This window comes from Melozone crissalis, unplaced genomic scaffold, assembly GCF_028551555.1.
Source record: "Melozone crissalis strain CALT ecotype California unplaced genomic scaffold, PUWL_Pcris_2 ptg000088l_1, whole genome shotgun sequence".
Lineage (NCBI taxonomy): Eukaryota > Metazoa > Chordata > Aves > Passeriformes > Passerellidae > Melozone > Melozone crissalis.
This window is the reverse complement of record NW_026535865.1, coordinates 2,654,067-2,725,851: the sequence shown is the minus strand read 5'-3', so window position 1 is coordinate 2,725,851 and position 71,785 is coordinate 2,654,067. Positions and strand designations below refer to the sequence as shown.

General features: G+C 46.2%; 1 protein-coding gene across 1 annotated transcript; it reads left to right on the top strand.

Moving 5' to 3' along the window:
- Positions 1–33,321: 33,321 nt before the first annotated feature.
- LOC128946930 (tyrosine-protein kinase ZAP-70) lies at positions 33,322–49,577 on the top strand. The gene is made up of 13 exons (XM_054290954.1): positions 33,322–33,471; positions 33,864–34,115; positions 37,252–37,412; positions 38,102–38,240; positions 40,508–40,586; positions 41,030–41,070; positions 42,615–42,663; positions 43,686–43,866; positions 45,010–45,216; positions 46,505–46,697; positions 47,645–47,785; positions 48,519–48,631; positions 49,454–49,577. The coding sequence occupies exons 1-13, from the start codon at positions 33,322–33,324 to the stop codon at positions 49,575–49,577; spliced, it is 1,830 nt and encodes a 609-aa protein (XP_054146929.1).
- Positions 49,578–71,785: the final 22,208 nt, after the last annotated feature.

Genomic DNA, 71,785 nt, shown 5'->3' with positions numbered 1-71,785 from the left:
CGCTCTGCCACCGCTCTCCTCGCTGGCTGCAGCCAGGCACAGAGCGGCGGGATTAGAGAGAGGCCGGGCTGGGCAGTCATTAACGGCGTGCCAGTCATTAACAACGGCATTAACCCAGTGCCAGTCATTAACAACGGTATTAACCCAGTGCCACTCATTAACTGCGTGCCAGTCATTAACAACGGCGTGTTAGTCATTAACGGTGCATCCCCCCAACACATAGGGACACACATGTCCCATGAGTGAAGGGACAGTCATGCCACCCACATGCACCCAGGGCACAGCTGCAGCTGCTTGTGTGTAAGGGATGGGGATAGGTGGAGTTTTTATGTGGATTAAATGCTCTTTGCACATTTATACGTTATCTGCATGTGATAACATGTTATCAGTATGAGGATACACGCTATCTGCATGGTAATACATGTTATCTGAATGGGGATAGATGTTACCTGCACATGGATAACACATCATCTTCATGATGATGGAATAGATCTTATGGAATAGATCATTGGACAGATCTTATCTGTACGGGCACAGACATTATCTGGGTATGGATACATGTTATCTGCATGTGATAACATTATCAGCATGATATACACACTATCTTCATGGAATAGATCTTATGGAATAGATAATGGAATAGATCTTATCTGTGCGTGCACAGACATTATTTGGGCATGGATACATGAAATCTTCATGTGATAATGTGTTATCAGCGTGAAGATACATGCTGTCTTCATGGGAATACATTATCTGCATGGGGATATATGTTATCTGCACTTGTATACACATTGATAACTCTTTGTTTGCACACACTACATGCAGACAGGTCTGATGCCCACCCCTCTGTGCCCTGCCATCCATGGAATACAGATATTCCATACAAATGCCATTTTTATACCCTGCATCTCCGTGGCCACCACTGCCTGCATGAAATGCTCCCTCTGTGTGGGGTTCAGCACAGCCAGGACCAAATCCAGACCTCTTGGGCCTGTGCACAGGCAGCTCTCCCTGTGCTCCTGCTGCTTGTTCTGGCACGGAGCAGCACCAGGGCTCTGCCAGGAAAGGGCTCTGGGAAAGGCTGGGAGTGCTCACACCTCAGAGTGGGCAGGGAAAGAGAGGCAGACTCGGCCATCTCCATCCCAGCAGGTCTGGATCATCCCCATCCTGGGACTGTCGGCTCCTCTCCATCCTGGCACTGCTGGCTTCTATTTCCACCCCATCAGGGCTGGCTCCTCTTTCCATCTTGGCACGGCTGGTTCATCTCCATCCCAGCAGGGCTGGCTCTCATCCCCATCCCGGCAGGGCAGGTTCATCCCCATCCTGGGACTGTTGGCTCCTCTCTCCATCCTGGCAGAACTGGGTCATCTCTATCCTGGCAAGGCTGGTTCTCATCTCTCCATCCCAGCAGGGCTGGCTCCTTTCTCCAGTCTGGCACGGCTGGTTCTTATCTCTATCCTGGCCTTGCTGGCTCATCCCCATCCCAGCCCTGCTGGCTCATCTCCATCCCGGCAGAGCTAGTTCCTCTCTCCATCCCAGCACTGCTGGCTTCTCTCTATCCCGTCAGGGCTAGCTCCTCTCTCTATGCTGGCACTGCTGGCTCCTCTCTCCATCCTGGGACTGCTGGCTTCTTTGTTCATCCCGGCAGGGCTGGTTCATTCCCATCCTGGCACAGCTGGCTTTAATCCCCATCCTGGCAGAGGTGGTTCTTCTCCATCCCGGCACTGCTGGCTCATCCCCATCCTGGCAGGGCTGGTTCCTCTCCATCCCGGCAGGACTGGCTCTCATCCCCATCCCAGCAGAGCTGGCTCTGCTCTCGTTCCCATCCCGGCAGGGCCGGCTCCTGCAGCCGTGCCATGCTTACACAACCCATCCCCGCGGGGCACCGAGCCCTGGGCTTGCATAAAGACAAACAGCCCCGTGTGCCAGCAGCGAGCTGGGCTCACCTGCACAACCAGCCCGGCCCTCTCCAGGAGGGACCTGCTCATGCTGTGAGCCCCAGCTGAGGCAGGGATATGTGGTTGGTGTGCAGCTCCAGCTCCCAAGCAGCTGTCACAGATCTCACACCGAGTGTCACAACCAAAATTTGGCTCTTTGTCACCCAGGCTGTAGGACAGGGCCATACCCCAGTCACAGAATGTTTTGGGTGAGAAGGGATCTTAAAACTCATTTAGTTCCATTCCCCTGCCATGGCAGGGACACCTCCCACTGTCCCAGCCTGCTCCAAGCCCTGCCCAGCCTGGCCTTGGGCACTGCCAGGGATCCAGGGCAGCCACAGCTGCTCTGGGCATCCACAGTCCCCAAGGCAGCTTGGGTTTTAGGCTTTTCTGTTCTGTTTTGGTGTGCAGCTTTTAGCTTTATATTAAGGATATATATATATATATATATATATATATATATATATATATGTGTGTGTGTGTGTGTGTGTGTGTGTGTGTATGTGTATATATATATGTGTATATGTGTATATATATATGTATCTATGTATATGTATATATGTATATGTATATGTGTATATGTATATGTATATGTATATGTATATGTATATGTATATATCCTATAACCTATATATATCCTATGTATATATCCTATATATATAATCCTATATATATAATCCTATACCCTATATATCCTATAAATATATCTATAAATGTCCTATATCCTATATATACGCTATATAGGATTTATACTAGGATCTTTTCACATGCTGGTGAAGACAAAATAATCCTATTCCAGCTGCAGACTCAAGGACAATCCCTTCAAACTTCAGGCCCAAAGCACAAAAACGTGAAAAGAGGAGGGCAGGCAAGCAAGCAAGGAGGATGAAACTTCATCATTTGAAATTGTTAATTGGACAATTAACAATACAATTGTTGTTAACTGGACAATGAACAATTGGACAATAGTTAACTCCTATATGCAAATGGACTAAAACTTATAAAAATGTGAGATCTTGCGGCCAAGCCCTTTTGGCTTCCATTTTGGAGCCATTGGGGCAGAGTCACAGCTGTGGCTGTGGCACTGCCAGGGTGTGGCCTTGGAAGGCATTTCAATAAATATCCACTTTATTCCTCTGAACTCTGTCTAATCTCTGTTCCAGCTCCTCAAGGCATCACCCCCATGCCAGGGGAGCCCTGCAGGAGCAGGGATGCCTCCTGTGGGATGAAGCCTTGCAGAACACTGCAGCTGTGGGATCCCTCCAGCCCTTGCAGACCTGCAGATCATGTCCAGGCTCCTTGGGAGCTCCAGGAGATCTGCTGGGCAGAGATTTTGGGCCCTTTCCCCTCCCTGTAGATTCTTTACTCAGGGAAATGTGGCGCAGATGCAGCTCCTTCCTCCACAGCCAGGGAATGAAGAGTCCCTAACCCTGACAGGGCTGAACTCATCCTCTGCATTTACATTTCAGTCAAAGTCACTTCCCACCGAGGTCACAAATCCCACAGGACAAGGCCAGGACTTCACCTGCCAGTTTAGCTCATTTGGGACCAACAATTAGGAGCGCTTGAGTTCAGAAAGATTTGCAGGACTGCTCAGGAATAGATTAATTTTAAGTCATTTTTCCTTTTAAATCAAGCTATGATGTAAGAGTAGGAAACACAACATTGATAATTGTGACAAATGGAAGTGTAAAGCTGTGGATGTCCCATCCCTGAAGTGTCCAAGGCCAGGCTGGACAGGGCTTGGAGCAGCCTGGGACAGTGGGAGGTGTCCCTGCCCAAGGCAGGGGGGGCACTGGATGGGCTTTAAGGTTCCTTCCAACCCAAACCATTCCATGATTCCATGAAAGACTCTGAGTACTCAGAAATGGAATATCCCAAGCATTTCCCTGTCTGGGAGGATGCAGAAGGTGAGAGAGGAGCAGCAATGGAGCAGCTGGATGGAGACCCTGCACTGATGTTGCTCCACTGAGGTCAGACAGGGCTAAAATATTCCAGCAGTGGAGACTCTCCCAACCCTTCAGACTTCATTGAAGACCCTCACAGAAACCATGATGGGAAAGTTGGCATGGATGGTGTCCCTTTAAACCTCCTCAGTGCTGGAAAACAGGGCTGCATCCAGGCTGGTGGTTTTCCATGTGTCTCTGTCCTCCATGGCATCCGACCTGCTCACAGATTCCTGGGAAATGTTCATAACTCCTCACCCTGCAAACATTTCCTACAGTGGTGGGGTCAGGCAAAGACCTCTCCGCCTTCAGCACATCTGAGCTGACATCCCCCAGCCAGCTGCTTCTGAAAACGTGACAGGTTTGGTCCCAGTCCTGTTTGCTTTAAGCTCATCTTGTGTTAACCCAAGATCGAGGCCGGGCAGGACGTGACAAACACATCCTGCACTGCTCCCAGCTCAGGAGGAACTCATTGCTGGAAACTTGGCAAGAAAAGTGGGGTTTGGAGTGGGGAGTTTCAGATAAGGGAGATGGAGGATGGAGATGGAGATAAGGGAATCATGGAAGGATCCTGTGCTGAGGACCCTCCATGGAGCTGCTCCTTGGGGAAGAGCAGCCCGGGCTGTCCCCGCACCAGGATTCCATGGAATGGTGAGAACAGCAGCTCCTCCCCGCTCATCCCTGGGTGGCCTGGAGCCATGGGTGATAAGAGAGCCTCTCATGTTTCAGGTTGGAGGAACAGACACTGTTTATGTTGAGCAGCACCACCTTCCACCCCTCGGGGCTCCTCTTCAGCTGCTCAGGCCCGGCTTATCGGGGCCTCCCGGTGCCAAAGGAAACAGCTCAGCCCCCCCAGCCTCATCCGGGCAGGGCAGATTTGCAGGAGATGACAGCACCTTTCCCATTCCCCGCGTGGGGAATGCGGCTGGAGCCGCCCCAGAGAGGCGCCGGGAGCTTTTTGGGATGTGGGGAGGAGGAGGGGAGCGCAGGGTGCTGCCCTGGGGCGAAGCAGGAACGGTGGGAGGCTGAGGATGGAGCAACTGGAGCGCTCAGCACGTTCCATATATGGAGAAACCTCGGGAACAGCCTCCCCAGGACTGCGGGGAGCCTCACTGATGGAGGCATTTCAGAGCAAGGCTGGTCCCAGCTTGGGGAACATCCCAGAGCTGGGAATCACTCTGGAGCAATTCCCCTTCCACCTTAGGGAACTCCCCAAAGCCTCCCTGCCATGCCCAGCATCCCACCCTGGCACCACGGGGTGCTGATAAGGAGGATAAAACCAAGCACAACCAGAACCAGAGCCCTGCTGTCATCCAGCACTGGGGATTGGCAGGGATTGCAGCAGGAACACAAATGTCCCCTGAGGTTTGCATCTCGACCACAAAAAAAAGTCCCCAAGAATGGGCCTTGCTGTGGAATTTTACATTTACCTGCCCCCAGCACAGCATCCCACCCTGGCACCACTGGGTGCTGCTAAGGAGGATAAAACCCAGCACAACCAAAACCAGAGCTCTGCTGGTCTCCAGCATGTTGGCAAGGATTGCAGCAGGAACACAAATATCCCCTGAGGTCTGCATCTCTACCACAAAAATAGTCCCCGAAAAAGGGCCTCGCTGTGAAATTTTACGTTTACCTGCCCCCAGCACAGCATCCTACCCTGGCATCACTGGGTGCTGATAAGGAGGATAAAACCGAGCATGACCAGAACCAGAGCTCTGCTGGTGTCCAACACCAGGGATGTTGGCAGGGATTGCAGCAGGAACACAAATGTCCCCGGAGGTTTGCGTCTCTACCACAAAAAAAGTCCCCAAGAATGGGCCTCAATGTGAATTTTTACATTTACCTGCCCCCAGCACACTCCACACTTCCCTCTTGGTTGGTTCTTCCCCTCTGGAAGCTATTTGCCAAGGTCATTTTATAAACTCCTTTCTATTTATAGCCCAGCTCCTTCAGCTCTAATGAGATAATCTTCTGGCATCTCACCACCACTAATATTTACTTTGATGTTTAAAATAACATCTTCTGAGGGATTGATTAAAAAAAAAAAAAAAAAACCAATAAAAAACCACCTTTAAAACATAATCAAAGCAAAGAAAGAACCGAGCAGGGCAGTGGGGCCGAGCTCCTGGGGATGCACACGGAGTCAGTGACACTGCAACTTTTTCAGGGCAGACTCTTTATAGTCCTCTGAGCACATCAGGAGGGAGAGAGGCATTGGCAGCTCCTGAAGATGGAGAGAGAGACAGGGAAGGAGGGAGAGGGAGCGCGGGCTGTGTTTATTCTCAGGAATGAAGGCAGCAAGGAACGTTTCATTCTGCAGCAGGGCTTGGGAGCTGCTGCTCTCTGTAATTGAGAGCTTGGCCCCGGGGCAGCTCAGCAGAGCAGATTTGGGGTTTAGAGAGGCAAACATTCCATCCTGGGGTTAATGCAATTAAAAAGAGGGGCTGGGGGAGGCGAGGGAGGCAGCAGCAGAGCCCGGCTCCCGCTGCCTGCAGCCACTTTGAAACACAAGCCTGCGTTTTTATGGAAACTCTGAATGTTGGAGAAGGGTGAACATGGTTTTCATTCTCATAAATGTTTTTCCAGCGTGCAAAGGCTCTCCGGGCTCATTCCTTCTCCAGGGAGACGGTTCTGATTTCAAAGAACATTCGCTTTCCCTCCACCCCAGACCACCCCAACTCCAACCTCAAAGAGCCTCCTCTGGAAAAATTATTTTAAAGAGCGTTTTACCTTTTCGAGTGCTTTCCCTTCTTTCTTCTTTTTTTTTTCCCCCTTTTTAATTCCTTCAGCTTCTCTTTTTTTTTTTTTCCCTCTTCTTTTTCCCAGCAGCAGCCAAAAGCTCCTCTCTCCCCCTCAGCCCTGCATGTGTCAGAAAGTTTCCAGGCTGAGGGGTTGTGTCGCCTTCCTTAAGAAACTTCTTCTGTCAGACCCAGGCAGAGCTTGGAGTTGGAGTTGCTTTGCTAAAAAGTCTCCTTTCAGGAAGTGAGGAGTAATAAGAGAGCAGCTCGGAGGCAGCACATGGATAGGGGCTGCTTGAGAGAAAAAAAAAAAAAAGAAAGGAGAAGAAGAAGAAGAAAAAAAAAACTTTGCTCAGGAATTTTGCCAGGATTATCCAAAAGAAAAAAAAAAAGAAAAAAAGAAAAAAAAAAAAAAAAATCCCCAAACCCACAAGGCTGGAAAAGTCCCGCCCTGGCTGCTGACATCAGTGCAGAAGGCAGGTCTTGGCTGAAATGGTATAAAACTACTCAGCCTTTCTGTGGAGGAGCAGGGAGGGAGCTTGGGGCAGCCCTGGAGGCGATGCTGGGGCTCCCCTGTGGATAAAACATCCCAGGAACAGCCAGGAAGGAGAGAGGCCGTGCTGGCAGTGCCACACAGAGCAGATAAAGCAAAGCCTGCCTTGGTTTTGGTTTGGTATTTTTCCCCCCCCAAGAACAAATAACAAACCCATTTTTGCGTTTTGCTCGGAGTTTTCCCAGTGCTGTTAAAAACTCAGGGAGCGTGTGAGGAAGGGGCCTGAAAGGCTCCACAGCAATGGCAGGGACTGGCTGGGAATTGAAAAAAAGCCTTTGAGAACTCGCCAGTGTTTTCAGAAGTCCCTTCCCTCTGCAGTTACATCATTCCTGCCCCGCTGGCTGTGGGGATTGCAGCGTTCTCCTGCCCTCTGCCACCGTGGAGGGTCCCACTGAGGGACAAATCCCCCTCCAGAGCAAAGGAAAACCCCCGGGAATAACCAAAATAACCAAACTCTGCTCGTTTCCAAACAACCCCCTCGCAGGACACCTCAACAATAAAAGGCAGGAGCTCATTTCCTCCTTCCTTCTGAAGGCGGCTCTGGGATTTCAAAGCTGAATTTGTGAGCCTTGGTGGAGAGAGAATTACCTGGCAGTGCTGCAAAGGCTGGAAAAATGAGCCTTCCCCGAGCTGCCCTTCCCTGGGAAGAGAGAGGGGCCCTGGGGAAGGGCACAGGGGAAGGATGGAAGCAGCAAAGTGAGGATGGACCCCCAGCCTGAGCCCTTGGTGGGGACAGAGCAACCCCAAAACCACCCTGGAGGTGCCTTTTCCTTCCAGGAGGATTTGAATGAAGAGTTAAAGGGGTGAAAAGCTGCCAAGGGAATAAATAATAGATAAAAAAATATAAAAAAATTATATATATATAATAATAAAAATATATGTATATTTAATATACATTAATATAAATAATTATATATAATAAATATTATTTATATTAATATATAATACAAATTATATACTATTATATAAATATATCAATATAAATTATATATTAATATAAATATACAGATTTAATATTATATTATATATTAAATATTATATATTTATTCATCTAATATATAAATATATATTAGATAAAATATATAAACATAAATAATAGATATAAAATGTTAAATAAAACAAAAACGATATATTAAATATATATTAACTATTATATTAAAATATAAATTAAATTTTAGATTAAATGTTAAATTAAATTAAACATTAAATATATAGTAAATAAATGTATTAAATATTATATTAAAATATATTATTAAAGCAAAAAATTAAAATATATGTATTAAAGCAAACTCCCTGAACCTGAGACCCCAGGAGGAGATTACAGGGGAGCTCTGGGAGAGCAGGACAGGATTTGCATCCCTGGGCAGTTGGTGAGGATGCCAAGGGCAGGACAGCCCTGGCAGCCTCGTGTCCTGCCCTGACCCTTGCAGTCACAGCCGGTGCCAAAGCCACGGGACACAGCCCTGGGCAGCCAGAGCTCCTGGCCACGGTCCCTGGTGCCACCCAGGCTGCCCCAGCTGCCACCAGACCGTGAGATGGGCATGGAGAAAGAAAAAAGCCTCAAAGACCTGGCCAGCCCTGTGTCCTGATGGGATGCTGGCCCAAAAAAACCCCCAAAAAACAAAAGGGATGAAGGAAAAAGCAAGAAGTTGTGGCATTTTTGTGGTGGATGCCCCTAAATCCTCTGCTGTAAGCAAAGCAGGATGAACCTGACCTGGAGCTGGACCAGCCCTAACTCACATTCTGCCATAAATTTGATTTTTGGAGCCCTCTGAATCCCCCTGCTATCAGCAAAGCAGGATGAACCTAACCTGGAGCTGGACCAGCCCTCATTCATGTTCTGCCATAAATTTGATTTTTGGACCCCTCTGAATGCCCCTCCGGGGATGGAGCAGCGGTAGCAGATGCCCAGAAGGGACCTCCCGAGTCCCCCTGAGCTGCCTGGAAGGTTTGCTGATCCAAACAGCCCAGAAAAACCAGGGAAAACATGGTTTGCTCCCAGGAGGAGCTGGCTGAGGCTGGGAGATCACAGCCCCCAGCTCCACTCTCTCTGTGCAGACTGGAAAGGGCTGGCTCTGCACTGGAAGAAAAAAAGAGTTCAAAAGGGACTGGGATTGATTGCTGGGCTGGATTTCGGGCCAGTTCCCTGTCTGGGTGGACAGAGTGGTTTCCTTCCTCCCCAGGCCACGCTGGCCATTGTCTGAGCCCCCAGAGCACACCCAGAAAAGAGCAGCAGAACAAAATATTTGGGGTTTAATTGAATGGTGCTGCTGCCGGCCAAGGAAAAATTAATTGCTGCAAGTGTGGCCTGGTGCCATTCCAGGGGTGTTCTGTCTGCTGGGGCCTGTCTCAAACACACTCAGTGTGGAATAAACAGGGATGGAGGGGCAGATTTCCTTCCCCAGAGAGCGGCTCTGTTCTGCCAGACCCTTTGGAAAACTTGTTTTTCCCTGATTCACAGAGTTTCCAGTCCCTCCTGGGTGGTAAATACAGAGTCAGACACTCCTGATTTACAAGGCAAATTCCCCCAGCTCTGTACCCCAACCCAGCAGTGCTCTGAGCACCCTCAGATTTGTACCAGACCAGATCCAAAAATGAGTTTTGCTCCAGTCCTGACCTGACCCTGAGGAGGGGATGGAGCAGCAAAGCCCTGACAAGCCAAGACCTCCATCCCCTGCACTAATCCTGGAAAGCAGGGAATGCTAAAATGACCAGAGGCTCACAGCAAAGAGGAGGGGGTGATAAACAGCATAAAGAATAGAAATTTTCAATCCCTGATGTTGCTGGAAAGTTTATTTTTCAGATTAGTTCGGTATCAGAAAAATTTGATACCTGAAAAATCTGAAAATCTGCCTGAAGAAATGATTTCACGAGGCAACCAGCAACCCCCCCATTAAATCTCCAAAATCACCCGACTGCTTCCTCTCTCTAGGATGAGGAGACGAGGCTGAATTTGCAGCAGAGATTTGAAATCCTCGCTGTGCAGGGGATGGAGAGGAGCCGGGAGCAGCCCGGTGTCACTGCACCCTCCTGTGGCTGCGCGGAGCGTCCGGGGCTGCCGGGAAGATGGAACAACCGCAGGAGGATGGAAACACCCCGGGATGAGGGAAACAACAGCGGGATGCTGGAATCCCTTAGGATGATGGAACCCCCTTGGGATGATGGAAACACTTCCAGGATGATGGAAACCCTGCCAGGATCCTGAAACCCCATGGGATGATGGAAACCCCAGTGGGATGATGGAAACACCACTGGGATGATGGAAACCCCTTGGGATGATGGAAACACTTCCAGGATGATGGAAACCCTACCAGGATCCTGAAACCCCATGGGATGATGGAAACCCCAGTGGGATGATGGAAACACCACTGGGATGATGGAAACCCCTTGGGATGATGGAAACTCTTCCAGAATGATGGAACCGCCTCGGGATGATGGAAACCCCTCAGGATCCTGAAACCCCATGGGATGATGGAACCCCTTGGGATGATAGAAACCCCAGTAGCATGATGGAAACCCCAGTAGGATGATGAAAACCCCACAGGATGATGGAAAAAATGACAGCACGATGGGAACACTTCCAGGATGATGGAAACAATTCCGGGATGATGGAAACCTCCCCAGGATGATGGAAACCCCCTCGGGATCCTGAAACCCCTTGGGATGATGGAAACCTTGCTGGGATGATGGAAACACTTCCAGGATGATGGAACCCCTTGTGATGATGGAAACCCTGCCAGGATCCTGAAATCCCTTGGGATGATGGAAACAACAGCAGGATGATAAAAACACTTCCAGGATGATGGAAACAATTTCAGGATGATGGAAACCCCTTGGGATGATGGAAACACCACAGGGTGATGGAAACCCCCTTGAGATGATGGAAACCCTGCTGGGATGCTGAACCCCCCTGGGATGATGGAACCACCTTGGGATGCTAGATACCCCATTGGGATGCTGCAAACCCTGCCAGGATGGTGGAACTGCTTCCAAGATGATGGAAACACTTTCAGGATGATGGAAACCCCCTTGGGATAATGGAAACCCTTCTGGGATGATGGAAACAACAGTGGGATCCTGAACCCCCTTGGGATGCTGGAAACAACAGCAGGATGATGGAAACTGCACAGGATCCTGAAACACCTCGGGATGCTGAAACTCCCTTGGGATGATGGAAACCCTGCCAGGATGATGGAACTACTTCCAGGATGATGGAAACCCCAGTGGCATCCTGAAACCCTTTGGGATGAGGGAAACAATGGTGGGATGATGGAAACATTTTCAGGATGATGGAAACCCTAGTGGGATACTGCAAACCCTACCAGGACAATGGAAACTCCAGGAGGATGATGGAAACACTTCCAGGATGATGGAAACGCTTCCAGGGTGATGGAGAACCCCTCAGGATGATGGAGACCCCACTGGAATGATGGACTGAACCCCTCAGGATGATGGAACCCCCCCAGGATGCTGGAAACCCCCTGAGATGCTGGCCTGAACCCCAGGGAATCAAAAAGGCCAACACTTCCAGGCTGATTTGGCACTTCTGGAGGTGCTGGATGGTGCCCAATGTGTCTAACCTGCACCACACCAAGGCCAGGGCTCGTCTGAAGGCTTGAAAGGCTGCAGACTGTCCTGGTTGCCATTAGGACACACATGGAACACTGCTGAGGCCTGACGGGGTAATTCTGTGTAAGCATTTTGCACATAAAGTGAAATATTCTCCCTGCCTTGCTATGTCTGAACTGCAGGGCCTGGGCAGAGTTCCCAGCTCTGGCTCTACATCACAGCCTGGCCCCAAGTCCGTGCTGGGACAAGCTCCTTGGCCACAGACTCACCCTTTTTATGGCTGTTCAGCACCCAACACAACAAAGCTCCATTCAGCCCTTCAGCTACTGCAGCAATAAACAAAGTGCTGGGCTTTGTTTGCAGCCCAGAGGCTGCAGGTTGAGAATCTGCGAGTGAAACAAGCTGGAAACAAACGGGTTTGTTTTTCCACCAGGGCACAGACGTGTAAACTAATTGCCCAACAGTAAAGCCAGGCTTAATTAGTCCCAGGTGTTAAATAAAATAGGGTTGGTGCTTCCCAAAAGTGTAATTCTGGCTTGAAGGAGGTGCAGACTTTAAGAGCAGAGCCATCAGAAGTGATTATTGAGAATTTTGGGGGGATTTGGGGGCAAATGACAAATATTCAGGTAGGTTTTGCTGAGGGCACTGCAATGGGGTGCTGCATTTTCACCTCAGGATCTCACCTTGTCCTTGGGGAAAGCTTTGTTGTGGATTTTTGGGTAAACACCATGAAGAACTCCATGTGAAAATTAAAACAAAGGGCTCCTGGGGGAACAATCCATGGGGCTGAGGTATGCTCAGGGGTACCTTGTGCTCTGCCAATCCAACCTATTCCCAATTTTTTTTTTTATTCCAATCAGTCCTGATCATCATAAAGCTCATCCTGCTTAATCAGGGCCTTAGTCCTGACTTCTACAGTAAACTTTTCTGCCAGCAAAAGTCAAGAAACATTGGGATTGTCCATCCATCTCCTTGGGACACCTCTTTACATTCAGCAGGAATCAGTCACGGATGGGCCTGATCCAGAGGGAGGTGTCCCTGTCCATGGGGTATTGGAAAGATGGGATATAAGGCTGCCAGAACAGGGACAGGATGGAGGAAATGGCCTCAAGCTGCTCCAGGAGGAATTTGGAGGACATCAGGAGGAATTTCTCCATGGAAAGGGTGGTCAGGAGTCAAAAGAGGCTGCTCAGGGAGGTTTGGAGTGCCTATCCCTGGAGGTGCCTGAGCAAGGCCTGGAGGTGGCACTCAGAGCTCTGGGCTGGGGACAAGGTGGGCATTGGCCACAGGATGGACTCAGAGACCTCAGAGGGCTTTTCCAGCCCAGCTGATTCTGTGATGCTGTGGCAAAGACACTCATGCACAGAAATTCCCTTTCCCACCAACATCTGCTCAGTGGGAACTGTTCAAGGAGACAACTTTGCTCCCCAGGCAACATCTCCTCTAAAACACCCATTTAAATAACAACAGCTCCTCACCAGCTCCCTCTGAGCCCTTCCCTCCCACAGCAGACCCCTGCCCTGACACAGGGAAGATCTCAGAGCTCTCTCACTCTTCAGAGCTGCACGGTTTTTGTTTGCTCTCCTTTCCTTTCCTGTGCAACAAGGAAATAAGGTCACATTTCAGAGAAACCCAGCCAGTGGTGGTTTGCGAATGCCAGAGCTCTCGCTGGATGCTGCGGCCTCTTCTTTCCCAAAACCGACACAACCCTCGCTCCACAGAGATCATTTTCCCTCTTTTTTCCCTTCCTGCTCCCCAGCTGCTGTAGGGAAGCCCCCAAAGCTCCTCGGCAGAGCAGGTAAGAGGCATTTTTGTTCGCTGCTGTTGTTTGGGGTGGCGGGTGCATCATGGCTGCTTTGTTCCTTTGTGCTTTTCTGCAGCACCAGGGCGTTCAGAGGGAAGATCCTGTGAAATGTTGGTGTTAAATTCCAGACTGATTCCTCATTCCACCTTGGTTTTCCTACTGATCGCTCCATTGGAAAAAAACGGGGTTGAGTTGGGGCCATCACGTTCTTTTTGAAGCTGAGTGGGTTTAGATGGGTCAGAAGACAATGAGATGTTGGCTTGTCGTCCAACACTCCTGGCCAGCCCTTCCCTTCCCTTCACCTCTGAACATGGCATCAAAATTCTGGACGTTTCTCTTTACATTTCCTGCGAGCCTTGGTGGCAACGTGGGAAGGTTTAGGAGGAGATTTGGGAGATTTGTGAGGAGATTCAGGATCTCAGTGGCAATGTGGAAGGTTTAGGATCTCAGGGACACTGTGGAAAGTTTTAGGATCTCCGTGGTAATGTGAGGAGATTTAGGATCTCAGTGGCAATATGAGGAGATTTAGGATATCAGTGGCACTGTGGAAGGTTTAGTATCCCACTGGCAGTGTGGGAAGGTTTAGGATCTCAGTGACACTGCAGGAAGGTTTAGGGCACCTGGCATCTGCTGGATAATGCTCCAAACACTCCAGAAGAACTTCAGGGTTTTGCTGCTCGCCATCATAGCAACAAACAGACTGGAATCCAGAGGCAAACTCACTTTTATTCCCTTGGGTTTCTTTGACATCTCCTCTGTTGCTCCTCGGTGAGGACAGGCACAGTTCCAAACACAGTCTGGGGTGTTAGGGAATAACCTGGGACAAAGGAAACTTGGGTTTGAACCTCAGAAAACCTTCCCAATCCATTAGACTTGGAATAAACCCCACAGGAACACCAGGGAAAGCCATCCCAGGGAGGAGCTGGGCAAGGGGTCAGGCTCCTCGCTGGCAGGGGGTGAACAAAGGGATCTTCTTGATTTATTTATGATTCTGCTGATTTCAATTCCTCATCCTCCTTTTTCCTCTTGGAAAGAGGGACTCAATTCCCTGAAAAGTTTGCTTATGCTGCTGGGAATAGGATTTCCTAAAGAAACGTGGGTGCTACCACAGTAGGATTTAGAATTCACACGTATTCATACACAACTTTAAAAGTTAATTCCCATTAAGATGTTGGGGAAGAGGCTTTCTGGAAGCTCCCAGATAACCAGGACAATCCATAGTGTCTCTGTAAAGCACCCAGCTCCACGAAAAGCAGAAATTCTGGGAATTCCCAGGTTCCCTTCATGCTCTGAACCCACCCAACCAAGCACAGAGCACTTGGCTCGAGCAGCCAAGCTCAGGAAGGACAAAGGTGTCGGTTAAGCCGAGCTTTTCCTCTCACAAACCCCAAACAGGTGGGACTGGGGCACAAAAACAGAGAGGCTGGAGGCAAAGAGTGGCACTGAAAGGGTTTTTTTCACCTCTGACAACATTTGGGGTTGAGTTGGGTAACGAGAGGGGAACAGCTCCTTGTGGGGCAAAGCAGGAAGTCCTGAAGGGTTGGAAATACTCAAAAATACAAATAATTGTTAACAGGTGATTGTCCAGGTGAACATCAACAATATTTAATGCTGGCTAATATACTACAGACTGTAAGTACACATACCTAAAGTATAGACATAGATACAATAAATACATTAATATTTAATGGAATAAACATAATAATAGAATATTTAATATCATTAAAGATAGACATAGATACAACAAATACATTAATATTTAATAGACTGAAATATAATAATAGAATATTCAATATCATTAAATAGAAACATAGATACAACAAATACATTAATATTTAATAGAATGGAACATAATAATAGAATATTTATTATAATTAAATGTAAGCTTGAAGTATTACCCTTTCTCTTAGTCCTTAGTGCAGGAATGTGCATTTTTAAACACTGCTTTGATCTCTAAATGTTCTGCTTTGTAATATCCCAGAGGTGCCAGGAAAGGCTCTGCTCGGTGTGGAATTGAATGGGCACAGCCAGAACATGGGACAGATCCCAGGGGGCCATGGGGACCATGGGCAGCTTCCACAAACTCCACACAGAGCCAGGAATCAAATTCCAGCCCCAGTGAGGGAGGCAGCAAGGATAAAACATGAACAAGTCTGAAATAACTCCATTTCCCCACATCCCATTCAAATCATTGCAACAAAACCTCTTTGCTGTTGTAATTAAAAATAAACAAAATGCCCTGGGCAGATCTGACCCTTTATTTCTGCCTCAGAAAACCTTGGCTCAGCTTTATACTTAGAAAATAGGGGGGATCCCAAGCTGGCTGTGAGTGGAGCATTTCCATACTCAGGGAATGTGGGAACAAATTCCCATTGTCCCTCACAAATCACTGCTCACATGCAGGGGTGTCCTGACCCCTCAGAGCTGATTTCCAACACTTTCACTTTCAATTTTCCTCCTCAGAATTTCCTCTTCAGGAATTTCCTCTGGCCATCCTTTAATCAAGCCCAGTTGGAATTTCTGTTTGATGCCCAGAACACAGATTAATAAAGGAATGGTCCCTGTCTGCTTTGAAATAACGTTCCACCAATGCTCAGGCAAAGCTGGAGCTCCCAGTCCCATGGAGACCCTTCCAGAGCATCACCCACCACCAGGACATTCCACACGTGGGAGTTTGGGCCCTCAGCTGGACCCTGCAGAATTCCTTTCCTTGTTGTAGTTTCAATATCAGCCTTATGTTCATTTTTCCTGTTTTAAAACTCCAAACAGAGAATCTGATGCTCAATAAACTTTCCTGCTCTTAAACTTCCTGCTGGGATGGAGCTCAGGGCAAGGTTCTTCCCCCCAAGGCTGCTGGTCACTGTCCAGGCTCCCCAGTGAATGGTGCCAAGGCTGCCAGAGCTCCAGGAGCTTTTGGACACAGAATTACAGAATCACAGAATTCACAGAATCACTGGGTTGGAAGAGACCTCCAAGATCATCGAGTCCAACCCAGCCCCAACCCCTCAACTGAACCCTGGCACCCAGTGCCACATCCAGGCTTTGTTAAACACACCCAGGGATGGGGACTGCACCACCTCCCTGGGTGGCCATGCCAGAACTTTATCACCCTTTCTGTAAAAAACTGAAAGAATGATGAATTTTTCCTAATAGCCAACCTATATTTTTTCCTAATACTCAATCTAATATCCTAATTAGGTTTTTCCTAATGTCCTACCTATAGGATAGGATCTCACCAACTTTCTAATATCCAACCTATATTTTTTTCCTGATATCCAACCTGTATTTCCCTTGGCACAGCTTGAGGCTGTGTGCTCTGGTTGTGTCAGTGCTGCTGCAGAAAGAGCCCAGCCCAGCTGAGCACAGGCACCTTTCAGGAGCTGCAGAGAGCGATGGGGGCACCCCTGAGTCTCCATTTCCCCAGGCTGAGCGCCCCCAGCTCCTTCAGCTGTTCCTCACAGGGTTTGTGTTCCCAGCCCCTCACTGACAGAGCTCCCAGGGGTGCCCAGGGTGGGGTTTTGGGGTGTCTTTCTGTGATTTACTCCAACCCCAAGCTCGGATCTCACAGAAAATCCTTCTGCCTCCAAGGTGCCCAACGCAGCCACATCTTGCCCAGGTTTTCTCTTATTCTGGCCCAAAAACCCAGGGGCTGAGTATTTTAAACCTTAAAAGGGTTTAAAATTTAGACAGACTTAAAAATCTCTTACAAAACCAACTGATTTGTGCCTCTGAAAATTTTTTAAACACTCCCCCAGCCACAGCCTCTGAAGTCACTCAGGTGTGACAGGTTGGGCCAGGGAAGAACAGATTATTCAAATTTTTGGCTCTTCTGCTCTCCATCTCACCAGAAAACTCCCAGTGTTGGTCTCTGAAGCAGAGTGAACCCTTCTAATTTGATTTTGGAAAGGTGCAGTCAGCACTGAGCACCCCGAAGCAGATCACACCCAAATCTGCTGTTGAGATCTGCAGGGCAAGTGGAAAGTGCTGGGTTTTTTTAAGTGAAAATCACAACTTTTTTCCTGTCAGATGTTTGTGCAGATCCAGCAGATGATCTGTGAGCACATCCATGTATGGTTTGCCCCTCAGTTTTTATCTGGGTTTCTGATCTTTCTAGCATTGGAGGCAGAGGTGGGAGCACCCCCAGAAATAAAATATCACAGCCAATAAAACTTTTGTTTTATTAGCACAGTTCTAGAGTGAGACTGAGCATAAACCAGTGGGAAAGCCTCTCCCAGTTTCTGTGTCAGATGTTCAAGGTCCTGTTGTGGTTGTCACCTCCAGGACAGAGGGGAGTGGATGGAGGAGGATCCTGCCTGAGCCAAACTGGGCAAACTGAGCACAGACCCCAGAGATGGGGGTGAGCCAGGAAAACATCCAGCAAATCCTGAAAATCCTGCAAATCCTGCTGATGGATTTCTCTTTAAGCTAAGTCTCTTGGTTTGGAAAAGGTAGGAGTCTGCTAAGGAAGGCAGGAGCCTCCCCTGAAATGGAGAATGTAAACCCTCCCCACCCCACCGAATTGCTATAAATTTTAAATTAGGGGGCTCTCAAGCAAAAATATGGGAGCAGGAAATAACAGTTCTTTAATAGGGAAAAAAAAAGGATAAAATAAACATTGCAGTACACTAGAACAACACTGACAGAGTCAGAACACAACCTGACACCCTGTGGGTCAGGGTGTTGGCAGCAGTCCCGTTGGAATTGTGGCTGCAGCCCTCCTGCAGGGTCAGGGGTGGTTCTGCTGGAGCAAGGGGGTCCTGTAGAGAAGGATGTGTTCTTCCTCTGAAGATCCAGTGGAAGAAGAGGCAGCTGCTGTTCCTCTGGGAAATCCAGTGCAGAAGCTGTGCTGGTGTTCCAGAATCTCCAGATTATATCCAGGCAGGAATGCTTGGCTCCTCCCTCTGGGCTCACATCTCCCAATGGGATGCTGTAGTTCTTATCAGCCATGCAGGGACATTCAATAGCTGTTATCAGCAGATGTCCCCTCCCGAGGGAGGAGTGACTGTGGTCATAAGAGAGAGATAAGGCAAACTGCCCACTTGACAAAGATAATCTGCCATACAGATAGCAATGGAAAACAACTTGCATTGCAATCTTCAACACTAAGTTTTATGAGCTCTCAGAGAACCCATCACACCTGAGATAGCCCAGAACGGCATCCAGTCAGCAGGATGGCTTCTGAGGCAGTGTTGGAAACAGAAAAAGGTTTAATGGAAGGCAAAATAACAAAGTTCTTACAGAGAAAAACTGAGGTAAGGGTGAGAGGTTCTTGCTCCTGCTAAAACACCCCACAAAAGCAATTGTTTTCTTTGATCTCTTCTTTTTCTAGTGAACTACCCAGGTGGGACCTCTTGGCCTCTGTCCAGTGGACAGCCCCAGGTCTGAGGTCAAGCCCCAAAGTTCCTATGAGGTGTCTTTGTACCAAATTGGGAGAGAAACTTCTGGGCTTTTTGCCTTTTTAAGCAGACTAAGAATAATTTAGTCACTCTGTGAACAGGGGGCACATCATATATCCTGCCCCAAGGAACATCATTTGGATGTGGAGGCAGAAAAGAGTGTGAAGAAATACCCCACAGCCACAGCAGGGCAGGGTGAGGGATGCCAGAGGGATGAGCAGAAGGTTCAGGGGTGCTCAGTGCTGTCTGTACCTCCCCAAAATCCACTCCCATGGCTTAAACCAGGCCTTTCTGGGCCCAAGCAGGGCAGGACAGGCCCAGCTCAGCTGCCATTCCCTGGCACGTGGAGGGATTTCCACCCTGGAAAGTGCTGAATAAAACTGCTGGCCCTGTGAAGAGGCTGTGGGGGAAATAAGAACTCTGCTCTCAGTGCCCCAAAACCCAGCCAGGAACATCCCCCACAGCTGAGAGGGACCTCCAGCACCAATCCCCACTGCTCTGAGCACAGGGAAATTTGTGTCCAGTGAAATTTGTGTCCATGTCTTGGGTTTTTGTGGTTGAGATGACTTTTGAGATACTAGAAAGTCTTTTTTTATTTTAGCTTTGAGACTGAAGAAGTCGGGATTTGTTGGTTTTGCTTTTAAAGTTTGTTTATTTTTTCTTATATATTCCATTCTTTCTTTGACTTGCTGAGATCTGTCCAGCAGGTTGGATTGTGTCACACTGACCACCCTTGGGGTGGTGTTGGCTTTTTATACTATAAAATACCTGTAATTTATTTACAATAACTTTCCAATACCTATCACCTATATTAGACAGTCTGTCTCTACTCTAAACCAATCCAAAAGTGCCACCATCACAGCAGAAGATGGAGAAGAAGGACAGGTCATGCCCGGATTTCTCCATCTTGCCTCTTGAACCCCCATTCTAAATCCCCAAAATTCTACTTTTTCACCCCGTGAAAAATTCCCTATCATTCTACTCAAACTCTTGTGGCTTGTAAATCCTCACACAAAGTTGTTAATTGTTTCTATGGGTTAAAATGGAAGGCACAGAGGAATGTCCTGGGCTCTGACATCCGTGGGCTCATCTTGTTCCGCACATCCAGCTTGAGGGGGAGCAGAACATGAGGGCCCCAAAGGTTTTCTGTGGGGCAGCATTTCCCTCCTCTGCTCCTTCTTGCGTCCTTTCCAAAAGGGAAATGCTGGGTTTTTCCTGCTAGGGGATGTTCAGCTGCAAGGTCACCTCAGGGATATTTTTCCTGGGTGGAAAAGTGAAGAGAAAGATGAATAGTGCCCATGTGGGAACAGCCTGAGCATGGGCAGTTATTGATTAATGCAACCTCCCCTCGAGAACACAGGAAGGACAAACACCAGGAACTCACCAGACCATGGAGAATGAGTTGTTTTTGCACCTCAGTCCTAGTCACTTAGTTATAAAAATGTGCCATAGAGTATTTACTGCTGTGCACGGGGAGGGTTTCACTCTCCTTTCACACAAAAACATCACAAAATCCTCCTGTGCTCAGTGATTTTCAGTTTTCCACAAAAGACTGACAGAACTGGAAATCATGTTGGCCCCAGAAAGAAACTGAAAGCAGGATTTTCCCTAATGGAACTCAGGATTACAGGAATTAGCAATGGGAAAGTCCTGTGAGCTCATCCCTGGGGGTTCTTCCTGCCTGGGGAGGATTGTTCCCATTTCCTGATCCACTGCTGAGGGCCTGCCAATGGCACTTCCACGCTCCCCCTGCCCCACATCCTGATGAATCTTCTTGCTTGGAAACGTTTCTTGATACCCAGACTTCCTTTCCACTGATTAATTTCTTCTGCTTTATCTCTGTTCCATTTTAGCAGCACATCCCAACCAGTTTTTCCTCTCTGAAGGAAACTTGTGCTTCTCCCTTGCTCTCAGATGTTCCCCCATCACTCTTGGCCAACAATTAATGTTTGTCTCCATCCCCCAGGGTTGAGCCCATCAATCAGCCCAGCCAGGCCCTTCATCTCCTCCACTGCCCTTCCCTGAACTTGTCACATTTCCAACACTTTGAGGCTCAAATCATCCCCCCCAAAATAACTCATTTCAACCTCACCAGCGTGCTGGGATCATGGGACTGAGCCCCAGGGGTGGTATTTATTTTATCCCTTAATTTTCAAACCGCAGGGAATGTTTAGGTCTGGTCTGTGCAGTCTGAGCTGCTCGTGGTGTGTCTGAGGAGCAGTGAGAGCACCCAGGGCTCCGCCAGCCCTTCCCCACCTGGCAGCAGCTTCCACCCTCTGTGCCCACAGGAATATTCTGGCTATAAAGATGAGCACAACACGTTCATTTTGTGGCGCTGGGAGCTGCTGGTGGCCCCTTCACCTGAGATTTCAGACTGTGACTCACAGACAGCAGAGCCCCTGGCACTGCAGGCACAGAGAATTCACTTTGGTCTCTCAGCCAACTCCAGAGCTGCATATTTCTGTATTTTTTATATTTCTAACCTGCCTAAAGCCCCTCCAGCAGGGCTGCAGGAGGTTGTGTCCCTGTTCCAGGCACTCCTGGAGCACAGGAACTGCTGTGCCCCACCAGAAGGTAATGATGAAGCAGCTCCAACATCTGCTGCAGATGTTTAGAGACCAAAGTGGTCTGGGGGAGCTGGAACTGCACCAGGCAGAACCCCCTGGCCATTGTATTCACAGGGAATGTCCTGATGAAGGCAGGAATGATGAATCTGACTCCATGTTCTCAGAAGGCTCATTTATTACTTTATAATACTATATTATATTAAAGCATACTAAATAGAATACAAAGAATACTATTATATTATATTATATTATATTATATTACGTTACATTACATATTATATTGCATCACATCACATTGCACTACATTACATTACATCACATGACATTACATTGCATTATACTAAAGAATACAGAAAAGATACTTATAGAATGCTAAAAAGATAATAATGAAAATTTGTGACTCTTTCGAGAGTCCTGACACAGCTTGGCACTGATTGGCCATAGAATCAAAACAATTCACATTGAACCAATCAAACAATCACCTGTGGGTAAACAATCTCCAAACATATCCCCATGAGCAAAACACTGGAGAAGCAAATGAGATAAGAATTGTTTTCCTTTTCTCTGAGGCTTCTCAGCTTCCCAGGAGAAAAATCCTGTGCAAAGGGATTTTTTCAGAAAATGTGAATGCCACCCCCTGTCCAGTGGCCATGGGCAGTTTTGGGGCAGCTCAGGGCTCAGGGAAACCTTTGTGTTGTCCAAGCTGAGGTGACCAACGTGTGGCACTGACACAGCAGCAGCACAACGAGCTCAGTGCTGGTCTGGGTGGCAGTTGCTGAGTTTGGGATGGACAATGGGGAGAATTCCTTACTCAAAGGGTGAGGACGCCCTGGCACAGGGTGCCCAGAGCAGCTGTGGCTGCCCCTGGATCCCTGGCAGTGCCCAAGGCCAGGCTGCATGGGGCTTGGAGCAGCCTGGGATGGTGGAAGGTTGTTGGATGATGCCCTTTACTGACCCAGAGATGGGGCAACTGAGAGGTGTTTTTTAAACTCAAAAAAATGTTAAAAAAACTACATAATCCAACAGAAGGTGTCCCTGTCATGGCAGGGGTGGGATGGGATGGGATGGGATGGGATGGGATGGGATTTAAGGTCCCTCCCAACCCAAAGCATTCCAGGATTCCCTGAGCTCACAGCCTGGGAGGGCCAGACCCAGGGACAGCTCTGCTCCTGCAGAAATGGGATCAATGGTCCCTTTCAAGGTGGTTTTTTGCTGTGTGTGAACAGCTGCCTGGGTTCTAGACAGTTTTAAGAGCTGGACATTCTAAAATGACTTCCCTTATAATTTTAACCCATTCCTTTAAGGTCCCTCCAAGCCAAACCATTCCATGGTTCCATTCCATGGTTCTGTCATTCCATTCATGTCTCCCTGTTCCAATTCTCCTCTCCAGGAGGGACCTGTGAGGTGGCTCCAGTGGGGAACTGTGAACCAGAAATGCCACAAAGTTCCACATCTGCCCAGAGATGCTGCCCAGAGTGAGAATTCCTTAATAACCCACCTTGGGAAGCAGAGAAAGGAGAAGGGAGGTGGTTTTGGGCAGAACCATCCGTGTCTACAGCACCCAGAGCCAGAGCAGAGGCTGTGCTCAGCAGGGAGGTGTCACTCAGGGGAACACAACAACCATTTCAAAGTGTCAGTAAATTACTTAGACTTGGAAGTAAATTGGAAGTAAATTAAAGAAGAATGGAAGTATTTACATGTTAGTTGGAAGTAAATTAAAGAAGAATTTAATAAAAATTAAAATTAAATTTTGGCAAATTTAAGTAAAATTAAATGAAGGCAGAGTTGCTGAAGGAAGGAAACCCAGCCATGCTGATAACTTCGCACATGTATCACCATTATTTTCAAACAGCAGAGGCAAGGCAAGAGCACAGCTGTTCGTGCAGCAAAGCCACTATCACTTGTGGTTGGAAATAGAGCTGTGAGCCACTGCAGCACCTGAAGTAGGGAGAGGGGCAGGGGAGAGAAGGATCTGGTGCTCAGGGCAGCTCAGAACCTGCTCAGCACCTTCAGGAGGACCCAAACCAGTGCAGGCCAGGGTAAAATTATTTTAAATGTTCTCAAAGCCCTCTGTGTCCCCTTTCCTACACCCTGCTCAAGGCTGTGCTACCTGCAGGAGTAAGGAAGTAGTAAAGGAATGGGCTCAGCCACAATTCCCTCACATAAATATCTCGTTTAATCTTCCTGCAGTCTGACAATCCCCAAATCCTCTGCGCTGTCAGGATCAATCTCCACACCCCTGATGTTGTATATAAGTTGTAATTTCAGCAAAAGGTGAGGCAGGGAGGCCAGGGAGAAGCAAAAGAAAAACCAGAGCCCTTATCCTCCAACTTGTGCACAAACTGCTGCAGTTTCCTGCTTGATCCCAAAGCCAGAGGAGCTGCAGCTTTTCTGACTGCTCTCCATTTGCTGTCCACACCTTGGTGGCAGGGACGAGCTCTGTGTTCCTCCAGCCCCAGGACAAAGCTCCTGGCATCGTTTGCTGGGAGCCAGGACTGACCTCTCAGCCCAGAGGAGCACAGGGGGATGCCAGGCAGGACAGGAGGGGGGTCTATAAGAGCCTAAATGAGATGTGAGACTCCAGGCAGCTCTTCAAAATGCAGTTTATTCCCTCCAAGAGGTTCCAGCAGTCCAGGGTTATGGGTGACAGAGCCTGTGCCTACATCTATTAGCTCCATCTGCAGCCAGGCCTGGAGACCCACATCCCTCATTATGGCTCTTACTAATGGTGCTCCACGTTGGGCGCCACTGTAAGAGCCTAAATGGGGCATGTGGGACTCCAGGGGCTCTCCAAAATGCCGTTTATTCCATCCAAGAGGTTACAGCAGTCCAGGATTGTGGGTGACAGAGCCTGTGCCTACAGCTGTCAGCTCCAAGCTGACAGGCAGGCCTGGAGACCCTTAGTTCAGGTTACCAATGCATTATATATTTTTCTTTTGTTTACATTGCATGATATACTTTTCTTTGCTGAGCATTTTAATACAGTACAGCCAATCTATACCTTAACTATTATCTATAGCCCATCATAACTGCTATAATTACCATATTCATGTTACTGTTCTTCAATCACTAAAAGTCAGTACATTACAGTTTAAGCTAGAAGTTGTTTTTCAGTTTTCTTGCAGAAGAAAATTCTGAGACCTTTTTTCTACTTGCAACAATTTTGTTTGCCTGTGCTCTCTTTCTGCTTGGTAAAAACATCTTTTTGTTTGAGGTGGGTCTATCCTTTGTTCTAAGCCATAAAAACCCCTTCTAACTAACACACCCTTTGCCTTCTTGGTTATCCAGTAAGACTGGCTCAGCAATTCTTTTCTTCCATATCAAAACTTGCTTCCATCTCTAACCCTTCATCAGACTTAACATTTAAAAATCCTTCTGCTAAGCACACATACCTGTGAGACTTTCTTGTCAAACTTTCATCCTTCCCAACAGGGTTGTGTTTAACTCTGTGCCCCAGCCCCTCATTAAAAACTGTTCAGGATCAATGGCTCTGGAGCCAGGAGTGTTTCCAGTGGCCCCACAAAGGCTCAGCAGGGTGTTTTCACAGCTCAGTCCACAGCCAGCAGAGTAGCTCAGGCTGCCTGAGGACAGCACAGTGACTTGGCTTTACACAGAAATGTCCCAGCAGTGCCACCCTGGGCCCAGCACCCTCCTGCTCCAGGGGGAAGTTGCTCACCAGGGACATCTGGCTTGGGAGAAGATGTTTCCACAAACCAGGGGCAGCTCCAAGAAGGGCTTCTGTCCCTGCTTTAACCTGTTGAAGTCTTGGGCAGCACAAGAGCCCAGGCAGGGCTGCACCCAAGATGAACCAAAATGGTCACAAAATGCACAACTGCTCATGGGGTCTCTCGTTTTTATATTTCTGCTCCATTTGCATATTGCAGTTCATTGTCCAATTCCAGCCCCAGCCCATGCAGTCCCATCCTGCTTGTTTTTCTCTCTCCAGCCCACGGTGTTTGTGCTCTTGGGCTGAGATTTGGATCATTTGTCCTTGGTGCCCAGCTGGAGCAGGAATTGTTTTGTCTCCCTGCTCTGTGCACAGAGCTCACCATGCCCTAATGTGAAGGCAGACCCACCCACTAAAGCAGCACAGAGTCTGAAAAATATAAAATCTAAAACCTGAGACATCAATCTCATCTGGTGGCTGTGACCTCACAGAAATTCCTGTCCCAGCCTCTGTGGGGAGGCACCTGAGAAAACCCAGAGGAAGCAGAGTGACACCAAAAAAAAGCTTTCTGGGAACAAAAAAATTGCTTTCTGGGAACAAAAAAACCTGCTTTCTGCAGTGCCAGCCGTTAGAGAGGCCCAGCCTGAAGGGAGCAGGCACAGACGTGTCCCCAGCAGCCTCAGTGCAGGTGGCCCTGTCCCTCCCCTGCAGCAAATTGCTTCCTTCTGCTAACAAATAACCCTGAGAGGAAAAATCCCTGCAGGATCAGGAGAGCCTAGACCTTTGGGGCCATCTGAGGGCACCAGACCTGCCTGGGAGGGACCTTCCACAGGTCCTTCCTGGAGAGGAGGATTGGAACACGGAGTCACAGAGCCATGGAATGGTTTGGGTTGGAAGGACCTTAATGGAATGGGTTAAAATGATAAGGGAAGTAATTTTAGGATGTCCAGCTCTTAAAACTGTTAATATAATATAATATAATATAATATAATATAATATAATATAACATAACATAACTAACATAACATAACATAATATATATGGGGCCAAAAGGCTCCCACATTTCACTTCAGAAGGGGAGGAAGATATCAGGCAGGATTTCTTAATGGAAAAAGTGTTAAACACTGGAACAGGCTGCCCTGGGAAGCAGTGAAACACCTTGGAAATGTTCAATAAACAACTGGACATGGCACTCAGTGCTGGATTTTGGGTGTTGGGTCAAAGGTTGGAGGTCTTTTCCACTCTTAGTGATTTTTTCTGGAGCATTTCTGCATCAGGCAGTGCTGGGTGTGAAAAACGCCAATCACTTGTTTTTAAAATTTTAAAAGTTTAATAGTAATAAAATGGTTATAAAAATAGTAATGCAATTAGAGTAATAACAATTTGGACAAATTGAATTAGGACAATATGAGACAATAAAGACAAAGAGTTACCAACACTTCGGGTACCTTTTTCTGGGCAGCACGAGCCTGAAAAAGGACACAGTTAACAGAGGATTAATCCTTAAAAGTAACAGCCTGTTGCATATTCATACACTTCATACATGATGCACAAATTCCATTCAAACACAGGATTCTGTCTGGTCATCATCAACTTCTTCCTCTGAATCCTAATAGTGCCTTTGAGGTGGGAAGAAGTTAATTTCTCCTGATAATGGGGCAATAAATTCTCTTTCTCTGAAAGATTTAGGTGTCCTGTGGCTGCTATCTCGCTGCGAGTCCTTTCTTTAAAAAAAGTATCTTACACAGCATTGTTTCTATTTTAACAATTTTTGTAACCTAAAACTATATTTAACACTGTACTTAAGAGAATTAATACAGCATCACTTTCTAACACAACACATAATATTCATTTGAATATTTGCAAAAAGCCAATCATAAAATACATGCATTTTTCACAGGTTGGAGGTCTTTTCCACCCTTGGTGATTTTTTTTCTGGAGCATTTCTGCATCAGGCAGCGCTGGGGCACGGAGGACTCAGCTTGTTCAAGGGCAGCAAGAGCAGAGCGGGTCCTCGGTGGGAATGAGGGAGGTTTTCCTGCAGATTTACTGTAAACTCACCCATTTCAGGCAGCTGTGAGTCAGTGAGCTCCCTGAGCAGGGGAGCAGATCGTTATCTGCACACAGCCCGTGTTTGTGAGCACAAACACAGACAGGCTCTCACAAACTCCCACACAGCTCAAGTGTTAATCAAGAGCTCAGCAGCTTTGGCTTTAATTAGCAGCCAGCAGGGAGGGCAGAACAGCAGCTCCAGCCAGGAATGTGAGCGCTCCTAAATGTTGGGAAGAGCTGCCATGGCGTGCATAAAGAATTAAACATTAGTAATTAGAAGAATGCAGCCAGGTCAAGGCAAAGTGAAGTTTTGCAGGTTTTTTTTTCCTTTGAACTAAGGAACATTGGATTGAATCAAAGTTATTGCAAGTTAAATCAAAGTTATTTCAATTTAAATCAAAGTTATTGCACATTTTCTGTTTAAGATTAAAAAAAAGTAGTATTTTTTTAAGATTAAAATTTTTAAGATTTATAAAACAAACAAAACCCTAGGAATCCCCCTAGGGTTAAATTTTTTAAGATTTAAAAAACAAAACAAAAAAAATCCTAGGACACAGCTCCTCATTTTCTCCTCTTGCACAGTCCCAGCCAGTCCTGGGATGAACAATCTGCAAAAGCAGCTTGGACACTGCAGGTGTTTTCCAGCCTTTTCTTATCTTCAATCACAAGTCAGAAACAAGAGAATGAAATGCAGGGAAGGGTTGGGGACAGGCAGGAGGTCCCTGGCTGTGCCATCACCTCTGCAGCAAACAGCACCAGAACAAAGTGCTTTTATTCTGGCATTAAATGCAGGTCCCTGCTCGCCTCCAGACTGTCCCAACCACCCCATTGTGGCTGTGTTAGCAGGGATTATTTGTGGAGTGTGGGATTATTGCTGCCAGGACAAGGAGACACAAAACATGGTCCTAACAGGATGCTGAACCTTCCAGTGCTGCCTCCAGTTTCACCAGTACAAACCCCAGCTCTCAGGAACTGGTCTGGATTTGCATCAAGTGCTGTTCTGGGAAATTATGAAATCAAACCAGTTCCTGTTGGTTCTTGTCATGATCTGAGTAAAAAAAACGAGTGGCCACCTATAAATAGATGTGATTGAGTGACATCTCCAGGGCTTCCTGTCTGCTTTTCCTGTGTTGTGGGGCACAGACCCGACTGATTTCATGTGGGAGTTGTTTTTTTGGGTGCATCTTCACGTCATCACACCAACTTGCCAATGTGGCCACCACCAGAGGAACCCTGGGCTTCCAGCCCTGCCTGGAGAAAAGGAGACTCAGGGGTGCCCTTATCACCCTCTACATCCCCCTGAAAGGTGCCTGTGCTCAGCTGGGCTGGGCTCTTTCTGCAGCAGCACTGACAGAACCAGAGCACACAGCCTCAAGCTGTGCCAAGGGAAATTTAGGTTGGATATTAGGAAAAAAATGTAGGTTGGACATTAGGAAAAAAATATAGATTGGATATTAGGAAGTTGGTGAGATCCTAAACTATAGTAGGATATTAGGAAAAACCTAATTAGGATATTAGGAAAAAACATAGGTTGGATATTAGGAAAAATTGATCATTCTTTCAGGTTTTTACAGAAAGTGTGTTGAAGTTCTGCAATGGCTGCCCGGGGAGGTGGTGGGGTCACCATCCCTGGGTGTGTTTAACAAAGCCTGGATGTGGCACTGGGTGCCAGGGTTCAGTTGAGGTGTTGGGGCTGGGTTGGACTCGATGATCTTGGAGGTCTCTTCCAACCCAGTGATTCTGGAATTCTCTGAATTCTGCGATTCTGGAATTCTGTGTCCGACCTGTGGGACCACCCAAACCCAAGGGAACACCCAGCAGCCCCAGGGATACAGATTAAAAAACGAGGAAAAACGAGGTCCTGTTAATTGAAATGAATAATGATGGAGGGTCCCTTGCACAGGTTCTTTCAGGTGCTGTCCCATGAAATTGGTTCTCATTTTTGGCTGCATTTGGCAGTGTGGGAGAACAAAGCTGAAGGATATTTGTGCAGGTCTGTTGAGGTTGTTCCGGGTTGCTCAGGTCCATCCAGAACAGAGTTTGGAAGAGGAATTAGAGGAGACTCTGAACTGGTGTGTGGTCAATAAAACCAGCCAGGGCAAATATTTAAAAGTAAGAGCTTTGGAGGGATTATAAATCTTCCTGTTCATATCTGCTCTCAGTGACTTTCCCTCGTGTCTCAGGACTGGGAAGGTTTTACTCAGCAGAGTAACTTCCTACCATGGTTGATCTGTGATAGAAAGGCTTGGGTGGCACTACCTGACCCAACCTCTGAGCCCTGGGTCTATCTCCTATCTCTGTGAGGGTTTCTTCACTCCCAGCTCTGTGTTTGGAGAGGAAAAACATCCTGTTTACAACAGAGCACCCAGTGTGGGCAGCTGGAAATTCTGTGAGGGCTCACATGTCATCTATAACTTCTGTGCCCTCTCACTTTCACCTGGCTGAGCTGCTGACACAGGTGCTCCACTTGCTGTGATGTTCTGCTCCTGGAATTTCCAGAGCAGGGATTCAGCAGGTCTGGGTGCAGATGTCATGGCTGTTTGTCCCAGTGCAAAGCAGCAGCTCACACAGGAGGCCACTGACGTCCCTCTGCCCACTCAGTACTTCCTGGTTCTCAAGAACGTGACTCATGAACCTGATTGCAGCTAAACCCAAGAGCTGCAGTCCTCCCTGCTCGTCTCCTTCAGCCCATTTTCCTGGAGTTATCCTCTTGGGAGCAGGCTGAGCTCGGGCAGAGCTGGCAGCCAGCTGGTCTCAGGAGCTGAACCTGGGGAACCAGCTCTGGGAACCAGTCTGGGCTTTGATGTCTGGAGGCACCACAGGATTAGGATGCTTTGCTTTGGTCCCAAGCACCAACTCCAGTTTGGGTTTGAGCCTCAGGGTGTTCCCATTCACCTTCACATTCCAGACTGGCAGCTGTGCCAAGACCTCCCTTTGCTCCATTTGGTGAATTTGGTGACAGGGCCTTCACAATTTGGGCTGATTTGAGCTGTGCCTGGGATGGTTTCTGCTGGTCCTTCAGCCTGGCTGTGAACCACTGACGCTTCCTGTTGTGGTTTCCTGCCTCAGCTGAGATGCCTCCTCTCTGCTCTCCCTGTTCTCATCAGGGCCATTTCAGAGCTTCATGGGGACAACAGATAGGTAGAGGAGGCTCTGGTGGCCATAAATCCAGCTCCTGGCAGCCCTTTGCTGCTGAGGGCTGAGCAGGGCAGGGTGCATGGGCAGAATGGCTCCTCCTGAGCCCTTCCAACACAGAGATCCAGCCAAGCCCTCCCCAGCTCCAGAGATGCCAGGGGATGGCAGGAGGGGCCTGTGCTGCTGGGAGGGATGAACCAGGCTGGCATGAGCCAGGGCAGGGCTGACCACCAGCGCAGGGCTGACCACATGCCCAGGCACAGCTCCAGCTGTGATGGTGTTCACAGGGGGCTCAGGTTGAGGGAAGAGACAAGGATCTGACTCCATGTTTGAGAAGGCTTGATTTGTTATTTTATGATGTATATTACATTAAAACTGTACTAAAAGAATAGAAGAAAGGATTTCATCAGAAGGCTAGCTAAGAATAGAATAGGAGAAAATGATAACAAAGGTTTTTGGCTCGGCTCTCTGTCCAAGCCAGCTGACTGTGATTGGCCATTAATTACAAACATCTAACATGGGCCAATCACAGATCTACCTATTGTATTCCACAGCAGCAGATAATCATTGTTTACATTTTGTTCCTGAGGCCTCTCAGCTTCTCAGGAAGAAAAATCTTAAGGAAAGGATTTTCCATAAAAGATGGCTGCGACATCCGGCCACTGCCTGGGAGCAGAGACTACAGCAGTGGGCTCAGCCCATGGGGAAACAACTTCTCCCACCACATCCAGAAGAGCAAAATTGGGAAGAATCAGAGCAAATAGCCAATGTGATGCCCCAAAATCTGGTGTTTCTTTGCTCCTCACATGAGTGACGTGTTTGCAGGAGGCGCAGGTGGAGAAATCTCTCTGATCTTTTTGGGGTCATCGTCTGCGCAGGAGCAATGCCAAAGTTCAGGGAACAAATGAGACCCTTTGGTGATGGTAAAATTTCCATTGATCACAGCAAACTGGGCTCTGTCAACACCCTCTGGGTGGAATTTTAGGTGATTCAAGACAGAGATACAAGCCCTGTACCACGACAAGCCCTAAAGGTCTTTGGCACCAGAGGCTCTGCAGGGCTTGGTCAACGAAGGGGCCTCTCTGCCAAAGGGATCAGAGCATCAGGAACCAGCCAGAGCCAGGTATTGTAGGGAAAAATTCCACAGATTGTTTAAAAAACAATTCAAGGAAGGTTTCTCCTTGTTTCTGCTGACTGCTGGTTGATGTCTGCCCAGAAGCACTTGGGTTTCTCTCCTTTCGCTGTGCTTGGTGCAGTTGTTTATCTAAATGTTGTTTTAGACGGTTCATATCCATCTCATGTTTTGATCTCAATGTATTTAAGGTTTTGGCCTTCTAGACCTCCATGGCAAAGCTCATTTATCCAGAGAGGCCAAAGAATTTCCTTTTATTGTGAACAGGGCTGGAGAGAAAATGGTAGGAAGTCAAGGCTAAAAACATCAGGATGGATTTAAGGAGCACATTTTTAATCGTGAAGGTAATCAAGGACTGGAGGAACTCACTGTAGGATTTGGGCCATTCTCTCTTGCTTGGGATCTTTAAACCAGGTTCAGGGGGTTTCTCTATTCCTCGGCATCTATAAATCAAGATCAAGTGGATTCTCTGTTGCTTGGGATATTTAAATCAAAATCAGGTGGATTTTTATTTACACTTCTCAGCTCTAGTAAGGACAGAATAGAAGGATGTGGGATGCTGTGAGTTTGAAATGACCCCACAGAGAGCCAGTGGGAGAACATCTAGACAGGGAAGTCTGAACCCCAATTAAAACATTTTGCAAAATGATGCTTCAGGGACCAATTTTCCCTGCCAGGCTGGGCCCCAGCAGTGGGTTGTCACAGCAGGTATTGCTCAGAATGGTCTTGAAAAAGTCACCTTGGGGGCAGAGCACATCTGTGCTCATGCCAAATGATTTCAGCTCCTCTGTGATCCAGGTGATGCAGAAGGAGAGACTGGGTCTTGGTATGGGGTTCCAAGGAGAGCCTTTATTGAGCTTCTTCCTCAAAGAGATCCAGGAAGAAAGAAACATTCCAGTAGGGAAAGCAGGGATTTATATACGGATCTCGAGGGGCAGGACAGAACACCAGGGCCAATGGGATGAGGGCACAGGGGTGGAGCAAGGGGGAAGGGCCAATGGGATACATTGAATCTGCATATCACAGCAAGGCATGCTGGGAGAAGCCTTTTGGTTGTAGGCGCATTGGTGGGTAGCGAGGTCGGGATGGACAGAGATGAGAGATCTCTGAAGCCAGGTAATGGAACTTGGGGTTTATTGCAAAGGGCCTGGGTGCAGGGCCCTGCTGGGAGCTGCCAGCCACAGCTCAGAGCAGGACTGAGAGAAGAGAGGGGTAGAGAGGATGAGAGGGTAAGAGAGCAAAAGGGTAAGAAAGTAAAAGGGAAAAGAGAGTAAAAGGGGTAAGAGAATGAGGTTCCCTTTACAATACAATAAATCTTCCATGTTGAATATTCTAATTCTCACTAACCAATCTAGTACAAGATACAAATCCTATGGCATTTCCATACAGCCTATAAGAATCATTACATTACCATACTGTGTTATATTTTAAACCCTAAAAATTCCTCTTTGGGCCCCTTCTGCCAAGGTAGTACTTGGACCTTGCAGACAGGTCCAAGTAGGGTCTGCTCTGACCCTTGGAGCTGCCTGCAAGCAGAGGGTGTTGTTCCATCAAAAGGGGATCACCTTCAGCTGGCCACGCCATTGTTTTCCCATTGCTCAGTAACTGAGGTATCTCAAAGCTTGCTTTCATTTCAATCTTGCTTGTATTTTCTATATTCTCAAAATCTTTTGCCAGGCAATCATATTGATAAGGCTTTCCTGTTTCATCTTCCCCAACATTTGGTTATAACTTGAATGCTTTTCCCTGCAGGGGAGCACCGTCACCTTCCTCCCTGTTGACCCACCAGCCTCCACAGCGCGTAATCCATCGAGCGGAGGGGGAGATGCCGGACGCTGCCGCCCACCTGCCCTTCTACTACGGCAGCATCGCGCGCTCAGAGGCCGAGGAGCACCTGAAGCTGGGCGGGATGGCGGACGGGCTGTTCCTGCTGCGGCAGTGCCTGCGCAGCCTGGGCGGCTACGTGCTCTCCATGGTAGGTGTGACGGTGTTCACAGGGATTCTTGGACGAGGGAAGAGGCGAGGATCTGACTCCATGTTTCAGAAGGCTTGATTTGTTATTTTATGATATATATTACATTAAAATTGTACTAAAAGAATAGAAGAAAGGATTTCATCAGAAGGCTGGCTAAGAATAGAATAGCAAAGAATGATAACAAAGGTTTATGGCTTGGGCTCTGTGTCCAAGCCAGCTGGGCTGTGATTGGCCATTAATTACAAACATCCAACGTGGGCCAATCCCAGATGCACCTGTTGCATTCCACAGCAGCAGATAACCATTGCTTACATTTTGTTCCTGAGGCCCCTCAGCTTCTCAGGGGGAAAAATCTTAAGGAAAGGATTTTCCATAAAAGATCTCTGTGACAGGTGTGCGACCTGCAGTTCTACCACTACCCCATCGAGCGCCAGCTCAACGGCACCTACGCCATCCTGGGGGGCAAGGCGCACTGCGGCCCCGAGGAGCTCTGCGAGTTCTACTCCAAGGACGCCGACGGGCTCTGCTGCCCGCTGCGCAAGCCCTGCAACCGCCCCAGCGGGGTGGAGCCCCAGCCCGGCGTCTTTGACAGCATGAGGGACAACATGGTGCGGGAATACGTGCGGCAGACCTGGAAACTGGAGGTACTGGGGCTTTCAAAGTGTGGGGTCGTGTGGATTCTTTTTTTTTTTTGCTTTTTCTTTTTTTGCTTGTCTTTTTTTTTTGCTTCTCTTATTTTTTGCCAGGGTCAGGATTAATTGCGGTGTTTCAGGTTGGCACTCAGACGTTTATCAGTTCTTATCTCTGTTACAGTCCCACAAACCAAGAGTTCTGCAGCACTTCACTCTAGCAAGCTAAAAAATGAAGCCCTATCTCTCTCTCTACAAGTCCTTTTAAGGATAAACTGTCCAGTTAAGAAATGACAAGTAAATTATTTTTACTTTTAACCCAATACCCAACCACCCATGGCTCACGATGTGGACTTTTTATCCAATTACACAAAGCCACTCAAACCCATGGAGAAGAAGGTGAAGGACCAGGCTCCACCCCAAAACCTCCATTTTGCTTTGTATAATTTACTGTATTTTAAACCCTTAAAGTCTGTGTTTTCTACCATGTGCTATTACACACTTCTATTCAAACTGCACTCCCACAATCCCAGTTCTGTCATTCCATTTTGGAAGCTTCTCCACAGCCTCAGGTCAATGCAGTGTTCTCTTGGGGGTCAGTGCCTGGCAGCACAGAAAGTCTGAAATTCTCAGCAGCCAGGGTTCCATCAGGGTGGGAAGCTGTGATCCCTGTGGTGCTGTCATGTCCATTTGCAGCACAGCAGAGTAAGATTGCTCTCCTTGGAGGATGCTGGCACTGTGAGGGGTCTGAATCCTGCTCTATCTCAGTTTCTTCTCCACACACTGGTCTAAACATCTTCCCAAGCCTTCAGACATGTCCTTGGAACAGCTGGAACTGACTTTGCAGGCCCTCTCCTCTGCATCCCATGGGATGCTCCCTGCCTTAAACTGGAGCTCTGATCCCAGAAGCCAACAACCCATCCCAAAAGCCAACAATGTATCCCAAACCCCAACAAACTCATTACAAAACTAAACCAACTCATCCCAAACCACAACAAACCCATCCCTGAACCAAACAAACCCATCCCAAACCCCAACAAACCCATCCCAGATCTAAACAAACCCGTCCCAAACCCCAACCACAGAGCTCCAGGGGCACATAAAGACATGATCTCCATGCCATGGATGTATCCCTGGCACTGCTGGCAGCAGATTCTCCATCCCAGTCCTGGGATTGGCTCAGTTGGTCAGAGCAGGTGCTAATAATGCCAAGGCTTTGGGTTCCATCCCCATATGGGGCCATTTACTTAATAACTGGACTTGATGATCCTTGTGGTTCCCTTCCAACTCAGAATGTTCTGTGATTTCTGGGAACATCTCTCCATATATGAGGTGCCCATGCCTCCAAACATTGTGCTGAAGATGAAATGAAAGCAGATTAGCAGATTTAGACTTTGCTCTGGTCATTTTCACTCTTTGGAGTGGAATTTTTGCATCTCTGGATGTTTTTTTTAATCAGTGAAGGTTTTACCCATGCGATCAAGAAAGGGGAGGTGGATCAGGTCTGTGAATTATTTATATTTAAAAATGGCCACAAACAGGAGCCTGCATTTTATTGCAGACTGGAACATCTACAATATAAAAAAATCATATAAATCAAAATATATAAATCAAAACTCAAAATGCTCCCACTGGCAGCCATGGACCTCATATCTTTCTGCCTGCTGCTACCTTGGCTCCTCAGACATTTCCAGGGGTCATTTTGTTGTTTCTTTGGCAGGGGCTGCCGAGGGAGGTTTGGAGTCACCATCCCTGGAGATGTCCAAAGAAGGCCTGGAGGTGGCACTCAGTGCTCTGAGCTGGGGACAAACTGGGGATGGGGCACAGCTTGGCCTTGATGACTCTGGAGGTCTTATCCCACCTAAATTATTCTGGGATTTTATTTTTTCTGACTTTTAAGTCCTTGGAGAAATATGGCTCAGGCAGTGCCCTTATGGAGCCTTTCTACAGAAGCTTCCTGAATTTGGCCTATTTACACCAAATGTGTTTGACAGAATGAGGTATTTTATAGGGTGAACGAGGTGTTCTCTAGGGTTTCCATAGCAAATTGAGGTGTTCTGTGCTAAAATGAGGTATTTTGTAGCAGAATTCTCTCCCAGAACAGGGGATTCTGTAGGGTTTCCCCCCGCGCAGATCTGTGGCCACCTGCAGATAGCACAAAGGACATCGCCACCTCCTGGCAAAGGGACAGGAACAGTTTGGCACCGGTGTGAGCCCGGGGAAAGGAGCTCAGGGTCCTTCCCTGTGATTGCCAGACTGCGCCGACCCTGCCAAGTCCTGGTGCCTGTGGGTGGTGGGCAGGGGCACCAGAAAGGTTGTGCTCTCAAGAAAATCACGGAGAGATGGAATATCCTGAGCTGGAAGAGACCCAAAAGATCATCCAGCGCAGCCCCTGTCCCTGCACAGACACCACAACAACCCCACCCTGAGCACCCCTGAGGGCTCTGGTGAGGGGCTGGGAACACAAACCCTGTGAGGAGCAGCTGAGGGAGCTGGGGGTGCTCAGCCTGGAGAAAAGGAGACTCAGGGGTGCCCTCATTGCTCTCTGCAGCTCCTGAAAGGTGCCTGTGCTCAGCTGGGCTGGGCTCTTTCTGCAGCAGCACTGACAGAACCAGAGCACACAGCCTCAAGCTGTGCCAAGGGAAATACAGGTTGGATATCAGGAAAAAATTTTTTAGAGAAAGGGTAAAAAAGTTCTGCAATGGCTGCCCGGGGACGTGGTGCAGTCACCATCCCTGGGTGTGTTTAACAAAGCCTGGATGTGGCACTGGGTGCCAGGGTTCAGCTGAGGTGTTGGGGCTGGGTTGGACTCGATGATCTTGAAGGTCTCTTCTAACCCAGTGATTCTGAAATTCTGTGAATTCTGTGACTCTGTGAATTGTGTGAGTCTGTATCCAATCTCTCTTGGAGCTCTGGCAGCCTTGGGACCATTCTCTGGGGATCCTGGTCAGTGCCCAGCACCCTTGGGGGGAAGAACCTTGCCCTGAGCAGGAATTCTGCTCTGCAGCAGAAAATAATTCAGCTGCTGTTGGGTCTCAGTTGATCACGAGGCCTTCCAAGTTTCCTGTGTCCTGTGCCCCCAGTGAGCTGTGCTGAAGCCATCAGCAGAACAGCAGGATGGCAGGAGGTCTCTTTTCCTGCTCTTTTCCAGGGGGATGCCCTGGAACAGGCCATCATCAGCCAGGCTCCCCAGGTGGAGAAGCTGGTGGCCACCACAGCCCATGAGAGGATGCCCTGGTACCACGGCAACATCAGTAGGGAGGAGGCAGAACGGAGACTCTACTCAGGGGCACAGCCTGATGGGAAATTCCTGTGAGTATGCAATGCTGGCATCCCTGGATTTCTGACCATTTTCCATCCCCACTGCCCTTAAAAATAGCTCCAGACAGCCTCTTGCATTTTGTTTTGTACTGGAATATATATAATTTTATACATTATATGTATAATTTTATAATATATAATAGTATATAACTTTATAGCATGTAATATATTATAATATATATAATTTATGAAAATATATAATATATAATATATAATATATAATATATAATATATAATATATAACGTATAATATATAATACACAATACATAATGCCTAATGTATTATATTTTATGTATTATATATTGTATGTTATCTATTATCTATTACCTATTATCTATCTATTATATGATATATTATATATTATATATTGTATATTGTATATTATATATTATATAATATATATTATATATTATATGTTAGATATTATATATTAGATAATATATACTACATATTATATATTATATTATATATTTTTTATATATATATATGTACAAATATATATATATATATATATATATATATATATATGTACAAATATATATAATACATATAATTTTATACAGGGATGCAGGGACACCTCTCCATGTACCCATACCCACTCACCACTGGCACTGACAATCCTCAGAGTAAAACCAAGAGCTGCTTTTAATAATTTCTGAATCATTTTCCTCCCTGCCAGGCTGAGAGAGAAGAAGGAGAATCGTGCCTACGCCCTGTCCCTCGTCTATGGCAAGACTGTGTATCACTACCGGGTGGATCATGACAAATCTGGGAAATATTCCATTCCTGAGGGCACCAAATTCGACACACTCTGGCAGGTACCAAGAAATTGAGGCACTTTTTCCTTGCTGTGAAGCATTACCAAGTCCCTCAAAATCTTCAGGACAAACAAATAAATAAACCCCTCTAATGCCATTTTTTTAGTGTCAGCAAATCAGGAATTATTTTATTCCTGGCCAGGGGTTGTGTGCATGGCTGACAAAATTCTGGCCGCCACACAGACCCTGATCCAAAATGTTATTACTTGATTAGACATTTATATTTATATAAAATGATATAAAATATAAATATTTATTTATAGGAATACGATATATTTATATTTATATTTATATTTATATTTATATTTATATTTTAGAAAATATATTTATATAAAAGTATTTTAATTTTTATACTTATTTATATAGAAAAATAAATTAATATTCATTGTTTCTAAATGACATCATAACACCAAAGTTGTGGTTTGATCCCCATCACTTAATAATTAATAATCATCACCACTGATCTTCAGGGGTCCCTTCCAACTCAGAATATTCCATGATTCCATGCTAATTCTCTTTCATTAATTAGTATTTTATCCTCTATTGGTTATTAATTTCTCTTTTCTGCTAATTAGACCATATTTTTAATTTTTTTAAAACTAAAAAAGATTTTTTTCTATTTTTTTTTCCTTAGCAGGGACTCTCCAGTGCTTAAACTGAATCATTTTTAGTCTCTTCTTTTTTTCTTCTGGTTTCTCCAAAGTCTCCTTGTGGTCCATAAATTCTGCATTCCAGATGTCCAACCTCAATCCATCTTCCTCTCCCTGGCTTTGTTCACTGGGGTATATCAGAGTTAGTTTATCAAAACTTAAAATTCCAGTAATTTTGTCCAGCTGTGCTCCTGCAAAAGTAGCTCATGACAACCTTGTTCCATCCTGGCTGGGAGTAACTGAAGAATAACACAATATTTATAATTAATGCATATATTGGTTGGGGTTAATTAATTAAAACAAGTCATTTAAGAGTTAAACCATTAACAAAAATTAGGCAGGGAGGGGATGCCAGAGCTTCCTCCTGGCTAGGGCTGTCTGAGGGACAACAACCCCATTTTGCTGAATTTTCTGGATTCCCAGGGCTGTTTTCACATGGAATTTTATTGAGAACAAAGATTTTGGGGCATTTTTATGGCAACAGAGCCGTGCCCGGCTCTCAATTGCAGCTGAAATCTGAGCCAGGCAGGAGGGGAAGGGAAAGCCCGGTGTCCTTGGGGGCTGAGCTCTTTGTCCCCAGGCTGAGTGATGTCCTCTCTGTGCTGGCTCCAGGGGTGCCACCATCAAAAACTGCCTGGGATCCACAGAACAAGCCCTGCAGGTCCTCTGGGGGAAAGAATCTGCCTTCTCTCAGGATTTATCCCACACCTCAGGGCCTAAACCCCTTCCTGGCTGGCACAACAATGGCACTGCGCTCCACACGCCCTGCTCAGACTGCAGATTTTGTCTTTCCTTTGGGCCTTATTCAATTTCCCAAGCTCTTCCCAGCTCTGGCAGATATCCAGGGATGCAATCATACCCTGGGACATCCCTAAGTGCACACAGAGAAGACAGAAACAGTCTGGTGCCTGCCTGCCATAAATCTGAGAGGAATCATAGTACTAAGCCACAAAAAAAAAAAAAAAAAAAAAAAAAAATCATCATCATCATCATCTACATTTTTTATATATAATATAATATAATATAATATAATATAATATAATATAATATAATATAATATGATAATATGTATAATACAGTAAATAACATATAATTACATATATTAAAAACATAAAATTAAATATATACTATACAATACTATAACATATTACTATCTAATTGATATTAATATTAATATTTTGTATTATGTATTATGTATTATGTATTATGTATTATGTATTATATATTATGTAATATATATTATGTAATATATATAATATATAATATGTAATATATTATGTATTATATATTATATATTATAATATATAAACCATACAGTATAAAGATTTATTTTATTTTAAATATATATAATTGCATTATATTAAATGATATTAAATGCTATATAATTATATATTATTAAATTAATATTATTAAGTTATATTAATATAATATATAAGTATATATTATATTAATATATAAATATACACTTATATATTATAATATTAATATATACTATCTACTGATTAGTATATATTATTCTATATTCTATATTCTATATTCTATATTATATATTATATATTATGTATTGATTTTTTTTCTCCTCACAATAATCTCTTTTTCCTCTCATCCCTTTCCCAGTTGGTGGAGTACTTAAAACTCAAACCAGACGGGCTGATTTTCTACCTGAGGGAAGCCTGCCCCAACCCCAACATGCCAGGTGAGCTGACACCTCCCAGTGCCACCCCTGGCCTTGGATTGCCACGATCTGGTGCCAGTTGGAGCAGTGCCAGCCCAAATTTCTCTTCCTCCCAGGGGCCACTTTGGCTCCACATGTCACAAATGTCACTTGAGAGCTGCCCTGTCCTGGGACACAGCTCAGCCAGTCCCTGCCCATGGGGTGCTCCAGTGGTGGCACTTTCCCTAACAAAACTTGGGAATAACAGCCACATCCAGAGCCATTTCCACTCCTTTTTAGGCTGAAGCTGGGAAAATTTTCCTTTGGGGGTTGGAGGGGATGGGATCAGACCCACAGGGTCCTTCAAGGACTGATGCTCTGGCCCTGCTTGTGGCAAACTCCTTATAACAAACTGCTGATAACAAACTGCTGATAACAAATTCCTGATAAATTCATAATAACAAACCCTCTCTCTTGTTTTGCAGCCTCAGCAGCACCAGTTCCACCCACCCACCCCTCCGTGAGCGTGAGTTTGGGGGAGGCTTTGTTTCATTGGGAGCTCAGTGGTTTTAATATTGCTGCATTTCAAGCCTGGCTGATCAAACCCTGCTCTTCAAACCCTGCTTTTGTCTAAAAGCTCAGCAACTGCGCTGGACTTTATTAAGCCCAGCTGGGATGTTGTTCCCTTTCCAGCTTGGATGGGGGTGGGGAATAGCTGGGCACAGCCCTTGGTGGAGCTGAGAAGGGTTTCCATTCATCCAGAACTCATTGCCACATGTGGGGCTGTCCTTGGGGACCCCTCCATCGCTGGGATTCTGGGAATGCTCAGCCCTGCTGCTCCCACTGGCCCCCAGCCAGGGCTTTGTGCTCGCCCTGCCCTGGGGAATGTCCCTGCTCAGCCCCTGAGTGCTGGGCTGGGCTGAAAGCAGCGGGTTTGGGGATCCTGGGGGGCTGAGTGAGGTCTGGAGGCTCACCCATCGCCTCACCCACAGTGGCCCCCAGGGTGGTGGGCACTGCCCAGGTGTTGGAGAGTGCCCAAAGGAGGGACATGGAGCTGGGGAAGGGGCTGAGGGAAAAAGAAATTCAGCAGCAAATCCCAAAGCCAAACCTGGCTGTCCTGGATGTCCTGGAAATCAGCAGACAGCCAGAGAACCAGACCAAGGTGGCCAAGCTGAGCTCTTCTAAGGCAGGAGCATCCCTTGGGATGTGCACAGCAACTGTTCCAGGCATCACAGCAGATCTGGCTCATCTCAGAGCACTGCAGAAATGGCCTGGGGGTCCTGGTCAGTGCCAGTTGGATCTGAGTCACTGCTGGGTCCTGGCAGCCCCAAGGGCCACCCTGTGCTGGGGGCACCAGGCCCAGGGAGGGATTGTCCCACTCTGCTCTGCCCTGGGGCAGCCTCAGCTCCAGTGCTGGGGGCACTTTGGGCACCACAAGATCAGAAGGACCCAAAGCTGTTGGAGAGCGCCCAGAGGAGGGACACGGAGCTGGGGAAGGGCTGAGGAGCAGCTGAGGGCACTTGGCTGGTTCAGCTGCAGCCCAGGAGACTGAGGGGAGGCTCCTCGGGGGCTGCAGCTCCTCCCCAGGGCAGGCACAGGGGCAGGGGCTGAGCTCTGCTCTGGCACAGGGACAGGAGCCCAGCAAGGGCTGCAGCTGTGCCAGGCCTTGGCATGGAGCTCAGGGCAAGGTTCTGCCCCCCGAGGCTGCTGGGCACTGCCCAGGCTGCCCAGGCAATGGTGCCAAGGCTGCCAGAGCTGCAGGAGCTCCCAGGGGTGCTCAGGGTGGGGGTGTTGAGGTGGCTGTGCAGGGACAGGGCTGCACTGATCATCCCTGAGGGTTCCTCCCAGCTCAAGGAATTGTGAGGCTGAGTGATGTCCCTCTATTTATTTATACAGAAAAAATTTCTTTATACACAGCAATGTTGCCTCCAGACCACTCCAGTCTCACCTTTCAGAGGGATTACCAGCTGGGGCTGTGTCGGGGTGCACTTTCCCTGTCCCTTTCCCTTCCATTTGCAACTGAAGCAATTTCTCCTTTATCCACTTTCTCCTCATTTCTTCTCATTTCAGAGAAACCTGGGCCCTCTCAATGCAGATGGATACACCCCAGACCCTGTTGGTGAGCACCTCCAGAGCCCTTTCCTCCTCTTAGGGGACAGGACAGGGAATGTCCCAGGAGCCATGGGGTTCCCTGGAGCCATGCTGCAAAACTCCTTTCTTACAAAAGCACCCAGGAGCACCCCAGACATTTCAGGGCCCTGCACTCACACTGGGCTCCCAGGAAATCAAGCCTTACCCCATTCTTTGCCTTAGCCACAAGTGAAGCCCTGTCGTAGCCCCGTTTTTTACTAAAATTGGCATTTTTCACTAAAATTTACTTTTTTCACTAAAATTAACATTTTTCAGTGAATTCAGCTGAATTTCAGTGGGGTAAAGGGCAGATATGTGGAGTGGGAATGCTCAGACCCCTATCCTCATCCCACCTCTTGCAGTACACTAGGACTGTATTGATGCAGGATGACACCCAGCCAGAGGAATAATGTGCAATGACTCCAAGATTGAGAAGGCTGAACAATTGCTATATTAATTATATTATATTATATTATATTATATTATATTATATTATATTATATCATATCATATCATATCATATCATATCATATCATACCATATCATACTACCTACTATACTCATACTATACTAAACTATATTACTAAATAAAAACCCATGACCCTTACCAGACAGCTTTGACCTAACTGGTCAATAAATCCAAATCATTACCAGAGTCAGTTAACAAATTGCTTTGGGTAAACAATCTCCATAACACATTCCACATGTTGCCAAACAACAGGAGCAGCAAATAGAGATAAGAATTGTTTTCTCTCTTCTTTCTCTGAGCTTCTCACTGCCTTCCCCAGGAGAAATCCTGGGAAGGTTGTGCCTGCTGCTCTCTGTGAAGAGACAGGACGGGGAGGGGTCCTGGGTTGTGAAAGGGAGGGAGATGCCCAGGAGGGACCAGAAATGTTGGAGGTGGAGGTGAACTGGCCAAAAGAGCAGAGAAACCGTTCCCAATCCATGAGGGACAGCGGGATGGGGAAATGGGGAAGGGCAGGTTTATAACCAAGTGCTCCTCTTGGGAAGGGGCAGGAAAATCCCGGCTGCTGCCCATGGACACCAGTGTCTACGAGAGCCCCTACAGCGACCCCGAGGAGCTGAAGGACAAGAAACTGTTCCTGAAGAGGGACCACCTGATGATTGATGAGGTGGAGCTGGGCGCCGGAAACTTTGGCTGCGTCAAGAAGGGAGTTTACAAAATGAGGAAGTGAGTGAGGGTGCTGGGAAAGGAAGGGGGAGGAGAGGGACCTGGCTGGGCTTGAGGTGTCCACAGCTGTCCTGTTGGTCACTAGATGGGCCCCAAAGTGACACTGGAGGGGATAAGAAATGATCTGGAAGGTCGGGGGTGATGGATGTGATGGGTGAGGCACCAGCCCTGGAAGTGTTCAGAAGATGAGCAGGTTTTGTGGTGGGGTTTAGTGGGGATGGTGGTGTTCAGCCAGGGGTTGGAGTTGATGATCTTGCAGGTCTTTTCCAACCCAGCTGATCCCAGGATATTATGATATGATGCTGTAATTCCATGGCTTCCCATGGATTTTCACTGACAGCTGCAGTGCCCTGGGTGTGTAATTTGCACATTCCCAGGCACGCTGCTGCCACTTCCAAAGGGACTTGCTGTGCTCAGAGGAACAACTCCACATTCCTGAGGCCACCTCTGTCCATGTCAGGCCAGAGCAGTGACACTGAGGAGTTGTGCATTGTTCCTGGTTGTCTGTGATGGTCTTTACCTACTTGTGCCTCAGTTTCCTCCTGGAAAAATGGCACTGATGACCCAGATCTCAGTGTGGGACGGGAGGTGTCATCCCCAGATCAGGGATGGCAACTTCTGGCTACACCCACAAAGGTGAGGTGACCTTTCTCTCCATCCTGGGACACCAGGATGGTGCAGGGCCCTGCCAGAACTGGCTGTTGAGAGATCAGTGTCCCAGGAAAAGGGATTTCCATTCCTGGCTGTGACCCCTAATTCCAGCTATGCTCAGCCCATCCCATGGTGTGGTGTTTGTGAGGTCCCCAGGATGAGGTGAGAGATGAGAAATCTCCATGTTCTCAGAAGGCGGATTTATTATTACATATTATATTACATATTATATTATGCTATACTAAAACTATACTAAAAAAAAAATAAGGATACAGACAGAAGGCTTAACAAGAATGAATAATGAAACTCATAACTGACTCCTCAGAGTCTGACACAGCTGATGGTGATTGGTTATTAATTAAAAAACAATCACATATTTGGCTAAACAATCTCAAGACCATATTCCAGAGCAGCAAACACAGGAGAAGCAATCCTGGCAAAGGGATTTTTCAGAAAATATAACAGTGACACAACGACTGTTCCCCCATGCAGGAAGCAGATTGACGTGGCCATCAAGGTGCTGAAGAGCAACAACGAGAAGACAGTGAAGGATGAGATGATGAAGGAGGCTCAGATCATGCACCAGCTGGACAATCCCTACATTGTGAGAATGATTGGAGTGTGCGAGGCCGAGTCACTGATGCTGGTGATGGAGATGGCTTCTGGAGGGCCCCTCAACAGGTTCTTGGCTTCCAAGAAGTGAGTGTTGGATAAAACGTGGCTGATTTTCTGTGTTTCTTCTCAAAATTGACTTCAAAAGCCCACCCTTGTGTCACCATTGAGTCAGAGATGACACGCAGTTGGATCAGAAGGCAAAATGGTAAAAAGCCTCATTTATTTCACCCTCACTTCTTTTATAGCTTAGTTTGCTACAGGTGGACCTGATTGGTCATTTAATCAATACATTTCATATGATTGCTTACAAATGGGTGTCTTGTTAATTAGCCAATCTTATGAGAAAACCAGAAAAACAGATTATTAGAAAAACACTGCCTGCAGATTATTTTTAATATTTGGCTATCATTGTTTATCTCCAGTTTTTAATATTTGGCTATCATTGTTTATCTCCAGCTCCCTAAAGCTTCCCAGAACGATTCTGGGAAAACTTACTGTTTTGGTTTGGAAAGACAGGTGCCTGCTAAGGAAGGCAGGAGCCTCCCCTGAAATGGAAAATGGAAAACACCCCACCTCTGCCCACCTTTCCAAATTGCTATAAATTTTAAATTAAGGGGCTCTCAGGCAAAAAAAAAATGAGAGCAGGAAATAACAGTTCTTTAATATGGAAGAAAATAAAAAGATAAACAATGCAGTGAACTAAAACAACACTGAGAGAGTCAGAACCCAACCCTACACCCTGTGGGTCAGGGTGTTGGTGGCAGTCCCATTGGAATTGTGGCTGCAGCCCTCCTGCAGTGTCAGGGGTGGTTCTGCTGGAGCAAGGGGGTCCTGTAGAGAAGGATGTATTCTTCCTCTGAAGCTCCAGTGGAAGAAGAGGCAGCTGCTGTTCCTCTGGGGAATCCAGTGCAGAAGCTGTTCTGGTGTTCCAGAATCTCCAGATTATATCCAGGCAGGAATGCTTGGCTCCTCCCTCTGGGCTCACATCTCCCAATGGGATGCTGTAATTCTTATCAGCCATGCAGTGACATTCAATGGCTGTTATCAGCAGATGTCTCCCCAGTGGTAGAAGAGATAAGGAAAACTGCCCACTGAACAGAAGACAACGCCATACAGATGGTAAATAGAACACAATTTGCTTGAGATCCAGGATGCTTATCTTGCTTTCTCTGTCTCTGACCAGGCTGTCACATCCACACCCTTGTAGGTGCAGGAAAGCTGAAAAGAGCAGAAAGAAATATTTAATGTGAGGCTCCAGGGGCTGATGCTTCTGGAGCAGAGCTCTCCATGCTCATTCTCCCTTGCAGCTGGAAAAGCCAGAAGGGACCACAGCAGGTTCTTTATGACTGAGATCTCCTTTCACCCTCCCCAGGGACGAGATTACAACGAGCAACATCGTGGAGCTGATGCACCAGGTGTCCATGGGCATGAAGTACCTGGAGGAGAAGAACTTTGTCCACAGGGACCTGGCAGCCAGGAATGTCTTGCTGGTCAACCAGCACTATGCCAAGATCAGTGACTTTGGGCTCTCCAAGGCTCTGGGAGCTGACGACAGCTACTACAAGGTGGGTGTGAGCAAGCAAAGGGTCTGGAGCAGGAGCCCTCCTGGCTGGGAGGATGAGACCCCCAGAGACTTGAGGATCTGGGCTGTCCACAGACCCCTCTGCACATCAGGCTGTGCCTCACTGGTGTGACATCAAAAGGGGCTTTGCAGAGGTAGGAGGTGACAAGGAGGATGCAGAGGTAGCCAGGGGGATGAGAGGAGCCAGAGAGAAGAGGTGATGAAGAGTGAGCCAGGGCTGATCTTCCCAGCAGTGCTCAACTAAAGGAGAGACCCCACCTGGAATTCTGTGTCCAGCTCTGGGGCCACCAGCTCAAGAACGATGAGGACCAGTTGGAATGAGGCCACTGAACTGGTCACAGGGCTGGAGCCCCTCTGCTCTGGAGCCAGCCTGGCACAGCTGGGCCTGCTCACCTGGACAGGAGAAGGCTCCAGGGACACCTCAGAGCCCCTTTTGGGGCCTGAAGGGGCTCCAGGAGAGCTGCAGAGGGACTGGGGACAAGGCCTGCAGGGACAGGACACAGGGAATGGCTCCCACTGCCACAGGGCAGGGCTGGATGGGATCTTGCACAGGAATTGTGGAATCCATCCCTGGAATGGATTTCCCAGAGCAGCTGTGGCTGCCCCTGGATCCCTGGCAGTGCCCAAGGCCAGGGCTGGGAGCAGTCTGGGACAGTGGGAGGTGTCCCTGCCATGGCACTGGATGGGCTTTGGGGTCCCTCCAACCCAAACCATTTCATGATTCCATGGCTTAACTGAGCCCTGGGGGCGGGTGGCACCATGGGCATTCAGCACCTGCACAACAGGACAGCAGGGCCTGGACTGGGCTTTGGAGCTCCCATTTCAGGTGATTTTTTCAGCCATGTGAGATTTGACACAAACACCCAGCAGAATCCAGGTGCAGCTCCCAGCAATCTCAGGCTGCAAATGTCCCTCCTTGCTCTGCTGCAGGCCAGGACAGCAGGGAAGTGGCCCTTGAAGTGGTACGCCCCCGAGTGCATCCTCTTCCATAAGTTCTCCAGCAAGAGCGATGTCTGGAGCTACGGTGTGACCATGTGGGAGGCCTTCAGCTTCGGGCAGAAACCCTACAAGGTGAGGCAGGAACCCTAAAAGGTGAGGAAGGGCCCCATAATGTGAGGCAGAGCTGGCTCTGTCACCCATGGGTGTCACAGCCCCACTCTACCTTGGGAACGGCACAAATTAGGGTGGATCCTGCAGCTTTGTGCTAGATTTAAGAGAGAAAAACAAGAAAACAAACGGAACTCATTTGGGTTTGGATTGAAGCAGAGTTTTTTGATCCTTCTTCTCTTTGATCCTTCTGCTCACTTGAGAGATAAAAATAATCACTTCTCATCCACTGCTGGGCCTGTGCTTGGGTGGGGTGGGATCTGGAGTGTGGGCAGGGTGGGTGGGATGGGGTTGGTAGGACAGGAGGGTTGGGGTGAGTAGGTTGGGTGGGATGGGGTCTGCAAGGTTTGTGGGATGGAATGGACAGGATGGGATCTGCAGGGTGGCTGGGATGGGGTCTATAGGATGGGATCTGCAGGATGGGATGGGATGGGATGGGATCTGTGGGATGGGATCTGCAGGGTGGCTGGGATGGGGTCTATGGGATGGGATCTGCAAGGTGGCTGGGATGGGATCTGCAGGACGGCCTGGCCACAGTGTGGGACACCAGTTCTGGCTGCTGGGGTGGGAACAGTGGCTGTTGGGTGTGGAGTGTATGGGACCAAAGCTCCACCCCAGGCCCAGCTCTAACCTGTCTCCTCTAGCCCTGCTGCCAGCTCTGAGCACATTAATCCCTTTCCTCTTACTCCCATCCCAGAAAATGAAGGGCCCTGAGGTGATCAGCTTCATAGAGCAGGGCAAGCGCATGGACTGTCCCCAGGAGTGCCCAGCAGAGATGTACTCCCTGATGCAGCAGTGCTGGACATACAGGTGAGCATTTCACCACGGTGCCAGCTCCACCAGAGCCACCAAATCCCAGAATGGGATTGCAAATTTGGGTTGGAAAGGACCTTAAAGCCCATCCAGTCCAACCCCCTGCCATGGGCAGAGACACCTTCACCACACTGCTTGTGTGGTGACAACACAAAGCAAATGATGTCTCCTGCCTTGTGATGATTCCCCAGCCCAAAAGGAATTTTTTATTATCAGACCTCTCCATTTGCCTGTGCCAATCCTGGAAGATCCCAAGGTGTCACAGAGATCTTTTCTGAAAAATCCTTTCCTTAGGATTTTTCCTCCTGAGAAGCTGAGAGGCCTCAGGAACAAAATGTAAACATTGATTATCTGCTGCTGTGGAATGCAACAGGTGCATCTGTGATTGGTCTCATAGAGTTTTTTCTAATTAATGGCCAATCACAGTCAGCTGGCTTGGACTCTCTGTCTCCGAGACAGAAGCCTTTGTTATCATTCCTTCTTATTCTATTCTTAGGTAGCCTGCTGATGAAAATCCTTTCTTCTGTTCTTTTAGTATAGTTTTAATATAATATATATCATAAAATAATAAATCAAGCCTTCTGAAACATGGAGTCAGATCCTCGTCTCTTCCCTCATCCAAAAACCCCTGTGAATGCCATCACACCCAAGGCTCTGTGTCTTTGACCTTCTCTGTCCCTGAGAAGTCTCAGCTGCCTCCTGAGCCCTGGCTGCTGCTCTCCCCCAAGGGTCTCTGTGTCCTCTCAGTGCATCAGGCCACTTTTGTCCTCTCTGATGATTTTATTTGTTCCTCTCTGATGACTTTTTTTGCCCTTGCAGATGGGAAGAACGTCCAGGCTTTGTGGCTGTGGAGAACACCATCCGCTCCTACTACTACAGCATTGCTGCCAAGCCCGAAAATGGGCCAGACACAGGGGACAGGGCCAAAGCAGCTCTTCCCTGAGACTCCTCCTCTGCTCCTCCGCCTGCCCTGAATGGACCTGGAAAGGCTCTTTGTGAAGTTTTGCTTTAATCTCTGAAACGCTCCTCAGCAGCTGCGGAACTGAGGATGAGGAGGGATGGACAGGGACACACAGCTGTGCCCCCCAGCTCCTCCAGCCTGGCCCAGCCCTGCAGCACAGACTGTCAGAGCTCCTTCCCACCCAATTCCAAAGCTGTCCCAGGACCCCAGAGCTTTGTGCCTCCCAGGCTCGCTGAGGATGAACTGTGTTGGCTCCAGAAAATCTGGATTTTTCCAGATTCTTTAACAAACAATGCTTTCCCAGGAAACCACTGTGAAAAACGCCAATCACTTGTTTTTAAAATTTTTAAAAAGTTTAATAGTAATAAAATGGTTATAAAAATAGTAATACAATTAGAGTAATAATAATTTGGACAAGTTGAATTAGGACAATATGAGACAACAAGTACAAAGAGTTATAGATGTCCAGGTACTTTTTCTGGGCAGCACGAGCCTGAAAAAGGACACCTGGTAACAAAGGATTAACCCTTAAAAACAATACCCTGTTGCATATTCATACACTTCATACATGATGCATAAATTCCATTCAAACACAGGATTCTGTCTGGTCATCATCAACTTCTTCCTCCGAATCCCAACAGCGCCTTCGAGGTGGGAAGAAGTTCGTTTCTTCTGATAAGAGGGCAATAAATTCTTTTTCTCTGAAAGATTCAGGTGTCCTGTCGCTGCCATCTCAATGTGAGTCCTTTCTTTAAAAAAGTATCTTACATAGCATCATTTCTATTTTAACAATTTTTATAACCTAAAACTATATTTAACACAGTACTTTAGAGAATTAATACAGCATCACTTTCTAACACAACACATATAATATTCATTTGAATATTTGTGAAAAGCCAATCATAAAATACATGCATTTTTCACACCACCAAGTGCACATTTCTGGTGGGGGGTGGGACACAGCACAAGGAACCACCTGTGCTCCTTTTCCCCTTGGATTAGGGCAAGGAGCAGCTGGTTTGCAACTGGAATGGGGAGGAGCAGTGGGACAGAGCTGGTTTTTATCCCTGCACCCCTGGCCATCCCAACCCATCTTATCACCCAGCCCTCCAAGGTAGCTCTCAAACAATTCCAGGACAAATCCCTCATCTCCTGGATGGATCCCACCTGGCCCCTCTGTGCTGATGAAATGTTGTTTTTCAAGCTTAAAAACTGGTCACCCTGTAAATAAACTATTCCATGTTCTGACATCCCATGGCTTGGATCACTGAACTTTGAGAAATGCTGGCAACTGCTTCAAGCTTGTTACCAAAAACACCCAAACCCATCAGGATAAGAGAACCCTCCAAGGCTGCATTTTTAGTGTTAGAAAATTGCTTTATTCTCAGCTCTGGGTGTGGATGGGGCTGACAAAATCCCAGCCTCCACACAGCCCCCGATCCAAAACCTCCTCACCTTTTTATACATTTTTAGCAAACAAAGCAGTGAATTTTCCTTGCAGCATATCAAGGTTAGCTCAACAAACTTTACAGTTTTAGTCGTTTTTCCAGGCTGTGTTCCCACAAAAGGAGCTTTGCTATATGCAAAGAGTAATTTAAGAACAACACATTGTCTATAATTAATGTATTGGTTATGATTAACTAACTAAAGCTTATTTTTAATAATTGTATCATTTCCAACAGGCTGACAAGAAAATGAATGTAATTTCTCTTTATTAAGCCGGGATTTCCCTCCTTGATGCTCTGGCAATCTTTGGGCTGGTTTTGCTGCAGAGCTGGAAGGTTTTTGGCATGTTTTCTTGCAAAAAAAAAAAAAAAAAAAATTGCTCAGCTGGGTCTGCAGTGGATCCCCAGTGCAGGGGATGGCCCGTGGTGGGGGCTGTGCTGCAGAGGACAGAGAGGCAGAGGAAGGAGGAGGTGGGGGCCCTTCGATGCTGCGAACACAAGAATTTATCTCTCACCATCTCCTGGTAGCTAAAGCCACAGAGCAGCTCCCCCCCAGCACCTTGTCCTGGGGGTAAAAAAACAGCCTCAGGCCAAGGTACAGCCAAAAGCCTCGGTGAGAGCGGATTTGGGCTGAAAACCAAGTTCTGGGGAGCATTTAGATAATTAACCTTATCTACATCGGAAGTAACCTCTGTCCCAGCAGTCACTGAGCCAGGTTTGGTATTAAAAAAATCCTAAATTTCTTTGCTTAGATAGAGAGACCAACTCTTCAGGTGGCATTTTCTCTCTCAACCCCATCCCCTTGTCCTGAATGTTGAACTCTGGATATATTATCCCACCCAGAGAGGAAAATAAGGATCCAGGAGAACCTGCCTTGTTCCTGTTTGTTCAGTCACTTAATGCAGAGACAGGAGAAAATTCTCCTGTCTGTCATGTTTTCCTCCAAGAGAGAGCAGCTCTTCAGCTGGAAAAGAGAAGGCTCAATGTGTTTACTGCTTGAAAGCCACTGCCAAAACATTTTGTTTAGACTTTGTTTTCCAAGCAAATCATTTTCTGGTTCGAAATGGTTTCTTGCAATAAATTTTCAGTTCACTGGACTCTGCTATTTTTTTTTTTTTCTAACAGGGAAGGAAAGCACCAAAGAAGTATTATAGAGAAACTTCTGCTTTAGCTGGAGACAGTTTTGAGTTCATCCACTTCCTGACAGACAGGACATAAATCCCTTGGGATTTTTCCAGAAGGCCAAAGGAAAGGGTTTATCCTGTGCTGGGGATGGTTTGGGTTGGAAGCTGCCTGTTCCAAGAGCATTGGAAAATACCAGGAGTTGCTGGAAGGGGAGAAAGGAGTGAGACAAGCAGGACCTGATGTCACAGGGCTCCTGTGAATCTTTTTTTGGGATGTCCAGGGTCCGACAGTCACCCCTGAGGGGAATTTCCTCAGAATTGAGGCCCTGATCATCCATTCCAGAGGGCCTCAGCCCCCTCAGTGGGAACATCTCCAGGTCTCCAGGCCCTGCAGCCTCTCTCTGCTATCCACAGCAGGGATTTAGATAATTTTCCAGCCCTGCCTCTCTCCCTGCTGCAGGTGGAACACCCTGCTGGACCTGCAGCCCCTTCCCTGTCTGATGCCAGGGGTCTGGGCTTAGATAAGGGCTGTGTCACTGATAAAGGCAGCAGTTGGAGAGCACAGACTCAGAGTTGCTGCTCTTCCAGGAACGTCCGCAAATCCTCTCTTTTCTTCCTTCCCTCCTTCCCTGCACTCATCCATCTCCCTCCATTTTACCCAAGTCTTTGGAATTTTCCACTCTCTGTGTTGTGAGGGAAGGCTTGAACCCTCCTGAGCACCCACAGCGATAACGTGACAGTGTTGGCACCCATCTGATCATCACTGGGACACCTCATCACATCCTCCAGCCTGATCTAGCTCATCCCAACCCATCTTATCACCAGCACACCTATCTTATCACCAGGACCCCTATCTTATCACCAGCACACCTATCCTATCACCAGAACATGCTGGTTATCAGTTGTACACAGCACAAGCACAAAGTGTCCTTTTCCATCCCTCTCAGGTTTTGTTCAGCAGCATAAAAATGGGACCAAAACCAGCTTCTCTCCTCCACTTGTGGGCTCTCTCCTCTGTGATCTCCAGCTCTCCCTAATTATGACCTCCAACTCTTCCCCCTCTGCCCCCCAGCCTGGGCTTGTGGCTCTGGGCCAGCCTGAGGGATCCCCAAACTGAGCAGAGAAATAATTGTGTGCCAACACGTTAAAAAACGCCTTCAATAAATACATTTTGCTGTTGGATCAATTAATTAAATTAATCTACAAAGCCATTGCTGATGGAACTGCTTCTCTTTGGTGCCCCGGCTCATCCATCAGCAGGGAAATGCTGCGGCCACAGCTCCAGGGTGTGTGGAGAAGGGATTGAGCTGGCAGGGTTTGAGGGCCCATCCAAGGACCTGGCCAGGCCTTGCTTTGTTTCCACCCCCAAAGCTCTGAATGGAATAAAAACCTTCCCCAGAACTCTTCAGTTGGGCCTTGTCAGCATTCTCAGGTGGAAAACTCTTCAGGTTGGAAAATTCCTGACCAACCCAAGTCATTTATTGCTGGGGTCAGGGAGTGGGTGTAGAGCACAGTCCTGTGGCACTCCCCACATCCTTTGACGTGATGGAAACAGGGATGTGGTGGAGCAGATCTTTCCCCACATCTGCAAAATCCACATGCCACATCATCCTGGGCAAGATTTTGGCCATGTGCCATTGAATTTTGGGCAACAGACTGGAATGGCAAATAGTCAACAACGCTTGACCTAAAAAAGAATAAAAAATCCCACTGAGGTGAGAGTTGATATCTCCTTATCTTCTCCCAGGGATGGGATGAGAAGAAACGGCCTCAGGCTGCTCCAGGGGAGGTTTAGATTGGATATCAGGTGGAATTTCTTCATGGAAAGGGTGATCAGGCATTGGAAAGGGCTGCCCAGGGTAGTGGTGGAGTCACCATCCCTGGAAGTGCTAAAAAAACCTTTGAATGTGGCACCTGGGGACATGGATTAGTGGTGACCATGGTGCTGTTGGGTTGATGGTTGGACTTGTTCATTTTAAAAGTCTTTTCCAACCTTAATTCCATGATTCTGTGTGAAATTCTGTGACCCTCTGAATTTATCCCTCTGCCTTTCTTGCTCCCAGAGCTGTGATTCCAGAAACTCACAGTTAATCCTTTGAGAATTGGCCTCTTTGTTGCACAGCAATGCCTCAACGTAAAATAAACATTTACAAAAATAAATAAATATAAATTTATTTTATTAATTTAAAATAATTTATTACACTATTTATTTATTACATTGCATAATGTAATAAAAATAGTGTCATAAATTCATTAATTTGCAGGTTTTAGCACATTTTGCTCTACTGTAGCAAATCTCATGGAAAATTATTTTATTTGCTACTAAGAAGCATCTGTGCAAAAGACACCTTCAGGAAGGAACTCAAGATGTCTGTGGTAAAAATGTAAAAATGTAAGGGAATCACATAAATAAGGGAATCAGAAAAATAAGGAAATCACAGAAATAAGGGAATCACAAAATCTCTTGTCTTGTTCCAGCCTTTTAAATTGAAAATTTAGCTGGTACATATTCACCAAATTAAAGGAAAAATAAAAAAAACTGATAGGAAAAAAAGTGATTGCAATGATTAATAAAAGACAAAAAATCTCCTCCAACCAGTGGAAAAGGGGAAAGTATTTTCTTTCATGTGTTTTTGCTTCTACAAAGAAGAGAAAAAAGGATGGAAAAAGTGTCTGGTGCACCAAAACTGGGTTAAAAACAGACACTTGAAGGCAGATTTTGAATCCTGCCCGCTGATCCCCAGATTCAGCACCCATTTTTCCCAAATGTGAAGCAGAAAAGACTCAGCAAAGAGGAAAAAATACTGTACAGAAGGCTGAGAGCTGTTATTTAGGGCAGCCTGTTTAACACCCCAGGGCTGTTCTGGCATAGTCAGAAAAATCACAACTGAGCTGACACTGGGAGGAGCTGCAAAGACACAGCAAAGGTGGAAAAGGAGCAGAGCAGCTGCTGAGAAAGAGCAGAAATAATGACACGGGCTCAGGTACTGAAAGTGGAACAAAAGGAGGAATTTTTGGGGTAGAATATAAAAATCAACTCACAGAGCAGGGAATTCAGCAAAGGGCAGTGGAGCCTCAGCAAAGGGAATATTTCAGAGGTTATTCCAAGTATAAACTGCAGGAAGCAGGTTTTAAAGGGAATATTGAATTTTAGTTTGCTGCGTTTAATTCTGATTTCATGTCAAATTATCTGGTTTATCTCTGTTATTTTAACTTTAGAAATGAAGGAAAAATCTCTCCTCTAGGTTTTCTTAATTGGCTTTTCTAAATCAAGGGTTTGACTGTAGCCCCTAATCAAGAATTCCTCATTAGGAATTAGGGATTTTTGACCTTTATTCTCTGGAAAAAAAACATAAAAGATAAAGGTCATTCCCCTGAAATGGGTCACATTTCCCTCCACATCCAACTTGCTTTGCCCTCAGGGATCAGAGCCCATGAGGGGATGGAGAAATCCAGCAGGACAGGATGGAAGTGGGAGCTCACTCTGCTGGAGAAGCACACTCCTACCACAGCTGTCCCTTTGTCCTTGGGACCAAGATGGAGCAAGATGCCTCAGCACAGCCCCAGGCTCAGGTAAACCAATGTAAGGGAAAATCAGATTCACAAGCAGAGAGAAATGAAGAGGGAATGAGGTGGTGGGAATTTGTGGAGGTCATTCTTCCCAGCAAGTCAAGGGAAGGAGGATGTCAGTGTTCCCTTGGAGCAGCTTCCAAAGGACAATGTCACTTAGGACAGATTTAATCCTTATTTTCCCTTCTGATATTTTTGAGTTGGAGCCTTTAGAGTGGGGAATGACATCCCTGGGGAACCTGGGAATTGTCGGTGAGTCCTGGTGTGTGTAGGAAGGATTTTGTGTGTCTGAAGTCACCCTGGGCTGAGTGTCCTGCACACAGGGACAGAGCTGGGACTCTGCTGGCATGAGTGGTTATTATGGAATCCCAGAATGGTTTGGGTTGGAAGGGACCTTAAAGTTTATCCCACTCCACCCCTGCCATGGGTGGGGACGCCTTTCACCATCCCAGGCTGCTCAAAGCCCTGTCCAGCCTGGCCTTGGGCACTGCCAGGGATCCAGGGGCAGCCCCAGCTGCTCTGGGCACCCTGTGCCAGGACCTACCCACCCTCACATGGTTTGACCACAGCATCCCAAAAAACTCACTTCCTCTCAAACCACGACGCTCCACCCTTCGCCTCTGAGAACGCACATTCTAAAATTATTATCAAAATTTTATGAAAGACACTTCTACTTAAAATAATAAAACGTCTATCCCTAGATTTTCACTATCAATCTAACCTAATACATGCTTTGCTCTTATTCCTCTTTGATCTCATCTCACAGTTTTATCTTATCACTTGCCTGAAATTCGATTTCCCGATCAGGGGAAACCAAAAATGTCACGGTTTGACTATGGCATCCCAAAAAGCTCACTTCCTTTCAAACCACGACAACCTCCATTCCTGTCTCCCCAAATCCACAGCATCCCTTCTGCTGTGGAGTGGCCAAGGGGCCTCTCTGGCATAACCCAGTGAAATCCCCTCTGCTCCCAAAGCTGCTGCACTCAGGGAGCCACAGGCCTCTGGTGCTGCCCCATTCCCTGCCCAGGGGTGGAAGGGAGCCATCCTCCAGTGAGTAACCAAGGAGTAAAGTGCTGGCACAGCCCAGCCCTGGGGTGACACCGCAGATGTCGCAGTGGTTTCATCCCAGGAGCTGCTGCCAGCCCTCAAACAATGGCTCAGGCGTGACAGAAGGGACCAGGGAGCTTTCCAGCCCCTCAGGCCAGCTGTTCCCCAGGGATGGGTCCTGCCAAAATCCTGAGCACACTGTGCATGCCAGCAAATCCATCCCAGCTCCAAACCCGTCCCATGTGGAAGAGGTTTTACACAATTTCTGTAAGCCAGAGAGAAGTTTGATCAGAGGATCCATGTTTACCCCTGAAAGAATTTTCTACCAAGGTCGTTGACACAGAAACCAAGAAAGAAAGAAGGAGGAATAAGAGAAACCTGCAACTATTCCAATATACACTTTGTCTCTTGTAACCATTGAGTAAAGTTGTCAGCAATGGAGAGAGATGGGGAGACTGACTTGGTGATCAGAATCTGATTTATTTGTGGGATACAAACACATATATCATTTCAGGGAGACTAGTAATGTGTACTACAACAATTAGGTTAAAATCACAAACTTATGCAAATAACGTCTCTTGCAGCAATTAATGGGATTTTATTTTTCTATTAAACCAGTCTGATTTAATCTTCTTGCAATCCAGGTCTAATTTTCAAAGTTCCCTTTGCTTTTGCCCAGGCATCCTGCTATCAAATCTCTTATGTTAACCAGGTCCAAAGTCCATAGTCTGTCTTGTGCCTCCCAACATCGCAAAATAAAGTGCAAACTTATGAGTTTTGTAAGAATGCATAAAAAGCATGCATGCTAGAATAAAAACAGTTTGAAGCCTTCTGAAAATGGAGCGTGTTGCTTTGTATTGTCTCTGTTTCAACCACAGAGCACAGGAATGGGAACCCAGCTCAGTGCTGGATCATCCCTGCAGCCCAAACCCAAATCACCTTCCCCAGCTGTGTGGATGTTGAAATTCCCTCTCCAATTCTGGCTGAGTTTCCTTTTCTCCTATAGCAGCAACTTCCAGAGCTTCTTCCTGCAGGACAGGCTTTGCTTCATTTAGGATAAAATGTTATTAAAGCCCTGCAGGAATTGGCAGGATGGGCTGAGGAGCTGCAGACAGGCTCTATTCTTCTGGGCAGCTGGGGTGGGTGAGCACTGAAAATGCCATCGTGGCACTTCCTAGTCCCTCCCAAAACACAAATAATGCCTTCTTAGCTCAGTGAAACGTTAAAAGAATGGGGAAAAATTATAAAACCCAGCTGAGCTGGACTCCAGGTAGTGGCAGAGATTTGGTTTTGGGGGTTTGGGGTAAGAGGGTGAAGAAGGGCAGAGGAAGGAAAGCCCTTGGTGCTGGGCTGTGGTGGCTCCTGTGGGCACTGGGTGAGCCACTGGTGGCACTGGGTGAGGGTTTGAAGATGAGTTCAGATGCAACATCTTGGCAGGAAAGGTGAGACCTTGTCATAGTTGAGACGGAGACAATACAAAGAACCCACTCCATTTTCAGAAGGTTTCAAGCTATTTTCATTATAGCATACAAGCTTTTTAAACATTCCTACAGAACTCCTGCAAAACTCCTACAGTTCCTACAAAACTCCTAAGTTTACACTTTACTCATTGGTCAGGAAAGACAAACAAAGTGTTTGTTGGAATAGTTGCAGGTTTCTCTTATTTCTCCTTCTTTCCTTCTTGGTTTCTATGTCAATGACCTTGGTAGAAAATTCTTTCAGGGTTAAACGTGGATCCTCTGATCAAACTTCTCTCTGGCTCACAGAACTCTCTGTAAAACCTCTTCCACAAGTCCTGACCTTGAAAAGGAGCATCTGAGCCCTGCCTTGAGTTAGGAGGGCAAACAGAGCAGGACCACATGATTTGAACCACAAAAATCCCCTGGGAGATGTTTCTGCAGAGAAAAGTCTGGTGGTGCCACAGCTTTGTGGAGCTGCTTTGAAATTCTCAGCTCCTGGCAATGATTTTGTCAACAGAAAACAGAAAAGCTGTTTTGGGGTTTGGAGAATTTTTCTTTGCAACCTTTGGAGGGTTTGTTCAAACAATACATCTGGGAAGTAAAGGGTATTTTAGGGGTTTTTTTTTGGCTGTGATGTTTGGATTGTCCAAGCTGGAAACCACTGGGGAGAGGGAGAACAACTGAGGGTGGTTCCCCAAGTGCTGTTATGAAATTCAGTTTGAATTGAAAATTGAGGGTTGCTGTGGAAAATTCTCCTTGGTGAAAATTCACATTTCTGTGGAAAACCTGTTTTGAACAAAATATTTTCCTTTTCATGACAGACTGCCCAGTGATGAAGTTACCTGATCCCTGAATATCTGAAATGCAGAAAATCTCCTTTTACAGCTGGATGTCATGGGTTCATCCCTGTTCCCTGCACTTCCTTAAAATCACTGTATTTCCTTAAAAAAACATTTTATTCCTCTTTTCACAACAATTCATTTTAAATGTTGAATTTCAACTCCAGTTTTTGGAGCCAGCAAGGATCTTTATGTCACAATCTCATTCCTTCACAGCTAAAAAGCATTTCTTGCAAAATTGGCATTTTCTGGTGGAAAATTTCCATATTGCCAGACAAAAAACCCCAAAAAAGTCCACAAACAAACAAACAAAACCAACCCCGAAACACCCTTAAAGTATTATATTATATTATATTATATTATATTATATTATATTATATTATATTACCAATAAAGAGATGACAGGATGTGTTTCTTCTTCTCATGGTAAAAATCTAAAATAGATCAGAACCTTGCAGAAGTCTGTTTCTCTCCATTCACTACAAGGGCAATCTTACAGGATTTTTCCATATGGAGAAACCTTTCAGGAGCAGATATCTAAAGTTCAGTACAGCCAGGAGTCTCCCAGTTCCCATTTTTGGGAGCAATAAGAGAGAAGAGTTACCTCTAGAGCCCAGCCCTGATTTCCTGTCAGGAAAGAAAATTTCAGGAAACGAAAGGAAAGCAAATTTCAGGAAATTTCACGAAATGAAAAGGAAAGGAAAGGAAAGGAAAGGAAAGGAAAGGAAAGGAAAGGAAAGGAAAGGAAAGGAAAATCTTTTGACTGTTCACAGCCTCGACACAGCTGGCTATCATTGGTCATCAAGTAAAAACAATTTCACATGATGGGTAAACAATTCTCCAAATCACATTCTAAAGCAGCAAAACGTGGAGAAGCTGAAGCTTCCCAGCTTCTCAGGAGAAAAGATCCTAACTGTTAGGAAAATTAATCCACAAACACCAGAGGCTTATGTCCAAAAAGGAGACAGAGGAGTCCTTTCTGGCTTTATTCGAATAAAGGGAGAGCCATGGGGCATTCCCCTGGGATCTCTCAAATTTTTGGAGGATGCAGCCTCCTTTTTATCCCAATTTCCCTTCTCTCTTTCACCTTTGGCTGAGGTACTTGAGAGGTTCAGACTTCCTTATACACCTGATACCGAAGATTTCCCTCTAATGTACAACCCTCCCTTTTAATTTTTAATTCTTACTGAATTTAGTAATTTTTCTTCCCCATTGTTTCTTTCCTCTTTCAATGCCTAATTTAATTTCTCATCAAACCTAAAGTTTATTTGTAAAAGCAAGATATCTTTTTCCATTCATCAACCAGTGGAATCCTTCCCATTGATTCTTTTATCTCTCAGTGCTGGTTTTTATCTATTTAACCTTTATCAGGTTTTTGTTTGTAAAGACAAATCCACTATTTCTCTCATAACAAAAGGATTTTTCAGCAATGTCTCTGTGACAGACAGACAGACAGTGTCTATCTGTCCCAGACAAGTGGGATCCTGTGCCACCCCCGGGGTGCTGCTGTCACCTCTCTGGGGCTCCCCACCCTCTCCTGGGTGACCCCAATTCTGCACAGAAGGCTGAATTATTATTTTATGCTATGTATTATACTAAAAGAAAATTATATTTAAAAACTACAGGAGGATTCTGTAACACCGGAATCCTCCTCTGGCTGCCCTGCAGATGCTGAAGCTCGAAAGCAGCGGTGCTGCTGCAGGAGGAGCCACCTGCCACCCCCTCGCTGTCCCCGCTTGTCACCGCCTCTTACGTAATCGCGACATCGCTGCAGCTTCCCCGGGGCTGCTCGGGCAGAATCAAACAACAACAACAAAAAAAAAAGTAAAAAAAAAAAAAAAAAAAGCCTAAAAAGGACCCAGGGCCATGTGTGGGGGTGTCGCAGGGGCGGGAGGTGAGGGACACTTGGGGACACGTCCCCCTGTCGCCCTGCACGGGTGGTTGCAGGGTTTGGGTGCCATCCTCAGGGTAAGTCCGGCCAGGTGGGGATGGGGAATCCCAGGCATTGGAGCTTTTCCAGGTGTTGGGGGGAAAAGGAGGAAACTATCGCTGGGTTTGTCCCCAGAGCCCCGGGGCTCTGCTGGGATGGGGCTGGCTCGTGGCAGGAAAATCGCTGCTTTTTGAAGTTTTAAATTTTCTAAACATTTGAAAATATTGAAAATCTTCTTATATTTCTATTTTCTATTTTCATATTCTATATTTTATATTTATTTTATATTTTAAAATATTTTCTATTTTCTAGTTTCATAGTTTCATAGTTTATATTATCATATTTTATATTTATTTTATATATTTTAATATTTTCTATTTTATATTTTAAATCCATATATTTTATATAGTATATATTTTATATTTTATTCAATATTTAAATATGTTTCATATTTTTCATATTTTTCTTTTTTTTCTTTCTTTTAAAATCTTCTTCTATCTTCCCCGTGCTTTTTCCTTTCCATATTTTGAAGTCTTTTTCTAACCTCTTTTTTTTCTTGTCTTCTTTCTCACTTCTTCCTTTTTTTTTTTCTCTTTCCCTTTTTCTCTTTACTTTTTCCATCCTCCTTTTTACTCTCTACCCCCTCTTTTTATATCTCTCTGCATTCTCTGCTTTCCCCTACCTGTCCCTGAATTTCTGTCTCTAAACTGGCACCCAGCACCCTCCATCCCTGCTGACGCCTGGATGCACAAATATTCACTGTTCTGCCACGTCCAATATCTCCCTCCCCAATTCCTTGTCCCCTCCTCACATACAAATGCTGATATTTGTAGATTTTGTTGTATTATTCCACTTTATTTTCCTCATTGTCAAAGTCGGACACTTTTGCTGCCTCTTCTTTCCACTGTGCTTATTTGAGCAGCCAGCATTGTTTTGGATTTCAAGGAAGTTGGAGATTAAATAATTACTCTGTTGATTTAAAAAAAACCCTGCAAAAAAATGACATTTCTTGGGTCTTCCCAGACTAAAAAATATTAAGTGGGAACCCACCCAAAGGTTGGAACCTCCAGTTCCACAGGTGACAAAAGCCCTTGGTTGTAGCAGAGGGAATAAAAGACATAATTTAAAAAAAAAAGTTTTATTAAATTTTGACCATTCTAAAATAGAATTTGGTTGTTCTCTGGCTTCTCACTGGCTGGATTTCTTGGGGGCAAGCAAGGATTTGTTGGGATAAAGGAATCACAGTTTCTAAGGGTCCTACGTGCCAGTTATCCAATATGAGAGCCCTGCTCATAATAATTATTGCAATAATTAATTATAGGGTGACTTCCATGCCAGCACAAGTGGAAGAACCTGCAGATATGAGGCAGAAAACATGAATTTCTCCAATTTCTGGCATTTATGGTTGCCAAATGCAGAAGGTTTCACTTCAAAACCACCGCTTTCAAAAATTGGGCGTCTTTAAGGTGCCTCAGAACTTCAGTTCTCTTGTAAAGAGTCTAAACCATCAACTGTACCCAGAAAATATTCCAATCCAATTTGAATTTCTTTAAACTTTTAACTTTAAAAGTTAAATTCAAATTATACTGGGGTAGGAAATCAAATGTGAAGAACTTTTGGTTTTGGTTTGTTTTGTTTGTGGGGTTGGGTTTTTGCTCTTGTTTTCTGTCCGTCTGTTTTTTAAGTCCCCACATTTTTCTTTAATTAAAAGGTGAGGGTTTTATAATGAAGCACCTTTAGCTCATAGAGGCTTCCAGAAAAACAGCAGATATTGGGAAAATTGTATCAATTCCAGATTTTGTTTCCTGAGCAGCTGTAAAACACCTTGGAAACAACGACACCAGGTCCCATCACTGCTCTTGGGGTCCCTGCCATGATTTTTCCTGATGCAGAAACCTCTAGAACTTCTGCTGTTCACAAAATGTTTCTGTTTCTCATTCTAATTAATTAATTAATAATTGATCTTCCAGCTTGCCCTGGTTTCAGGGGTGTTTTCACTGGATTTGTTTGAGGGGGGCTCTCACAGTGCTACCACATCAGCATGGCCTCAGCAGCTGGCGGTGAAGTGTCCCCTTAAATTTGGATTTTAGGGAGTTGGGGAGTTGTCCCATCTCCTGGGGGTCCCTCAGACCTAAAAGATGAGGGGGTGAAATCCTTTTGGTGAATAACCAGCCCTGAGTCTGCTGAAATTGGTGCCAGGCCACAGCTCCCTCCTTTACCAAAGCAGTGCAATAATTCAGGTCATTAAAATGAGCCAGGTGAGGTGTAATTAATAACAGAAAATCAGGTAAGGGGTGATTAATAGAAGAAAATCAGGTAAGATGGAGTTAAGAGCAGATTTTGCCTTTATGTCTTGCAAAGGAAAAGTATTTTTAGTTTCTTGTGGAGTCAAGAAACTCCTCCTGCTTCCGCCTTGTGCATTTTTACTGTGATTCTTAATATTGCAATAATTGGGATATTGCAAATATTGGAATAAGCAGGGGATGAAGGAGAGAGTTCATTTGATTTTGCATTTTTCTGTCATGGCCTGGGCTGTTTATTTCTGCTGTTTGAGTGCAAACCTGGAAGGAGTTGAACAGCTTTAGTGGAAACACTCCAGATTTAGCTTGAGTGCACTTTCAGACAAAACCCAAATACTAATTTAGAGCCTTGACTTTATTTAGCCAGCATTTTGAGACTGATAAAGCCCTGATAAGGACCCTGCTGCCTTGGGCACAGAGGAACCAAGATTTGGGGTTGAAGTGAGCGGTTTCAGCTTTCGTGGGTTGCCAGCAGCTCTGTGTGTTACGGAAACTCAGCAGCACTGACTGTGCCTGAAAAATCTTCAGAAGTTTCATTTATTTCCTGTGATAGCAGAGTGAAAGGGAAACCTCTGAGAGAAAATCTTGATATTAGCAATTAATGAGTGAGAGATGTGATCAGGCTGGGCTGAGAGTGCCTTTGGCACGTGCAGGAGTGGAGGAGGCCTGGCAGCCTCCAGGCCAGGCTGGTGGGGATGATTTGCTTCCTTTCAAAAAGAAAAAGGAAGTTTTCAGAGCACTTCAGGTCCTGTGACAGGATTTCTGCAAAAGGACTCAAGAACTGGAGTGTTCCTGCTGGGAAATTATCATAAAATCACAGAATCTCAGTCTGGTTTGGGTTGGAAGGGGCCTTAAAGCCCATCCAGTGCCACCCCTGCCATGGCAGGGACACTTTCACCATCCCAGGTTGCTCCAAGCCCTGTCCAGCCTGGCCTTGGGCACTGCCAGGGATCCAGGGCAGCCCCAGTTTGTAACTTTAAGGAGACAATGACAAAGGTGCCATGTGCAGAAATTCATTGTCCTTGAAACACTCCAGTCCCAATCTGCTGAATATTCTGCACATCTCAGTGGGAATGGTCTAGAACAGACAGGGAAGCAATGAAGGGAGTTTTATTTAGGTCCTGCAGAAACTCTTGTAAATGGGACCCTCTAGCCCTGAGTTCTGGAAGTGCTTGTGCTGGCTTTGCCAAGGAAAAGACTGGGAGAAAGAGAGGGAGTGCTGGACGTGGTTTCAGTTTGTCTGCTTAAAGCTAAATAATTTCTTAGGGCTGGAATCTGGCTGGGTTTACAAAATCCAATGGGATCTTATTCCATCTCTCAGGGATATGGTCAGGGCCTGGTTCAGTTTGGTAAATCAGGAATAATTTGCAGCTGCTGCTGTGAGGTACCACACAAGGAGCAGGAGGGGATCCTGGAGACCATACAAAATATTTGGGTTGGGCATCGTGAAAGAGATTAATGGAAAGATGGGAGAAGGAATTGGGAATATCAAATATAGGAGAAGGTTCTTTCCCGACTGGTGTTAGCTGGATAGATTTGGAAAATGAGAGGAAGTCCTTGTTTTTATAAGGATTTTTTCTGCTTTTCCTCTGGAAGCATTTTCATGGACTTGGTGACAGTGGCACCTTTTCAGCTGCTGCAGAGCAGGGGGATTTTGTCATTTGCAAATGATAAAAAATGACCAAAATGACAGAACTCCACTCTGCTTTTAAAATAGGGATTTCTTGTGCCCTCAAGACCTGCTGGCACCTCCAAAAGAGTAGAAATGTGGTCAATTATTTCCTGATGGGTCTTGACTTTTGAATTGGAGTTCTTAGGAATTCCAAGACAGAATCCCCTGACTTGTTAAGGCCAATGGCAGCTCTTGCTTGAGCCAGCATTTCTGGCTTTGTCTCAGCAGAAAAACCTCTTAGGCTGTGCTTAATTTTAGATTTCAGTTTAGGCCTCCTGGATCTCAGGGCCTGCAGTGACGTTCTGTGGGGAGGAAGGGACTTACCTTGGGCTCGTGGCCGCCTCTCACTTCTTCCTCCTGCCGAGGCATCGCCGTAACCTGTGGGGTAACCTTCAGATAATAATGAGCTTTATCTCTGCCCATCAATCTTCACTTTTTTAAAAAACCCTTTTGTGACAGCAGTTTTGGTCACATTCAGTACGAAGCAGATGGAATTTTCCATCCCTCTGGGTAGGCAGAGAGGGGAGGAGGGCGGAAGCCGGGCTGCACTCGCCGCACGTCACTTGTGGGCATCCAACTGCTCCTCCAAGGAGCTCCTTCAGCTCCTGGGCTCCTTCTCATCTCCTCCCATCGTGAGAGTGAAGATCCAGTGCCAGGAAAAGCTTTCCTGCTGTGCCATCAAGGTAAATGCAGCCACACCCTGCAGGTTCCTTCTGCAGCCCCAGAGCGGCTGCTGGAAATATTCCAGGTTCATCCCTGCCCTCTGTGAGGGGCACAAAGGCTTTGTGTGTTCTTTCCTTTCTCATAGATGATATTATAGATGATATTTTGAATGAGCCAGGTCTGATATGAAGGGGTTGCTCCTGCAATCTGGTCCCTGTGATGGTGCTCAAGGGTGATCTCAGTGAGGGACAGTGTCAGGACTTTGTGACCAGGTTGAGTTGGTTTGCGTTAGTCAGCTCAGGGGAATTCCTGCCTCTCTCAGCAGCATTTGATGTGAATGAAAGAGCTCAGATATCTCAAAGAGATGGCCAGGGGAAAAAGAGTAATTCCGTTATTCACGTTCTGTGTTCCTGGGGCAGGGTCCAACAAATGGGTGCTGAAGTTGAAGGAACAACTAAAGATGTTTGTGAAATGCTCCTTAGTGTCCAGGTTATTTTTCTGACATATTTGGCTTCCAAGGAGAGTTTTAGTTCTTTAAAAAAAAAAAAAAAAAAAAAGCAGAAATCACATGAAAGTACCAAGATCTGAATTGCTTTGAGTTTTCATAGAATCACAGAATGATGGAATGGTTTGGGCTGGAAGGGACCTTAAATCCTTAAATTCCACCTCATTCCATCCCCTGCCATGGCAGGGACACTTTCCACTGTCCCAGGCTGCTCCAAGCCCTGCCCAGCCTGGCCTTGGGCACTGCCAGGGATCCAGGGGCAGCCCCAGCTGCTCTGGGAAATCCATTCCAGGGATGGATTCCACAATTCCTGCCCAACCTCCCATCCAGCCCTGCCCTGTGGCAGTGGGAGCCATTCCCCTTGTCCTGTCCCTCTATCCCTTGGAAATATTAGCTCTCCATCTTTCTTGGAGCTCCTTCAGGTCCTGGAAGGCCACTATCAGTTTGCCTTCTCTTCTCCAGGCTGAACATTCCCATTTCTCTCAGCTTTTTCTCCCAGAGCTGCTCCACCCCTCTGATCATCCTGATACCTTGTCTGGACTCACCCCCACAGCTCCAGATCCATCCCATCCTCAGGACTCCAAAGCTGATTTCAGTTTTTGGCTGAAATATTCAAATCTCTGATTCCACTATTTCTAAGCTGTCCCAGAGTCAATACTATCCATCCAAACTATGAAATAAAACAGGAGAATAAAAAGGATTTCTTGAAAGCCCTTTCCCAGAAGAAAAAAAAACCCCACATTTATGAATATCTTGCATTGAATCAGGGTGGGCCAGGTCAGATTTCTCAGGTGCAGAAGCAACTGAAATGGAGCAAACACTGTGAAAACTTCATTACTTTTTGATTCTGTGATTATTCAGCAGCTGTCACTGAGGCATTTGCAGACCAAGAAATGCAAAACTCGGCCACTTGTAAATGTTCAGCAGCACCTCGGGGCTTTTCAGCATTTTGCAGCCTTATGGTCTGTCAGAGACCCACAGTCAAATTTAGAGGTCAGATTGTTCCAACTGAGGAATACCTGAGCTGCTTTTGAGGCTTCTTACCCCGAGCAGAGCAGCCTCAGAGCTGTGGGCTTGGACCACAGGGCCTGGGGAATCAAGGAAGCAGCTGCTTTGGTAACTCATGGTGGGTTCCCAGACTTTAAACTCTCTTACCTCAAGACCAAAAAGACAAAATTAATTCTATTGAGTTTCCAACAAACCACCTGTTGTGATTAGGCTGTTGTAGATGGTGATTTAATAGCTTAGACCTTAAAATTTTAGCACATCAGGAAGCTCATCGTGTCCTTCTAACCTGGAATCTGTAGAGAAAAAGGTGATTTTGGAGGTTTCAACATCCATGGTTGTAATAGTAATAATAATATTGATGAATAGCAATTGTAATCTGATCCAGAGAATCCTTCTGGGATCTTGAAATCTAAACTTCCAAGAAAGGAATGCAAAGCTTGAGTGATTTTAGAAAAGCTGAAGGTGAAAATGCCTAATTTAGGAAATTAAATGCCCTCCAATCCATTGCCAGACCTGCAGCAATATTTAACATTTGGAGCCAACAATCATTTTTGTGTTTTCAAAATAGACATGCAGCAAATTGGGGCTTTGGCACACTGGGGTTGTTTCTGAGTCAGTTTTGGTTTGAGTTTGGGTTTAAAGCTTCCAGTCCTCCAGCACTGGCTGCCACAGTTCATTGGGTTCTGTTTTTTGCTCCTTTTGTGCTTCTTTTCATCACCAGACCACGTTATTTCCCACTGAGACATAAGAAGTGAGTAATAGGTGTTCCTCAACAGCTCCTGTTAACCACTGTGCCGTGTGAATGTCAAATACTCAGGAATATGAGTAATTAGAGTGGAGCTCTTTTATCTTAAACAGGCTGGGAGCTTTAAAGAGCACTCTGAGATACCACCAAACCACAGGGTTAATTTTTTTCTTGCTACTCAGGTGTAGAAGCAGCAGCAGCAGGGATCAAAAACTGCTTGCTGCTTGCAGTGTTTGTACAGTGTCCCTGAGAAAAGTTTTCAGAGAAGTTTACATCAGAAGTTTTCTGATGTAAATCAGCACCTGGGCCTCATCTTATCACTGTAAGTTCTCATATCAGTGAAAAATATCAGAGTTATCTCATTTTATCAGAGCAAATTCTCAATAACTCCTACGGGTTTGATATTGATGTGCTGGAGTGACTTGAGATTAAGAGCTGAATTTTGATTTAGTTTAGGATGAGATAATTTAAAAGATAAAAAATAGGCAGCTCTCAAGCTCCTTTATATTGATGAGAGGCAAGGAGAACTTGGCTCAAACTGTGTGATTTAAGCCCCAAATTCCAGATTCTGAGCCCAGTTTAACAAAGGCAAATTCCAGTGATGTTCCCATGGACCGGTGCTTATATATCTGGGTGATGAAGCCAGAGGGATCAGGAAATTGGGAATGAAAATTTGATCCAAAGATCGTCTGTGGGGCAGTGAATTTCATAACGGAACTGGGTGTTTCATGAAAAACAATTGGAAGTTTCCTTCCCTCTGCTTGTTTAAAATCAACCATTTTCACTTCAGAGCCAAGAACAGAAATCTCCAATACAGGGAAGTTCTGCCAAGTCACTTTGTGCCCTTTTATATTACATTGATTGTTCTATTTAATTAAAATATATGTAGACTTAGGCTTGGATTTTTATTTTTGATGTTTTAGTGATGAATGTTCCTCTCAGCTGTGCTTTTAAATGAAACTTCAAACACCAAATTTTTATCGATTGTTGAAGATATATTTTTTTTATATAAGGATAAACAGGTGCGAAGATTTAAGAAAAACTTTACAATTTATAGAAGTCACCAAGAGACATAGCAAAATTTAAAAATGGAGGGAACTGAGAATAATAAAATACAGATATGATATTACAGGGATTGAATTTTGTATTTAATCCATGTCATCTTTTCTAATCCCACGCTAAAACCATGACTGTGTTTCAGTTACATATCAATAACAACTTGCTGCTGATTAAGGCTTGATCTTTGTCCCTTTTTTGCTGACTACACTATCCGGATGGAAAGAACTTCAAATTTTAGTTGTGCTGTGTGAAGGTTCCCTTTGTTTCTTTGAATCCACTCTGTTAATAATCCCAGTTAATTTTCTTTACTCCTGACAAATAACCAGTTAAAATTTCTGTCTGGAGAAACTGTTCTGGTTGCCCTTTGCAGGATTTTTTTTTAATTTTACTGCATCCTTGAAACAAAAAGAATAATCTGAGGGTCAAAGTCTTGCCTTGGGCTTGAAGCAAAGGGAGATTCAGCAGCTGATTTCAGGGCATTTTGATTATGTATCAGCTTAGGGCTCAGCACTGAATCAGTTCCGCTGAGATATCGAATTTTTCTTGGAGGGTTTTGCAGACTTTGCTGGAAAGTCCAACTCATCAGAGTCCCCTCTGATCTGTGGCTCAGGGGGGAGATAAGGGAAAGGAGGGGAGATAGTGCTGAGCCCTGAAAGGGCCTTCTTTTAGTGGGAGGAAAAGTTTTTTACCAAAGTTGAGGATCTTTCGTGCAGGGCGGTGGAGAGCAAATGCAAACCCCTGAGTACAGCACGTCCTCACCCTCACAGGGGTGCACATTAAACCAGGGCACTGCACATTTAGCCCTTCCCAGCTGATTAGAAGCATCACAGAAGTGATTAGGATGGATTTTACTTCTTATCTTCATGCACTTAACAATCTTGATATAAAAACTGTGCCTTGCTTTCTGCCTGCCCAGAGGTAAAGCTCAAAGGCTGCTCTCTAGAGAAGCAGAGCTTCTGAGAGATGCTCAGTCTAAGCAGAACCAGCAGATTTGGTGCAAAAAAGAGGTGAAAACCAAAGAAACAGCATCATTTTACAAACATTTTGGTGCTTTCATTTTACAAATTTTTAGGTTCAGGATGTTGGTAAAGCTCAAAGGCTGCTCTCTGGAGAAGCAGAGCTTCTGAGAGATGCTCTGTCTAAACAGAACCAGCAGATTTAGTGCAAAAAAGAGATGAAAACCAAAGAAGCAGCATCATTTTACAAATATTTTGGTGCTTTCTGTCCAGGATGCAGATAACACAGAGCTCGGCCTACATTCAGGCAAGACGCTGAAATCTCTTTTATAAATCTCTTTTATACTTCCAGCTGCAGAAACAACAGACACCAAAGCACCTTAGAAACTCTTGGTTGCATAATCCCCCTGACCAAACTGCTCTAATGTCACTGTAAATACCAATATTTCCACTGGGGCCTGTGGGGACAGGCCCGGTGTCACTTTGTGCTCTCCGCTGCTGGAGGCCGCGCTCGCCAGGAGCCCCGAGGCTCGTGTGGGCACAGGTGTGACTTTGTGGGCTGCAGATAAAAATAACAGGTAGGGCTGAGACTCTGTGGCCTAAACCTTGATGCTTTCACACACTGGCCCAGCTCAGGCTTCATTCCTTGACCTTAAAAGGCCAGATCCTGCCTCTGATAAGAGCTTCTTCCTCTGCCCCCCACTTCACACCCGGCCTCCTTCCAGGCCTTCCCCACCTCCAAGGAAGTGGAAATGTTTGATTCTTTCCTTTTCCCCTATGTTCAACCCTCACTTCTCACTATTTCACGTCCACGTGCTTCAGGTGTTGAGTTCTGAAGGAAATTCCCACCTTGGCACTGTCATTGGACTGTGAAGGGTTGGATTCATGTGGGAAAAGTTCAACAAAATTGGTTTTCAGGAAGTTTCATTGCTCAGGTTCTGTCTCACAAATGCTTGTTTTGAGTTCCTTTTCCCCCCATGCTTCTCAGGGAATATTTGGAACAGTAATTCTGAAATTTCCCATCAGATCCCCTTGTGATGGGCACTAGGAGCAAGGGAAGGATGGTGAGAGAACAACCTGCTCTGTTCACTGTAGGAGAGGAGTTTACTCAGTGAAAAAGCCACTTTGACTCATTCAACAAACAACTCACGTCACCTCCAAACCTGAAACATTCCTGCTAAGTGATTAAGCCCTGAAAAAATGCATTTCTGCCTCTTGACACTGTGAAAAACCACAAATCCACTCACTGAAAGTCTCCTTTTGATGCTTTTAGGTCAGCAGTAATTTTGATCACAAGCTGGAGGAATTACCCCAAACTTATTCATGCTAAAGGACATTCTTTGTTTTGGTTTGTTTTTGTTCATTCTGAGTTATGCTTGGAACCTTTGTGTACTCTTTGAGATCTCCAGGGCTTAGGGAGAAATTAAAATGAATGCATTCCAAATGTATCTAATTACAAAATCTCACTGATTTGTGCAGAGAGCACTTTGGTGGGACTTGTCCTGTTTAAAGCAGAACAAAACTCTGGTCACACTGGGCAAACTGGGAGAGGGAATAGATGTGGGCTGATCAGGTTTGCAGGTCTGACTTGTGCAGGGGTCACTGGTGATTACAACTGGCCAGTACTGAAGGTTTCTAAACCTGCATAAATAAAGATTTCATCTACAAGCAGTGGAACACTGAATCAAAGGCCTTGGACAGCATTTAGGATCAGTGCTCACCTTTTTGCTGTACAATATTTGTGTAACCCTGTGTATGTATGATGGAGCTCATTTAATCCATTCTCACATTGTTTCATCCTCAAAATCCTCCAGAGATCTTTCCTGCTTCATTTGTTGGGTGCTTGGGATACCTTAAAAAGAGA

What these genes read in the sequence shown, in the direction of transcription:
- LOC128946930 (XM_054290954.1), top strand. Translation starts at nt 33,322, where the DNA reads ATGCCGGACGCTGCCGCCCACCTGCCCTTCTACTACGGCAGCATCGCG. An exon ending in ATACACCCCAGACCCTGTTG is followed by an intron (nt 42,664 to 43,685) that starts GTGAGCACCTCC and finishes CCTCTTGGGAAG; the next exon opens with GGGCAGGAAAATCCCGGCTG. An exon ending in GGAGTTTACAAAATGAGGAA is followed by an intron (nt 43,867 to 45,009) that starts GTGAGTGAGGGT and finishes TCCCCCATGCAG; the next exon opens with GAAGCAGATTGACGTGGCCA.